The sequence below is a fragment of the Chiloscyllium punctatum genome, chromosome 27 (genome assembly GCF_047496795.1).
Source record: "Chiloscyllium punctatum isolate Juve2018m chromosome 27, sChiPun1.3, whole genome shotgun sequence".
NCBI lineage: Eukaryota > Metazoa > Chordata > Chondrichthyes > Orectolobiformes > Hemiscylliidae > Chiloscyllium > Chiloscyllium punctatum.
Genome location: NC_092765.1, coordinates 76,541,465 through 76,611,946, shown reverse-complemented (window position 1 = coordinate 76,611,946; position 70,482 = coordinate 76,541,465). Strand labels below are relative to the sequence as shown.

General features: G+C 51.5%; 1 long non-coding RNA gene across 1 annotated transcript; it reads left to right on the top strand.

The window, feature by feature from the left end:
- Positions 1 to 37,282: 37,282 nt before the first annotated feature.
- LOC140453322 (uncharacterized) lies at positions 37,283 to 67,082 on the top strand. The gene is made up of 4 exons (XR_011952358.1): positions 37,283 to 37,370; positions 39,219 to 39,368; positions 43,429 to 43,535; positions 66,901 to 67,082. It is a non-coding gene; the product is annotated as an uncharacterized lncRNA (long non-coding RNA).
- The last annotated feature ends 3,400 nt before the right edge of the window (positions 67,083 to 70,482 follow it).

Below are 70,482 nucleotides of genomic sequence, written 5' to 3'. Positions count from 1 at the left end.
CACCAGGGACTTGGGTTCGATTCCAGCCTTGGGTGACTGCCTGTGTGGAGTTTGCACATTCGCCCCTTGTCTGTGTGAGCTTCTAATGGGTGATCCAGTTTCCTACCACAAACTGTGTAGGTTAGGTGGATTGGTCATGCTAAATTGTCTGTCGTGTTCAGGGATTTCTCGGTTATGTGCATTAGTCAGGAGTAAATGTTGGGAAAGTTGGTATGGACTTGTTGGGCCGAAGGGCCTGTTTCAACACTGCAGGGATTGTATAAAAATAAGAAAGGTAATGATGACTGTTGAGTTTGTTTTAGCTCGCACACATTGCTGTGATGAGGGACAATGAAGGACGGAGAGTGCAATAGCCCGTTCCTTCTCAGAAAGATTACATTTTTTCCCTCTCTGAGCTGAATCACACAATAATATCGTCCTTTCCGAAACTGGACCATGTGAGGTCTCCTTGTACATTGTCCAAACTATTTCTCCATCACATTCCCTGCTCCATGTTGGTGCATCATTGCTACTATCATACACAGAGCCATATCCTTAGCAGAAAATGGTCTCGGCCGATTTGAAATATGTTTACATGGCCCTGCGTCATTAAAAAAATAAAATATTTAATGTATTCAGAATTCCTGTGTTAAAATGCATGCATTTTTTAACAAAGACAAAAATTGCTGGAAAAGCTCGGCAGGTCAGTCAGCATCCAGATGCCTTTTACATGATGTAGTTGTACCAGCCTCCATTACTTCCTCTGGCAGCTCATTCCATACGCACACCACACTCTGTGTGAAAAGGTGCCCTTTAGGCCTCATCAAAACTTTTCCCCTCTCACTTTCAAACAATGCCCTCTAGTTTTGGACGCCCCAAAACTGGGGAAAAGCCCCTGACTACTCACCCTTTTCATGACCGTTCTGATTTTATAAACCTTTACTGCTGCGAAATGTGACTTAAATCAAGAAGAATATCTGTACTTTCAGTCATCCTGGGCCTAAATTCTGAAATGCAATACTGACACCTCTTCCTTCTCCATCAAGTCACAATTCTAAATCCATTTTAATCAGTTTGTTCAGATGTATCCTGAGGCACCTCTGTGGGTTTTACGCCTGGACCTTTGTGCCCGGAGGTAGGGACACTAGCATCACTCAGCAATACCCATAAAGCTGTAACAGTATTCTCCTGTATGTTTGTTCATCAGCCTGTTATGACATGCTGTGACATACCTCTGCAACAGGCAGGACTTGAATCCAGTCCTACTACACCAGAGCTAGGAACACTACCACACAAGTTCAGGAATTGGAATCAAATCCAGAGCTCTGGCTCAGAGGCAGGGACATTACCCACTATACTACCATACCCAGATTTTGGGTCATATTTTAGTGCCCACTTTCAGCTCGGTGTGGATTTATTATAATCAGTTTCCCATTACTGAACTACGCAAAACACTTTGTATTGTTAAACAAATGCAAGATATTTGTCTCAACTGTAGGATATTGAGTGCACGTGCTGTGCCATCGAAATTAACTATAAACATCTTTAGTCGCTATTATCTGTAGTCTGCAATATTAGGGAAAGAAATCCTGCAGACACACTCTGCCCAATGAAGAGTCTCAAATGAATATTTATTACTGAACACCAGAGACGAAAGAAGAGCTTAATTTATGGTCACAAAACACCGATCACTCTTACCCAACTCTAAGGTGCGACTCCCCTCTTCCTGGCCAGTGATTACTGTCCAGCCTCTCCTCCCCACTGACTGTGTCTGCAATCTGTCCCTACTCTCACAAACCACACAAGGCAACCCAAGCTCAGGGTCTTTGTGAAAATCAAGGCTGGAGTGTGCAGGCCTTCTGGAGAGGGGGAGGGTATGTTAAAATTGAAGGTGGAGGGTGAGGAGGCAGTAATATCACACACTGGGCTGAGAGGTAGCAGATAATTCTTTGAAATTTGCATCTCATATAGATCGTGTGGTAAAGAATGTGTTTAGCACACTTGTCTTCATTGGTCAGACCGTTGAGTATTGGAATTGAGACATCATGCTGAGGTTGCACAGGACATTGGTGAGACCTCTTCTGGAGTACTGTGTCCAATCTGGTCATTCTGCCCGCTCATTCCATAGGCACATCACCCTCTGGGTGAAAAAGCTGCCCCTAGGGTCACTTTAATATTTCCCCTCTCACCTTAACCCTATGTCCTCTAGTTTTGGACCCCTCATACCCTTAGAAAACACCTTGACTATTCACTTTGATATTATTGATCTTGATATTGTTAAACTGGAGAGGGTTCAGAAGAGACTAACCTGAGTCTTGCTGGGAGAGGAGGGATTGAGCGATAAGAGAGGCTGGGTAGAATGGGACCTTTTTTCACTGGAGAGTATGAGGTTAAGGGGTAACTTTGCAGATGTTTATAAAATAATGAGGGGTACAGATAAGCTAAAGGGCTGATGTCTTTTCCCTAGAGTTGGCGATTCAAAACTGAGGGATATTTTAAAATGTGAGGAAAAAGATTTATAAAAGTCATGAGAGGTAAATATTTTAGACAGAAGCTGGCTTGTGTGTGGAATGAACTTCAAGATGAAGTGGTGAAAGCAGGGACAGTTACAACATTTAAAGGACATTTTTATTAGTCCATGGATCAGACATCAGTTTGGATGGTGCTGTGAGCAGCTGCCCTCTTCCTCCCGCCGTCTGAATGAATCCCTGTTGGTTTTCACCCTCTGTCAATGCCTGTGCAGTGGCGTGGGGAGGCCAGCAGAGGGTGGCATTGCATCACTTTAAGCACCACAGAGACTGGCAGACCAGCCCCACGCAGAGACACACAGATATCCACTCGGGAATGGTGAGGACACGGCGGGAAGCTCATTTGGTAACTTAAACTAAATATAAAGAAATGCTCAATTCGCCTCGTAAACTGTTAAAATATGAGGGACAGAGAACTCCCAAATTCCACTGTTTAAATAAAAACATCAGTTTATTTTTTCACTCTGAAAGTGAACATTTTATATTAACTATTCACAGCTCTGGGACCCCCTTTCTCTTAACTGCTTATTACCTGACTCCAGCTCTACAGCAATATACAGTTTCTGGGTTTTCTATCCTCTCATATCTCAGGTGTTTGTAAACTCTCAGTTCAGAACAGTATTCCCTCTCTTTTAAAGGTACAGTACACACTTTCAATTTCATCACATTATACCCTGATGAATATCGATAAGTGGGACCTATCCGGATTTCTCTTGCTCTGTGGTTTGTCAATATTTCATTCGCTCCATCTGGTGTGTGTCAGGAGTTTTGTTGCCCCATTGACAGCATGTCATTATTCGACTTTGTCCATAGGAATAAATCAGTATTTCACTTGCTCACACTCATGTATGTGGGGCAGGATTTCAGTTGTTTCATGGGGACTGTGACACTACAACAATCTCAACGTTTGTAGATGGCACCGAACCTGAAAGAACTCTGAAGTCTATGGAGGACATTGTGGAACTCTAACAGGACAGTGATACGTTGGAGTAGTATTCAGGTGTAAGGCAGTTGGGGATAATGCAGAGCAGTGTGAGGTGATGGACTGTGGTAGGAAGGACACTGAAAGGCAGTTTAATACAGGTCGTACCGTTATAATGGGGCTGCAGGAACACAGAGTCCTGTGTGTATATGAGCACAGATTGTTGAAGATGTCAGGACAAGTGGGGAAAGCAGTAACTATCTCAAATTAGTTTCAGTATCTGAACTGTTTATAGGGGGAGGTGTAGGAGGGGGTCTCGGTGCTCCCTTCCTGGGAGGTGGTGGTGACGATGTGTTGTGAGCCCACCCTCCTGTCCACCGAGACCATGGGGATTCCATTTGTACCAGCTCGACACAAAAGGGAGATGGCATCAGGGCCACGGCTTCTAAGTTGGGATGGGGGGAAACGGAGCTGCCAGTGGGTTTAAAGTGAGAATTGCCTTTCACTGAACATTGCTCCTTACTCCGTCGTTGGGACGTGGATGTTTCAGAATCTCCACACGAGGTGTCCTGGTCCTCTCCGGTTCCTAACAGGGTCCTCCCCACATGGCAGGGCGAGGGGGTGAGGGAACGGATACTGGGCACCCCACCACCCGGCTTGGCCATTTCTGTCCTATTCCAGGCGGTTTCTCCTGGAATGGGAGGAAGAGAGGGAGGGAGTGGATGTGGTCCTACTGTTAGTGTTCGTGTAGGCGGGGAGGGGGTCATGGTGAGGTGTCCGGAGGGAGTCAGTCCACAGTGTTGTATCCATGCAGTGTAATTGATGTGGGGGGTAAAGTGGACGGGGTGACAGAGAGAGACAGACAGAGACAGAGAGTGACAGAGAGACAGAGAAAGAGACAGAGAGAGAGAGAGAGAGGGAAAGTGCTTCATGCAGCAATGACAGTGTTGGACCATGAGTCTTGTTCGGGGTTGGTGCTATAACAGATGTAAAGTGAGTGTGAGGGAGCAGAGAGAATACGGTGACCCTGATCCTGACAGAGTGGGGAAGGTTATTGATGCTTGTCCTGTATAGCTGGACATTTCTTCAGATCACAGATATTGCACTGAGCTGGGTGGTGAGCTCAGACCATGCTCGGTGGGTCTGGTGGTGTGGCCTCCTCTGAAAAGAGAATGCTCTCATTCTGCACTAGCTCATCCACCAGCACCTCCGTCCCCCTGTCGACAAACAGCGGGGTAATTGCCCATGATCTGCCATGCTCGGGGTAAACTTTGCAGGGCAGCTCCGAACTGAGAAAGACCCTTGGCCTTTTAAAAATGGCACCAGTGCCAGGGATCACTCAATATCCAGGGGCATCCGGGCGATGGTGAGTACCACCCGCCATGATGGGTGGGAGAATTGGTCTGGCATTATATGAGAGGAACACCATGGGGTGGGCTGGGTAGTTAATGAGATGAGTCCAATACGACAGCACCAGGAAACTAGCTCAGCCTCGTGTGGACGATCTCTCCGTCACACTCAAGGAAAATCAAACAAAGATAAACTATTGTTAGAATCTGCCCAATGAGTCATCGATTCTGTTCAAAGCAATTCCAGTAACAAAGATGCAGAACAAATGCTCATTGGCCTCACACCAATATCCCTTTTTCCCATCTTTCTTAGGAAGATTGGCTCATGTTACAGGATGTTATCGAAATGTCGACATTTCAGCATTCTGCAACCTGGGAACACATCCTTCCATGACACTGTCTCTCAGTCTCCCCCTCTCGGTCTATTCCCCAAACCCCTCCCATGTGGTGATATTTAAACTGATTGCCCCACCATCTCTCTCTAGCAGTGATGTTCACACCCATAGCACCCCCTTGTCATGGCAACAATGGAGATATGGAGGTGGAAACGGGTAGGAGCTGCATGTCCTGTCACTTCCAGCCCGGGCTGCAAGTTTCCCCACACTGGGCAGGGATCTAACACAGTGTTACTGAGGAATGCACTGGGGTGGGGTACACAGTCCTACATACTGGGAGGGTAACTGCTCCTGGTTTACAGATCAATGTACTGTGGTGGTGTACACAGTCCTACATGCTGGGAGGGTAACTGCTCCTGGTTTACAGATAAATGCATTGGGGTGGGGTACACAGTCCTACAACCTGGGGTGTGTGTGTGTGTGTAACGGGTCCTGGTTTACAGATTAATTCACTGGCAGACTAACTGGTTGAGGTTCATAGATAATGCAATGGTCTAGTCCGTGCAGCTCCACATACTGGATGGATATTTCTTTCATGTTCAGACATTAATGCACTGCTGTGGTCTGCACAGCTCTCCGCCCTGGACAGATATCTAGTCCGGGTTTATAGATCAATGCGCTGCAGTGGTCTACACAACGCCCCGTATTCCTGTGTAGCAGCTTTGAAATGCTGAATATTTCCTTCCATTTCCTCTGTAACAGGTATGCGAGATTAAAAGATCTGCTCCTGTCGCTGAGTAACAGCCTCCAATGGATGAATGGCCTCATTCTGTTTCTGTTTAAAACTCTTGATGGGCTGAATAGCCTGCTTCAGTATCGGTGCAGTTGTGAATGGTGCTGAAAATTTTGAAACCATCAGTGAATAGGCCACTTCTGACTTTATGATGGAGGGAAGGCCATTGATACTGCGGTTGTTACTAGCCCACAGTGCCTCATGGATGGCCAGTTTCCATGTGCTCTGTCCTTTAGAAATATGTCCTACTTCACAGGAGGGAGTGTCACATCACACAGTGAGCAGTACGCCTAATATGATTTATCTCTCCATCCCGGAGGCTCGCAGTCTCATTCATGATGAAGGTCTGCTGCCCGAAACGGTGATTTTCCTGCTCCTCGGATGCTGCCTGACCTGCTGTGCTTTTCCAGCAAGACACTAATCTTGAGTATGTCAAGTACGAGGCTGAGACTGTGCCTCCACCAGGACTGTGTGCTGGCTGCTCCTACAGATACTGACAGGGACAGATCCATCTGGGACAAGGAGTTTGGTGAGAATGTTTCCCCGAGTCTGGCTGTTGTGTATGGAAGCCTGTCCCTGCTCAGGCAGCGGTGGGCCTGTGGGGACACTCTTAGTGATGGACATTGAAGTCCCACACCCAGAGGATGGTCTGTGTCCTTATCACCCTCAGTGCTTCCTCTGATTTGTTTCCAAGAGGAGGGGTGGTGGGCAGGAGATAACCATCCTCAGGCGACTTCCTTGACCATGATCTGTTGCCATGAGATTTCCTGGGTTCTGCAATCAATGTTGGGGATTTGCAGGGTAACTCCTTCCCTGACTGTATCCCAGGGTGTCCCCACCACTGGTGGGTTTGTCCTGCCGGTGGGACAGGATGTACCCAGGGATGGTGATGGGGTTTCATGAAACATTATGGGTGGCACGGTGGCACAGTGGTTCGCACTGTTGCTTCAGAGCACCAGAGACCCGGGTTCAATTCCAGCCTCGGGCGACTGACCGTGTGGAGTTTGCACATCCTCCCCGTGTCTGCATGGGTTTCGTCTGGGTGCTCCGGTTTCCTCCCACAGTCCAAAGATGTGCAGATTGCGTGAATTGGCCATGGGAAATTGTCCGTAGTGTTCGGTGAAGGGGTAAATGTAGGAGAATGGATCTGAGTGGGTTGGTCTTCGGAGGGTCGGTGTGGACTTGTTGGGCTGAAGGGCCTGTTTCCACACTGTAGGTAATCTAATCTAATCTAAATTACCCATCAGGCCTGATCCTGTGAGTATGACGGTGTCGGACTGTTTCCTGACTGGGAGTGTGGTGCTGGAAAAGCACAGCAGGTCAGGCAGCATCCGAGGAGCAGGGGAATGAACGTGTCAGGCATAATCCCTTCATCAGGAATGAGGCTTGTGGGCCGGGGATCTGAGAGATAAATGGGAGGGGGCTGGGCAGGAGCTGGGGCTGGGGCTGGGGCTGGGGCTGGGGCTGGGGCTGGGGCTGGGGCTGGGGCTGGGGTTGGGGGCTGGGGCTGGGACTGGCGCTGGGGCTGGTGCAGGAGCTGGGGCTGGGGTAAGGGAGCTGGGAATGTGATCAGGAGACCGAGATGGGGAGAGTTGATAGGTCAGAGAGGATGGGGAAGGTCATGGACAGGTTAAGGAGTTCCCTGGAACGTTCTGTCCCCAACATTCTATAACTGACATTCCTCTGAACGTTCTGTCCCTGACATTCTATAACTGACATTCCCCGAACGTACTGTCCCTGACATTCTATAACTGACATTCCTCTGAACGTTCTGTCCCTGACATTCTATAACTGACATTACCCGGAACGTTCTGTCCCGGACATTCTATAACTGACATTCCCCAGAACGTACTGTGCCTGACATTCTATAACTGACATTCCCCTGAACGTTTTGTCCCTGACATTCTATGACTGACATTCCCCGGAACGTTCTGTCCCTGACATTTTATAACTGACTTTCCCCGGAACGTTCTGTCCCTGACATTCTATAACTGACATTCGCCTGAACGTTCTGTCCCTGACATTGTTTGTGAACGGCCGGACGTCAGTGAATTGAACAAACGATAAGATCCCGAGGGAAGAGATCCCGTTCCAGGGAGAAGGAGACACTGTTCCGAAGGCCCTTCAGGCAGTTAAAGGGGTGAATACGTTTTCCCTGCGTTTACATTTCTCCACGACACAGGATCGACCACAATTTAGAACAAAATACAGGAATTCCCAAACTCCGTTTGTCTTCAGGAAACTGGGAGAGAATCCTTCAGGACAGCAACGTTCCCACCCTCTGTATTAGGAACTGGGAAGGAGTGACCTGTGTCTGCTCTCGAGTGATCGAGTGTGTGGGAATGTTCTAGAAACCATCTGTCTTTATGGATGTGTCTCTGTGTGTTTGGGGAGGGAGGGTTTCTTGTGGTTTATGTCATATGTTTGTCAGTAATTCTGACCTTCCCATTTGTTATTCCAGCTCCAATTATTTTAATAAATCCCTGAATACAGGGACACATTTGAAAATCTCACTGGATCCCCAATCAAACGGGTCCCTTTGCCTCCAGGCTGATGGATAATGGGTTTGTTTTCCTTCCTCACAGTTAACGTAGTGACCATCTACGTCCTGCTTTATAAAGATTGCGGATTGTCTCCATGTGTCAGACGTTATCTGGGGGCCATGGCAGCGGCGGATCTCCTGGTCATTACCCTCGACCTGATCCTGAGACACATTCCCATTGTTTATCGGGAACAGTTTTATTTCCTGAAGGACTCCGTCCACGTGTGTAATATCCATGCCGTCCTGCTTTATGCAGCCACTGACTGCTCTGTCTGGTTCACCGTCACTTTCACCTTTGATCGGTTTGTGGCTATTTGTTGCCAGAAGCTGAAAAGTAAATATTGCAGTGAGAAAACGGCGGCTGTGGTTCTGGGAGCAGTGACTGTGCTGAGCTGTTTAAAGAACATTTTTTGGTATTTTATGTTCACGGCTCAGTATTTGCTGTGGAACGACCCCTGGTTTTGTTATGTAACAGGCGCTTTTCGTTACTCCAGTGTCTGGGCAACAATCGAGTTCCTCCACCACATTCTAACCCCGTGTGTCCCATTTCTCCTGATTCTGCTGCTCAATGTTCTCACCGTCAGACACATTTTAGTGACCAGCAGAGCCCGCAGGAGACTCCGCGTTCACACCAATGGGGACGCTCAGTCTGACACTGAAATGAGAAACCGCAAAAAATCCATCATTTTACTGTTTGTGATCTCGGCCAATTTCATCCTATTATGGTCAATGTTAATGCTGTTTTCTATATGGTACCGGATGTTGTTTATTGGGTATGAGTCTGTGTATCTCGATGTCTTTGTGCTGGAATTGGGCTTCATGCTGCAGCTCCTCAGTTGCTGCACAAACACCGCGATTTATGCCGTGACCCAAACTAAGTTCAGGCAGCAGCTGAAGAATGTGCTGAAATATCCCTTCACCCAAATCTATCCATCCATCAAATTCCCTCATTAATCAATCCATCCAGGATTTTCTCATTTCAGTTCAGTGTTTCAGCGATGGAGCAGCCTGTCGCTATGATGACAGACTGAGGGTAGCGCTGGTTTGTCCATCCTTATCCCACAGGGGGGTTACATGGAAACATTTCAATGTTTCTCACAACTCAGGAGCCAGTGAGAAAAGGTACCATCCCACTGACTGTATCCATCACTTCCATTTGTAAACAATAAAAATGTTGATTAAAGCGTGCTGAGCAGCAGAGTGACCGATGTTGTTGTGTGTCTTTGTGTTGGAGAAGCTGAGCTGGAGAGAGACAGACTCAGCCCAAGTCCTGGTCCTCAGGGAAGGGGAGGGCACCACGCCCTGAGCTCAGGAGCTGGGTTTAACTGCCTCTGTCCCACCACTGCAGCCTGGCCCCCCCCATTACCTCTCCCCTACTCTTTCTCCTCAATTCTCTCTCTTTATCTCACTTTCAGCACACACTCTCTTTCTCAACCCTCTCCCTCATCCCCCTCTCTCTACACACACACCCCCCCAACCCGGTTTCTACATCTGCCTCCACTCTTCCCTCTCCCCCTCTCCCCATCTCTCTCTCTCATGCCGTCGCTGTCTCCCTCCCACAATTCCATCTCTACGACATTTTCCCCACCTCCCACATCTCACCCCCACCCCCCACACGCAGTTTGAACCCAAACACCCCCAGTCTCTGGGTCAGAGGGAGAGACAAGGATCAGGGAGGCAGAGTATGTCAGAGAGAGATGGAGGGAGGGAGGGACAGGAGGGAGAGAGATTCAGTCAGAGTGAAAGAGAGGGAGGTTGGAAGAGAGAGATACTGAGGGAGGGGGAGAGCGAGAAGGGGGAAAGAGAGAGAGAAATAGGGTGAGGGAGAGACACGCGAGGAGATAATGAGAGAGGGGCGAGAGAGAGTGAGACTGAGAGAGGGGTGAGGGAGGGGGCAAGAGGGAGAAAGACACAGAGAGAGAGAGGGGCGAAGAGAGAGAGAAAGGAACAAGAGAGATAGGGAAGGCGAGATAGAGAGAAAAAGACAGGGCAGAGTGAGAGAGAAGGGGGGGCGAAAGAGAGACGGGGTTGGGAGATGGGGGCAAGAGAAAGCGGGATGGATGGAGAGAGATAGAAGAGGGAAGAGAGAGAGATAGAGGTGAGAAGAGAGAGAGGGTCGAGAGAGGGAGGTAGAGAGAGAGAGAGAGAAAGAGTGAATGAAAGAGAGAATGGGCGAGAGAGAGAGAGAAGGTGATAGAGAGGAAGGGGGGCGGGCGAGAGAGAGAGGAGGGGGCGGGCGAGAGAGCGGGATGGGGGCGAGAGAGAGAGAGAGAGGGAGGGAGTGAGAGAGAGAGAGAGAGGGGGTGAGAGAGAAGGGAGGGGGACGAGAGAGAGAGGGAGGGGGATGAGAGAGACAGAGGGGGAGTGAGAGAGAGGGGGAGGGGACGAGAGAGAGAGGGGGGTCGAGAGAGAGAGGGAGGGAGGTGGGGCGAGAGAGAGAGAGAGGGAGGGGGTGAGAGAGAGAAAGAGGGAGGGGGCAAGAGAGAGAGGGGGGCGAGAGAGAGGGGGAGGATTGTGAGAGAGAGAGAGCGAGGTGGGTGAGAGGGAGAGGGAGGGGGGTGAGAGGGAGGGAGCGAGGCGGGCAAGAGCGACGGAGGGAGGGGGATGAGAGAGAGAATGGGAGGGCGGGCGAGAGAGTGAGAGAGGGAGGGTATGAGAGTGAGGGAGGGGGATGAGAGCGAGAGAGAAGGTGGGAGGTGAGAGAAAGAGGGGGGGCGAGAGAGAGAGGGAGGGGAGGAGAGAGATATGGAGGGAGACGAGAGAGAGAGGGAGGGGGACTGAGAGAGAGAACGGGAGGGACTGTGAGAGAGAGAGGGAGGGGGACGAGAGAGAGAGGGAGGGGGAGTGAGAGAGGGAGAGGTAGGAGAGGAGAGAGAAGGAGGGGGACGAGAGAGAGGGGGGGAAAATAGAGAGGGTGGGGGTGAGATAGAGAGTGAGGCGGCGAGAGAGAGGGAGGGGTGAGAGAGAGTGGGAGGGGAGTGAGAGAGAGGAACGGAGGGCAGGCGAGAGAGACAGAGGGAGAGGGGTGAGAGAGAGAGGGAGAGGAAAGAGATCGAGAGAGAGGGTGGGGTATGATAGAAAGAGAGGGAGGGGGAGGGGAGAGAGAGGGAGGGGGACCAAGAGAGAGCGGGAGGTGATGTGAGAGAGAGAGACGGAGGGGGCGAGAGAGCGGGGATGGGGGCAAGAGAGAGAGAGGGAGGGGGAGAGAGAGAGAGGGAGGGGGAGAGAGAGAGAGAGGCAGGGGCGAGGGAGAGAGAGGGAAGCGGACGAGAGAGAGAGGGACGGGGTGAGAGAGAGACGGAGGGGGACGAGAGAGAGAGGGAGGGAGGGTGAGAGGAGTGGCGAAAGAGAGAGGGATGGAGGGGGCGAGAGAGAGAGAGGGAAGGGGTGAGAGAGAGGGAGAGGTACGAGACAGAGGGGGCGAGAGAGAGAGGGAGGGGAATGAGAAAGAAAGAGGGAGGAAGCAAGAGAGAGAGTGAGGGACAACAGAGAGGGAGGGAGGGGTTGAGAGAGAGAGGGAGGGGGCGAGAGAGAGAGGCAGGGGGCAAGAGAGAGAGGGAAGTGGACGAGAGAGAGAGGGACGGGGTGAGAGAGAGTGGGAGGGGAGTGAGAGAGAGGAACGGAGGGCAGGCGAGAGAGACAGAGGGAGAGGGGTGAGTGAGAGAGGGAGAGGGACGAGAGCGAGAGATAGGGTGGGGGTTGAGAGAAAGAGAGGGAGGGGGAGGAGAGAGAGAGGGAGGAGGACGAGAGAGAGAGATAGGGTGGGGGTTGAGAGAAAGAGAGGGAGGGGGAGGAGAGAGAGAGGGAGGGGGACCGAGAGAGAGAGCGGGAGGGGGTGTGTGAGAGAGAGAGGGAGGGGGCGAGAGAGAGGGGGCGGGGGCAAGAGAGATAGGGAGGGAGGGAGAGAGAGAGAGAGAGAGGCAGGGGGCGGAAGAGAGAGCGGTAAAGGGACGAGAGAGAGAGGGACGGGGTGAGAGAGGGACGGAGGGGGACGAGAGAGAGAGAGGGAGGGTGAGAAAGAAAGAGGGAGGGTGCAAGAGAGAGAGAGTGAGGGGCAACAGAGAAGGGGGGAGGGAGGGTTTGAGAGAGAGAGGGAAGGGGAGAGAGAGAGAGGCAGGGGTGGGAGAGAGGGAGGTAAGGGGACGAGAGAGAGAGGGACGGCGTGAGAAAGAGAGATGGAGGGGGACAAGAGAGAGAGGGAGGGAGGGTGACGGGGGCGAGAGAGAGGGACGGAGTGGGCGAGAGCGAGAGAGAGAAGGGGCTGAGAGAGAGAGGGAGAGGTACGAGAGAGAGGGGGCGAGAGAGAGAGGGAGGGAGGATGAGAAAGAAAGAGGGAGAGCGCAAGAGAAAGAGAGTGAGAGGCAACAGAGAGAGAGGGAGGGAGGGGTTGGGAGAGGGAGGGAGGGGGCGAGAGAGAGAGGGAGGCGGGAGAGAGAGAGGGAGGGGGTGTGAGAGAGAGAGAGAGGGAGGGGGATGAGAGAGAGAGGGCGGGGGACGAGAAAGAGAGGGAGGGGGATGAGAGAGAGAGGGAGGGAGGGGATTTGAGAGAGAGGAAAGGGGGTAAGAGAGAGATGGAGGGGGACGAGAGAGAGAGGGAGGGGGACGAGAGTGTGAGAGAGGGAGGGGGTGGACAGAGAGGGAGGGGTGTGAGAGAGAGAGAGGGAGGTGGATGACAGAGAGAGGGAGGGGATGTGAGAGAGATAGTGAGGGGGACGAAAGAGAGAGGGAGGGGGACAAGAGAGAGGGAGGGGGTGAGAGAGAGACAGAGGGGGGAGTGAGAGAGAGAGGGAGGGTGCAAGAGAGAGACAGGGAGTGGGTCGAAAGAGAGAGAGAGAGGGGATGAGAGAGAGAGGGAGGGGGCAAGAGAGGGGGGCGAGAGAGAGAGAGGGAGGGGGCGAGAGAGAGAGAGGGAGGTGGGGTGAGAGAGAGAGGGAGGGGGTGAGAGAGAGGGAGGGGACTACAGAGAGAGAGGGAGGGGGCAAAAGAGAGAGAGAAGGAGGGGTTCGAGAGAGAGAGAGGGAGGAGGCAGGAGAGAGAGTGGTGCGAGACAGAGAGAGAGGGGCGAGATAGAGTGAGAGGGAGGGGGACGCGAGGGAGAGAGAGGGGGGCGAGAGAGAGGGAGGGACGGGGGTGAGAGAGAGAGAGAGGGAGGGCGGCCGAGAAAGAGGGAGGGAGGGGTACGAGAGAGAGAGGGAGGGGGAAGACAGAGGGAGAGAATTGGGTGAGAGAGAGGGAGGGGTATGAGAGAGAGAGGGAGGGGGTGAGAGAGAAGCAGGGGGTGAGAGAGAGAGGTAGGGGGGTGAGAGAGAGAGAGAAGGAGAGGGACGGGAGAGGGGGGGAGGAGAGAGAAACCGTGAGGGGGACGAGAGAGAGAGGGAAGTGGGTGAGAGAGAGAGGGAGGGGTACGAGAGAGAGGGAGAGGGGTGAGAGAGAGGGAGGGGGGTGAGGGAGAGAGAGGGAGGTGGGTGAGAGGGGGGGCAAGAGAGAGAGGGGGAGTGGGTGAGAGAGAGGGGGAGGGGAAAGAGAGAGTGGGAGGGGGTTGAGAAAGACAGAGGGAGGGAGGGCGCGAGAGAGAGAGGGAGGGGTCGAGAGAGAGAGAGGGAGAGCGGCGGGAGAGAGAGAGGGAGCTAGAGAGAGGGAGTAGACGTGATCGAATAGTAGGGCTGAGAAAGAGAGGGAGGGGGTGAGAGAGAGAAAGGGAAGGGGTGTGAGAGAGAGGGAGGGGTACGACAGAGAGAGGGAGCGGGGTGAGAAAGAGAGAGAAGGAGGGGGACGGGAAAGAGAGGGAGGGGGATGAGAGAGAAACAGGGAGTGGGAAAGAGAGAGAGGGAGGGGAGGCGAGAGAATGAGCGAGTCGGAGCGAGAGAGAGAGAGGGAGGTGGGATGAGAGAGAGAGAGGGAGGGTGGCGAGAGAGAGAGAGAGAGGGAGGGAGGGGGTTAGAGAGCGAGGGAGGGAGCGAGAGAGAGAGGGGGGGCGAAAGAGAGAGAGGGAGGGGTGAGAGAGAGGGAGAGGGTGAGAGAGAGGGAGAGGGTGAGAGAGAGAGGGAGAGGGTGGGGGAGAGAGGGAGGGCGTGAGAGAGGGAGAGAGAGAGGGAAGGTTTGAGAGAGGGAGAGGGAGGTGAGCGAGAGAGAGGGAGGGGCGGGCGAGAGAGAGAGGGAGGGGGCAAGAGAGAGAGAGGGGTGGCGAGAGAGAGAGAGGGGAGCGAAAGAGAGAGAGAGGGAGGGGGTGAGAGAGAGGGGGAACGAGAGAGAGAGAGGGAGGGGACGAGAGTGTGAGAGAGTGAACGGGTTGAGAGAGAGGGAGTGGGACGAGAGAGAGAGGGAGGGAGACGAGACAGAGAGGGAGGGGGATGAGAGAGAGACAGAGGTGGAGTGAGAGAGAGAGGGAGGGGGCGAGAGAGAGATGGGGGCGAGAGAGAGAGGGAGGGAGGTGGGGCGAGAGAGAGAGAGGGAGGAGGTGAGAGAGAGAAAGAGGGACGGGGCAAGAGAGAGAGAGGGAGGGGGCGAGAGAGAGGGGGAGGATTGTGAGAGGGAGAGAGAGCGAGGTGGGTGAGAGGGAGAGGGAGGGGGTGAGAGGGAGGGAGCGAGGGGGGCGAGAGCAAGGGAGGGAGGGGGATGAGAGAGAGAATGGGAGGGCGGTCGAGAGAGTGAGAGAGGGAGGGTATGAGAGAGAGGGGGGATGAGACCGAAAGAGAAGGTGGGAGGTGAGAGAAAGAGAGGGGGCGAGAGAGAGAGGGACGGGGAGGAGAGAGATAGGGAGGGAGACGAGAGAGAGAGGGAGGGGGACTGAGAGAGAGAACGGGAGGGGCTGTGAGAGAGAGAGGGAGGGGGATGAGAGAGAGAGGGAGGGGGAGGGAGAGAGGGAGAGGTAGGAGAGGAGAGAGAAGGAGGGGGACGCGAGAGAGGGGGACAATAGAGAGGGTGGGGGGGTGAGATAGAGAGGGAGGCGGCGAGAGAGAGGGAGGGGTGAGAGAGAGTGGGAGGGGAGTGAGAGAGAGGAATGGTGGACAGGCGAGAGAGACATAGGGAGAGGGGTGAGAGAGAGAGGGAGAGGGACGAGATCGAGAGAGAGGGTGGGGTGTGAGAGAAAGAGAGGGAGGGGGAGGGGAAAGAGAGGGAGGGGGACCGATAGAGAGCGGGAGAGGGTGTGAGAGAGAGAGACGGAGGGGCGAGAGAGAGGTGATGGCGGCATGAGAGAGAGAGGGAGGGGGAGAGAGAGAGAGGGACGGGGTTAGAGAGAGACGGAGGGGGACGAGAGAGAGAGGGAGGGCGGGTGAGAATGGGGTGGCGAGAGAGAGAGGGATGGAGGGGGCGATAGAGAGAGGGAAGGGGTGAGAAAGAGAGGGAGAGGTACGAGAGAGAGGGGGCAAGAGAGAGAGGGAGGGGGATGAGAAAGAAAGAGAGAGGGTGCAAGAGAGAGAGAGTGAGGGACAACAGAGAGAGAGGGAGGGAGGGGTTGAGAGAGAGAGGGAGGGGGCGAGAGAGTGAGAGAGGGAGGGAGAGAGAGAGAGGCAGGGGGCGGGAGAGAGAGGGAGGTAATGGGATGAGAGAGAGATTGACGGCATGAGATAGAGTGGGAGGGGAGTGAGAGAGAGGAACGGAGGGCAGGCGAGCGAGACAGAGGGAGAGGGGTGAGAGAGAGAGGGAGGGAGACGAGAGCGAGAGATAGGGTGGGGGTTGAGTGAAAGAGAGGGAGGGGGAGGAGAGAGAGAGGGAGGAGGACAAGAGAGAGACGGAGGGGGACGAGAGAGAGAGAGGGAGGGTGAGAAAGAAAGAGGGAGGGTGCAAGAGAGAGTGAGGGGCAACAGAGAGTGAGGGAGGGAGGGTTTGAGAGAGAGAGGGAGGGGGCGAGAGAGAGAGGGATGGGGAGAGAGAGAGGCAGGGGGCGGGAGAGAGAGAGGTAAGGGGACGAGAGAGAGAGGGTCGGCGTGAGAGAGAGAGACGGAGGGGGACGAGAGAGAGAGGAAGGGAGGGTGAGGGGGCGAGAGAGAGGGACGGAGGGTGGAGAGCGAGAGAGAGAAGGGGATGAGAGAGAGAGAGAGGGAGAGGTACGAGAGAGAGGGATGCGAGAGAGAGGAAGGGAGGATGAGAAAGAAAGAGGGAGAGCGCAAGAGAAAGAGAGTGAGGGGCAACAGAGAGAGAGAGGGAGGGAGGGTTTGAGAGAGGGAGGGAGGCGGGAGATTGAGAGAGAGGGGGTGTGAGAGAGAGAGAGGGAGGGGGATGAGAGAGAGAGGGAGGGGGACGAGAAAGAGAGGGAGGGGGATGAGAGAAAGAGGGAGGGAGGTGGGTTTGAGAGAGAGGAAAGGAGGTGAGAGAGAGATGGAGGGGGACGAGAGTGTGAGAGAGGGAGGGTGTTGACAGAGAGGGAGGGGCGTGAGAGAGAGAGAGGGAGGGCGATAAGAGAGAGAGAGTGAGGGGCACGAGAGAGAGAGGGAGGGGGACAGGAGAGAGGGAGGGGGTGAGAGAGAGACAGAGGGGGGAGTGAGAGAGAGAGGGAGGGGGCAAGAGAGAGACAGGGAGTGGGTTGAAAGAGAGAGAGGGGATGAGAGAGAGAGAGAGGGAGGGGGCAAGAGAGAGGGGCGAGAGAGAGAGAGGGAGGTGGGGTGAGAGAGAGAGGGAGGGGGTGAGAGAGAGGGAGGGGACTACAGAGAGAGAGGGAGAGGGCAAAAGAGAGAGAAGGAGGGGGGCGAGAGAGAGAGAGGGAGGAGGCGAGAGAGAGAGCGGTGCGAGACAGAGAGGGAGGGGCGAGATAGAGTGGGAGGGGGTGAGAGAGAGACAGGTAGGGGGACGAGAGGGAGAGAGAGGGGGGCGAGAGAGAGGGAGAATTGGGTGAGAGAGAGGGAGGGGTATGAGAGAGAGAGGGAGGGGGTGAGAGAGAGGGAGGGGGCGAGAGAGAGAGGGAGGGGGGTGAGAGAGAGAGAGAAGGAGGGGACGGGAGGGGGGAATGAGAGAGAAACAGGGAGGGGGAAATAGAGAGAGGGAGGGGGCGAGAGGGAGGGGGAGTCGGAGCGAGAGAGAGAGGGGGAGATGGGATGAGAGAGAGAGGGAGGGTGGCGAGAGAGAGAGGAAGGGGGTTTAGAGAGAGAGAGGGAGGGGCGAGAGAGTGGTGGGGAGAGAGAGAGGGATGTGGCGAGAGAGAGGGAGGAAAGTGGGGCGAGAGAGAGAGAGGGAGGGGGCGAAAGAGAGAGAGCGAGGGGGCGAGAGAGAGGGGGAGGGGTGAGAGACAGAGGGAGAGGGTGAGAGAGAGAGGGAGAGGGTGAGAGAGAGAGTGAGGGTGTGAGAGAAAGAGGGAGTAGGTGAGAGAGAGAAAGAGGGAAGGTTTGAGAGAGAGAGAGGGAGGGGGAGCGAGAGAGAGGGAGGAGGCTAGGGAGAGAGAGGGAGGGAGCGAAAGAGAGAGAGGGAGGGGCCGAGAGAGAGGGAGTGAGGGGGTGGGAGTGAGAGAGGGAGGGGGTGAGAAAGAAGGGGAGGTGGTGAGAGAGAGAGGGGCGAAGAGAGAGAGAGAAAGGGGCAAGAGAGATGGGGAGGTGAGAGAGAGACAGGGATTGCGAGATGGGGCAAGAGAAAGCGGGATGGCTGGAGAGAGATAGAGGAGGGAAGAGAGAGAGATAGAGGTGAGAAGAGAGAGAGGGTCGAGAGAGGGAGGTAGAGAGAGAGAGAAAGAGAGAGAGAGTGAGAGACTGGATGAGAGAGAGCAAGGGCGAGAGAGAGGGAGGAAGGGGGCGTGAGAGAGAGAGGGGGGCAAGAGAGAGAGGGAGGAGCGAGAGAGAGAAGAAGGGGGACGACAGAGGGAGGGAGGAGGGCGAGAGAGAGGGGCAAGAGAGAGGGGGAGTGGGTGAGAGAGAGAGGAAGGAGGGGTGAGAGAGAGGGTTGGGGGTGAGAGAGAGGGCGGGTTGAGAGAGAGAGGGAGGGTGGGTGAGAGGGAGAGGTCGGGTGAGAGAGAGAGGGCGGGCGAGAGACAGAGGGAGGGGGACGAGAGAGAGAGAGGGAGAGGGACAAGAGAGAGAGAGAGGGAGGGGTCGAGAGAGAGAGGGGATGTCGGGCGAGAGAGAGGAGGGGGGCGAGAGAGAGGGAGGGAGGGAGGGGGACGAGAGATAGAGGGAGGGGGACGAGAGAGTGAGAGAGGGAGGGGGTTGAGAGAGAGAGAAAGGGGGACGAGCGAGAGATGGAGGGCGCAAGAGACAGAGGGAGGAGGAGAGAAAGAGGGAGGGGTACGAGAGAGAGAGGGAGGGGCACGAGAGAGAGGGAGGGGACGGGACACAGAGGGAGGGGGACAAGAGAGAGAGAGTGGGCGAGAGAGAGAGGGACGAGAGAGAGGAAAGGGGCGAAAGAGGGTGAAGGAGGAGGCGAGCGAGAGAGACAGGGAGGGGGGGAGAGAGAGGGAGGGGCAAGAGATGGAGTGAGTGGGACGAGAGAGAGGGAGGTGGACGAGAGAAAGAGAGTGAGGAGAGTGAGAGAGCGAGGGGGGCAAGAGAGAGGGAAGGGTCAAGAGAGAGACTGAGGGGCGAGAGATAGAGTGAGAGAGATTAGAAGGGGGAGGGGGGTGAGAGAGAGAGAGAGTGAGGGGGGCGAGCGAGAGAGCGCGAGTGGGGTGAGAGAGAGGGAGGGGGCGAGAAAGAGAGGTAGTGGGCGTAGAGAGAGAGGAACGAGAGAGAGAGGAAGGGTGCAAGACAGGGAGAGGGAGGGGGCGAGAGAGAGCGAGAGAGAGGGAGGGAGGCGAAAGAGACAGAGGGGGCGAGAGAGAGAGAGGGTTGAGAGAGAGAGTGGGATGGGGTGAGAGAGAGAGGGAGAGTGTGAGAGCGAGAGAGGGAGGTGGCGAGAGAGAGGGAGCGGGTGAGAGAGAGAGAGAGGGTGTGATAGAGGGACGGGGCGAGAGAGTGGAAGAGAGGCGAGAGAGAGATGGAGGGGGCTGGAGAGTGAGGGTAGGGGGACGAGAGAGAGAGAGGGAGGGGGACGAGAGAGAGAGGGGGGATGCGAGAGAGGGCATGGGGGAGAGAGAGAGAGGGACGAGAGAGACGGGGAGGGGGCGAGAGAGAGAGTGAGAGGAACGAGAGCGAGAGGGAGGGGGCGAGAGAGAGAGATAGCGAGGGGGGCGAGAGAGAGGGAGGGGATGAGAGAGGGAGGGCGGGGGCGAGAGAGAGAGAGGGCGTGGGCGAGAGAGAGAGGGACGAGAGAGAGAGGGAGGGGGCGAGAGACGGAGAGGGAGGGGGCGAGAGACAGAGAGAGGGATGGTGCGAGAGAGAGAGGGAGGCGGCGAGAGAGAGAGGGGGAGGCGGCGAGAGAGAGAGAGTGACAGGGACAAGAGAGAGAGGAAGGGGGACGAGAGAGAGAGGGAGGCGGCGAGAGAGCGAGTGAAAGGGACAAGAAAGGGAGGAAGGCGGACGAGAGAGAGAGGGAGGGGGCGAGAGAGAGTGAGGGAAGTGAGAGAGAGGGCTACGGCGAGAGAGAGAGAGTGAGGGGGCGAGATAGAGAGGGAAGGGGCAAGAGAGAGAGGGAGCGAGGGGGGCGAGAGAGAGAGAGCGATGGGGGCTAGAGTGAGAGAGAGGTAGGGACGCGGTGAGAGATAGAGGGAGGGAGGGAGACGAGAAAGAGAGAGGGAGGGAGGCGGAGGAGAGAGAGAGGGAGGGGGCAAGAGAGAGAGAGGGAGCGGAGGAGAGGGAGAGGGAAGAGAGAGAGAGAGAGGGGTGAGAGAGACGGAGGGAGGGGGCGAGAGACGGAGTGAGAGGGACGAGAGAGAGTGGGAGGGGGCGAGACAGAGAGAGAGAGATGGGGTGAGAGAAAGAGAGGGATGGGGTGAGAGAGAGAGGGAGAGGGTGAGAGAGAGAGGGAGGGGGCGAGAGAGAGAGAGAGAGAGAGGGAGGGGGCAAGAGAGAGGGCGGGGCGAGAGAGAGAGGGACAAGAGAGAGAGGGAGGGGGCAAGAATGAGAGAAGGAGGGGGCACGAGAGTGAGAGAGAGGGAGGGGCTGAGAGAGAGAGAGGGATGGGTGAGAGAGAGAGGGAGAGGGTGAGAGCGAGAGAGGGAGAGAGTGAGAGAGAGAGGAAGGGGGGACGAGGGAGATAGCGAGGGGGTGAGAGATAGAGCGAGGGGGGAGACAGAGATGGAGTGGGCGAGAGAGAAAGTAGGAGGGAGACGAGAGAGAGGGGGAGGGAAGGGTGCTAGTTAGAGGACGGGGGCGAGAGAGAGAAAGGGACGAGAGAGAGAGGGAAGGGGCGAGAAAGGGAGAAGGACGGGGCGCGAGAGAGAGAGGGAGGTGGCGGGAGAGAGAGAGAGGGAGGGGGCAAGAGAGAGAGTGAGAGGGACGAGAGAGTGGCGGCGAGAGAGAGGGAGGGGGCAAGCGAAGGAGAGGAAGTGGGACGAGAGAGAGAAAAAGTGGGCGTAGAGACAGAGGGACGAGAGAGAGAGGGAGGGTGCGAGAGAGGGAGGGGGGGCAAGAGAGAGAGAGAGGGAGGGGGCGAGAGAAAGGGAGAGAGGGGGAGGGGGCGAGAGAGAGGGAGGGAGGAAGGGGGTGAGAGACAGAGTGAGAGAGACGAGAGAGAGGGAGGGGATGAAACAGAGGGAGGGTCCGAGCAAGAGAGAGGGAGGGGGCTAGAGAGAGGGAGGGGCGAGAGAGAGTGGAAGAGGGGCGAGAGAGAGATGGAGGGGGCCCGAGAGTGAGGGTAGGGGGACGAGAGAGAGAGAGAGAGGGAGGGGGATGAGAGAGAGAGAGAGGGAGGGGGATGAGACAGAGAGAGGGCATGGACGAGAGAGAGAGAGGGACGAGAGTGAGAGGAAGGGGGCGAGAGTGGGAGAGGGAGGGGGCGAGATTCAGAGAGAGGGAGGGTTCGAGAGAGAGAGAGGAGGGTGCGAGAGAGAGAGGGAGGCGGCGAGAGAGTGTGAGAGGGACGAGAGAGAGAGGGAGGGGCGAGAGAGAGAGATAGCGAAGGGGCGAGAGAGAGTGGAAGAGGGACGAGAGAGAGATGGAGGGTGCCGGAGAGTGAGGGTAGGGGGACGAGAGAGAGAGAGGGTGGGGGACGAGAGAGAGAGAGGGAGGGGGATGAGAGAGAGGACATGAGCGAGAGAGAGGGACGAAAGAGAGAGGGAGGGGGCGAGAGAGAGAGAGAGGGAGGGAGCGAGAGACAGAGAGAGGGAGGCGGAGAGAGAGAGAGAGTGAGAGAGGGAGGGGGCGAGAGAGAGGGAGGGATGGGGTGAGAAAGAGTGGGAGAGAGTGAGAGCGAGAGAGGGAGAGGCGAGGGAGAGAGGAATAGGGGCGAGTGAGAAATGGAGGGGGCCGGAGAGTGAGGGTAGGGGGACGATAGAGAGAGGGTGTGGGACGAGAGAGAGAGAGAGGGAGGGGGGCAAAAGAGGGAGGGGGCGAGAGAGAGAGAGGGAGAGGGTTAGCGCGACAGAGGGACGGGGCGAGAGAGAGAGGGAGGGATCGAGAGAGAGAGGGAGGGGGCGAGAGGGAGGAACGGGGTGAGAGAGAGTGGAAGAGGGGCGAGAGATAGGGAGGGGGCCAGAGAGTGAGGGTAGGGGGACGAGAGAGAGAGAGGGTGGGGGACGAGAGAGAGAGAGAGGGAGGGGAATGAGAGAGAGGGCATGGGCGAGAGAGAGAGAGAGGGACGATAGAGAGAGAGGGAGTGGGCGAGAGAGGGAGAGGGAGGGGGCGAGAGACAGAGAGAGGGAGGGTACGAGAGAGAGAGAGGAGGGTGCGAGAGAGAGAGAGGGAGGCGGCGAGAAAGAGAGAGAGAGGGACGAGAGAGAGAGGGAGGGTGCGAGAGAGGGAGGGGGGGCAAGAGAGAGAGAGAGGGAGGGGGCGAGAGAAAGAGAGAGAGGGGGAGGGGGCGAGAGAGAGGGAGGGAGGAAGGGGGTGAGAGACAGAGTGAGAGAGACGAGAGAGAGGGAGGGGATGAAACAGAGGGAGGGTCCGAGCAAGAGAGAGGGAGGGGGCTAGAGAGAGGGAGGGGCGAGAGAGAGTGGAAGAGGGGCGAGAGAGAGATGGAGGGGGCCCGAGAGTGAGGGTAGGGGGACGAGAGAGAGAGAGAGAGGGAGGGGGATGAGAGAGAGAGAGAGGGAGGGGGATGAGACAGAGAGAGGGCATGGACGAGAGAGAGAGAGGGACGAGAGTGAGAGGAAGGGGGCGAGAGTGGGAGAGGGAGGGGGCGAGATTCAGAGAGAGGGAGGGTGCGAGAGAGAGAGAGGAGGGTGCGAGAGAGAGAGGGAGGCGGCGAGAGAGTGTGAGAGGGACGAGAGAGAGAGGGAGGGGCGAGAGAGAGAGATAGCGAAGGGGCGAGAGAGAGTGGAAGAGGGACGAGAGAGAGATGGAGGGTGCCGGAGAGTGAGGGTAGGGGGACGAGAGAGAGAGAGGGTGGGGGACGAGAGAGAGAGAGGGAGGGGGATGAGAGAGAGGACATGAGCGAGAGAGAGGGACGAAAGAGAGAGGGAGGGGGCGAGAGAGAGAGAGAGGGAGGGAGCGAGAGACAGAGAGAGGGAGGCGGAGAGAGAGAGAGAGTGAGAGAGGGAGGGGGCGAGAGAGAGGGAGGGATGGGGTGAGAAAGAGTGGGAGAGAGTGAGAGCGAGAGAGGGAGAGGCGAGGGAGAGAGGAATAGGGGCGAGTGAGAAATGGAGGGGGCCGGAGAGTGAGGGTAGGGGGACGATAGAGAGAGGGTGTGGGACGAGAGAGAGAGAGAGGGAGGGGGGCAAAAGAGGGAGGGGGCGAGAGAGAGAGAGGGAGAGGGTTAGCGCGACAGAGGGACGGGGCGAGAGAGAGAGGGAGGGATCGAGAGAGAGAGGGAGGGGGCGAGAGGGAGGAACGGGGTGAGAGAGAGTGGAAGAGGGGCGAGAGATAGGGAGGGGGCCAGAGAGTGAGGGTAGGGGGACGAGAGAGAGAGAGGGTGGGGGACGAGAGAGAGAGAGAGGGAGGGGAATGAGAGAGAGGGCATGGGCGAGAGAGAGAGAGAGGGACGATAGAGAGAGAGGGAGTGGGCGAGAGAGGGAGAGGGAGGGGGCGAGAGACAGAGAGAGGGAGGGTACGAGAGAGAGAGAGGAGGGTGCGAGAGAGAGAGAGGGAGGCGGCGAGAAAGAGAGAGAGAGGGACGAGAGAGAGAGGGAGGGGATGAGAGAGAGGTAGAGGGAGGGGGACGAGAGAGAGGGCGTTGGCGAGAGAGAGGGGAGGGGGACGAGAGAGAGAGAGAGCGAGAGAGTGAGAGACGAGAGAGACGGAGGGGGGCGAGAGAGGAAGAGGCGGTGGTGAGAGAGAGAGGACGTTGGCGAGAGAGAGAGAGAGGGACGAGAGAGAGAGGGAGGGATGAGAGAGATGGAGGGGGCGAGAGAGGGAGAGGGAGGGGGCGAGAGAGAGAGAGGGAGGGGGCAAGAGAGAGAGTGAGAGGGACGAGAGAGTGGCGGCGAGAGAGAGGGAGGGGGCAAGCGAAGGAGAGGAAGTGGGACGAGAGAGAGAAAAAGTGGGCGTAGAGAGAGAGGGACGAGAGAGAGAGGGAGGGTGCGAGAGAGGGAGGGGGGCAAGAGAGAGAGAGAGGGAAGGGGCGAGAGAACGAGAGAGAGGGGGAGGGGGCGAGAGAGAGGGAGGGAGGAAGGGGGTGAGAGACAGAGTGAGAGAGACGAGAGAGAGGGAGGGGATGAAACAGAGGGAGGGTCCGAGCAAGAGAGAGGGAGGGGGCTAGAGAGAGGGAGGGGCGAGAGAGAGTGGAAGAGGGGCGAGAGAGAGATGGAGGGGGCCCGAGAGTGAGGGTAGGGGGACGAGAGAGAGAGAGAGAGGGAGGGGGATGAGAGAGAGAGAGAGGGAGGGGGATGAGACAGAGAGAGGGCATGGACGAGAGAGAGAGAGGGACGAGAGTGAGAGGAAGGGGGCGAGAGTGGGAGAGGGAGGGGGCGAGATTCAGAGAGAGGGAGGGTGCGAGAGAGAGAGAGGAGGGTGCGAGAGAGAGAGGGAGGCGGCGAGAGAGTGTGAGAGGGACGAGAGAGAGAGGGAGGGGCGAGAGAGAGAGATAGCGAAGGGGCGAGAGAGAGTGGAAGAGGGACGAGAGAGAGATGGAGGGTGCCGGAGAGTGAGGGTAGGGGGACGAGAGAGAGAGAGGGTGGGGGACGAGAGAGAGAGAGGGAGGGGGATGAGAGAGAGGACATGAGCGAGAGAGAGGGACGAAAGAGAGAGGGAGGGGGTGAGAGAGAGAGAGAGGGAGGGAGCGAGAGACAGAGAGAGGGAGGCGGAGAGAGAGAGAGAGTGAGAGAGGGAGGGGGCGAGAGAGAGGGAGGGATGGGGTGAGAAAGAGTGGGAGAGAGTGAGAGCGAGAGAGGGAGAGGCGAGGGAGAGAGGAATAGGGGCGAGTGAGAAATGGAGGGGGCCGGAGAGTGAGGGTAGGGGGACGATAGAGAGAGGGTGTGGGACGAGAGAGAGAGAGAGGGAGGGGGGCAAAAGAGGGAGGGGGCGAGAGAGAGAGAGGGAGAGGGTTAGCGCGACAGAGGGACGGGGCGAGAGAGAGAGGGAGGGATCGAGAGAGAGAGGGAGGGGGCGAGAGGGAGGAACGGGGTGAGAGAGAGTGGAAGAGGGGCGAGAGATAGGGAGGGGGCCAGAGAGTGAGGGTAGGGGGACGAGAGAGAGAGAGGGTGGGGGACGAGAGAGAGAGAGAGGGAGGGGAATGAGAGAGAGGGCATGGACGAGAGAGAGAGAGAGGGACGATAGACAGAGAGGGAGTGGGCGAGAGAGGGAGAGGGAGGGGGCGAGAGACAGAGAGAGGGAGGGTACGAGAGAGAGAGAGGAGGGTGCGAGAGAGAGAGAGGGAGGCGGCGAGAAAGAGAGAGAGAGGGACGAGAGAGAGAGGGAGGGGATGAGAGAGAGGTAGAGGGAGGGGGACGAGAGAGAGGGCGTTGGCGAGAGAGAGGGGAGGGGGACGAGAGAGAGAGAGAGCGAGAGAGTGAGAGACGAGAGAGACGGAGGGGGGCGAGAGAGGAAGAGGCGGTGGTGAGAGAGAGAGGACGTTGGCGAGAGAGAGAGAGAGGGACGAGAGAGAGAGGGAGGGATGAGAGAGATGGAGGGGGCGAGAGAGGGAGAGGGAGGGGGCGAGAGAGAGAGAGGGTGGGGCGAGAGAGACAGAGGAAGGGGTGAGAGAGAGAGTGAGAGGGACGAGAGCCAGAGGGAGGGGCCGAGAGAGAGAGAGGAAGGGAACGAGAGAGAGAGGAATGAGGCGAGAGAGAGAGAGAGAGAGAGAGAGATGGGGTGAGAGAGAGAGGGAGAGGGTAAGAGAGAGAGAGGGATGGTGTGAGAGAGAGAGGGAGAGGGTGAGAGCGAGAGAGTGAGGGGGCGAGAGAGAGAGTGAAGGGGGCGAGAGAGAGTGAGGGGGCGAGAGAGAGAGGGAAGGGGGCGAAAGGGAGAGGGACGCGGGGAGAGAGAGAGAGAGGGAGTGAGAGAGAGAGAGAGGGAGTGGGCGAGAGAGAGGCGGGTGAGAGAGAATGGAAGTGCGGTGCGAAAGAGAGAGAGGGGACGAGAGAGAGAGGGGAGGCGGACGAGGCAGAAAGTGGGAGGGGGACGAGAGCGAGAGGGAGGGGAGCGGGCTAGAGAGAGGGCAGGGCAGAGAGAGAGAGAGGGACAAGAGAGAGAGGGAGTTGCGAGAGAGGGAGAAGGATGGGGCACGAGAGAGAGAGAGGGAGGGGGCGAGAGAGAGAGTGAGATGGACGAGAGAGAGAGGGAGGGGGGATGAAAGAGACCGAGGGTCAAGGGGGGGCGAGTGAGGGGGGGTGAGAGTGGGAGGGGGCGAGCGAGAGAGTTAGGGTGGGGGCAGGAGACAGAGAGAGTGAGGGGACGAGGGAGGGTGGGGCGAGCGAGAGATTAATGGGGCGAGAGAGAGAGGGAGGGGGCAAGAGAGTGAGAGAGAGGGGGTCAAGAGAGAGAGCGAGGGGGATGGAAGAGAGAGGGAGAGGGACGAGAGTGAGCGAGGGGGTGTGAGAGAGGGCCGGGGGTCGAGAGAAAGAGAGGGAGGGTGCGAATGAGAGAGAGAGAGCTAGGGATGGGGTGAGAGAGAGAGGAACGGGATGAGAGCGAGAGAGGGAGGGGGCGAGAGAGAGAGGAAGGGGGTGAGAGAGAGAGAGGGATGGGGCGAGAGAGAGAAGGAGGGGGCGAGAGAGAGAGGAAGGGGGTGAGAGAGAGAGAGGGATGGGGCGAGAGAGAGAAGGAGGGGGCGAGAGAGAGACGGAGTGAGAGAGAGAGGGAGGGGCGAGAGAGAGTGGTAGAGGGCGAGAGAGAGAGGGAGGAGTCAAGAGATAGAGAGGAAGCGGGACGAGAGAGAGAGAGAGGGGGCGAGAGAGAGAGTGAGGGGGCGAGAGAGGAAGAGAAAGCAGGGCGAGAGAGAGAGGGAGGGGTGGCTAGAGAAAGGGAGGGTGGTGGTGAGAGAGAAAGAGAAAGGGGGTTGAGAGAGTGAGAGAGGGACGGGGTGAGAGAGAGAGAGTGAGGGAGCTGGGGCGAGAGAGAGGGATGGGGCGAGAGAGAGGGAGAGGGCAAAAGAGAGGGAGGGGTGAGAGAGAAAGAGAAAGCAGGGCGAGAGAGAGAGGGAGGGGTGGCTAGAGAAAGGGAGTGTGGTGGTGAGAGAGAAAGAGAAAGTGGGGCGAGAGAGAAAGAGAGGGAGGGGTGAGAGACAGAGTGAGAGGGACGAGAGAGAGAGGGAGGGGGCGAGAGAGACAGGGATGCGGTGAGAGAGAGAGAGAGAGGGATGGGGTGAGAGAGAGAGGGAGGGGCATGAGAGCGAGAGTGCGTGGGCGAGAGAGAGAGAGGGACGAGAGGGAGAGGGAGGGGGCGAGAGAGGGGGAGGGACGGACGAGAGAGAGATAGAGGGTCGGGGCGAGTGAGAGAGAGAGGGATGGGGTGAGAGAGAGAGACAGTGAAAGGGTGAGAGCGAGAGCGGGAAGGTGCGAGAGTTAGAGGCAGGGCGACGAGAGAGAAAGGGAGGGGACGAGAGAGAGAGGGAGGGGGCGCGAGAGAGAGAGAGGGAGTGAGGCGAGAGAGAGGGAGGGGGCGAGAGAGAGAGCAGGTGCGAGAGAGAGAGAGAGAGGGGCGAGAGAGCGAGGGAGGGGTGAGAGAGAGAGAGTGGGAGGAGGATAAGAAAGAGACGGAGGCAGACGAGAGAGAGGGATGGGAATGAGAGAGAGAGGGCGGGGAACAAGTGACAGAGAGCGCGGGGGCGAGAGAGAGAGAGAGAGAGAGGGACAAGAGAGAGAGGGAGGTGGGCGAGAGAGAAAGGGAGAGGGAGGGGGCGAGAGAGAGAGAGGGAGAGGGCGAGAGAGAGAGAGGGAGGGGGTGAGAGAGAGTCGGGGAGGGGACGAGAAGGAGGGAGGGAGGGGGCAAGAGGGAGCGGAAGGGAGCGAGAGAGAGCGGGAGGGGTGAGAGAGAGCGGAAGGGGCAAGAGAGAGAGGGAGGGGATCAGAGAGAGAGAAGGAGAGCTCGAGAGAGAGAGGGAGGGGTCAAGAGAGAGAGAGGGAAAGGGGCGAGAGAGAGTGGGAGGGGGGCGTGACAGAGAGAGAGAGGGACAAGAAAGAGAGGGCGCGGGCGAGAGAGAGAGACGAGAGAGAGAGGGAGGGGGCGAGAGAGGGGGAGAGAGGGGGCGAGAGACAGAGAGAGGGAGGGTGTGTGAGAGAGAGAGAGAGGGAGGGTGCGAGAGAGAGAGAGGGACGAGAGAGAGGGAGTGGGCGAGAGAGGGAGGGAGCGAGAGAGTGGAAGTGGGCGAGAAAGAGAGAGGGACGAGAGGGAGAGGGAGGGGGCGAGAGAGGGGGAGGGATGGGCCGGGAGACAGGGAGAGGGAGCGTGTGAGAGAGAGGGAGGGTGCGAGAGAGAAGGAGGTATGAGAGAGGGAGGGGGCGAGAGAGGGAGGGGGCGAAACAGGGAGAGGCAGGGAGCGAGAGAGAGGGAGTGGGCTAGAGAGAGAGGGACGAGAGAGAGAAGGAGGGGGCGAGAGAGGGAGGGGCGAGACAGAGGGAGAGGGGGTAGAGAGAGAGTGGGAGGGGCGAGAGATTGAGGGAGGGGCGAGAGATAGAGTGAGAAGGGCGGGCGAGCGACGGAGTGATGGGGGGCGAGAGAGAGATGGAGGGTGCGAGAGAGAGAGCGGGAGGGGGGAGTGAGAGAGGGAGGAGGATGAGAGTGAGGGCGTGGGCGAGAGAGAGAAGGACGAGAGAGAGGGAGAGGGCGAGAGAATGAGGGGGAGAGAGAGGGAGAGGCAGGGGGTGAGAGAGAGGGAGCGGGCTAGAGAGAGAGAGGGACGAGAGAGAGAAGGAGGGGGCGAGAGAGGGAGGGCTATAGAGAGAGAGAGGGGGAGGGGTGAGAGAGAGAGGGAGGAATGAGAGATAGAGTTAGAGGGACGAAAGAGCGAGGGAGGGGGGCGAGAGAGAGAGAGAGGGAGGGGGCGAGAGAGAGAGAGGGAGGGGGCAAGAGAGAGAGTGAGAGGGACGAGAGAGTGGCGGCGAGAGAGAGGGAGGGGGCAAGCGAAGGAGAGGAAGTGGGACGAGAGAGAGAAAAAGTGGGCGTAGAGAGAGAGGGACGAGAGAGAGGGGGAGGGTGCGAGAGAGGGAGGGGGGCAAGAGAGAGAGAGAGGGAGGGGGCGAGAGAAAGAGAGAGAGGGGGAGGGGGCGAGAGAGAGGGAGGGAGGAAGGGGGTGAGAGACAGAGTGAGAGAGACGAGAGAGAGGGAGGGGATGAAACAGAGGGAGGGTCCGAGCAAGAGAGAGGGAGGGGGCTAGAGAGAGGGAGGGGCGAGAGAGAGTGGAAGAGGGGCGAGAGAGAGATGGAGGGGGCCCGAGAGTGAGGGTAGGGGGACGAGAGAGAGAGAGAGAGGGAGGGGGATGAGAGAGAGAGAGAGGGAGGGGGATGAGACAGAGAGAGGGCATGGACGAGAGAGAGAGAGGGACGAGAGTGAGAGGAAGGGGGCGAGAGTGGGAGAGGGAGGGGGCGAGATTCAGAGAGAGGGAGGGTGCGAGAGAGAGAGAGGAGGGTGCGAGAGAGAGAGGGAGGCGGCGAGAGAGTGTGAGAGGGACGAGAGAGAGAGGGAGGGGCGAGAGAGAGAGATAGCGAAGGGGCGAGAGAGAGTGGAAGAGGGACGAGAGAGAGATGGAGGGTGCCGGAGAGTGAGGGTAGGGGGACGAGAGAGAGAGAGGGTGGGGGACGAGAGAGAGAGAGGGAGGGGGATGAGAGAGAGGACATGAGCGAGAGAGAGGGACGAAAGAGAGAGGGAGGGGGCGAGAGAGAGAGAGAGGGAGGGAGCGAGAGACAGAGAGAGGGAGGCGGAGAGAGAGAGAGAGTGAGAGAGGGAGGGGGCGAGAGAGAGGGAGGGATGGGGTGAGAAAGAGTGGGAGAGAGTGAGAGCGAGAGAGGGAGAGGCGAGGGAGAGAGGAATAGGGGCGAGTGAGAAATGGAGGGGGCCGGAGAGTGAGGGTAGGGGGACGATAGAGAGAGGGTGTGGGACGAGAGAGAGAGAGAGGGAGGGGGGCAAAAGAGGGAGGGGGCGAGAGAGAGAGAGGGAGAGGGTTAGCGCGACAGAGGGACGGGGCGAGAGAGAGAGGGAGGGATCGAGAGAGAGAGGGAGGGGGCGAGAGGGAGGAACGGGGTGAGAGAGAGTGGAAGAGGGGCGAGAGATAGGGAGGGGGCCAGAGAGTGAGGGTAGGGGGACGAGAGAGAGAGAGGGTGGGGGACGAGAGAGAGAGAGAGGGAGGGGAATGAGAGAGAGGGCATGGACGAGAGAGAGAGAGAGGGACGATAGACAGAGAGGGAGTGGGCGAGAGAGGGAGAGGGAGGGGGCGAGAGACAGAGAGAGGGAGGGTACGAGAGAGAGAGAGGAGGGTGCGAGAGAGAGAGAGGGAGGCGGCGAGAAAGAGAGAGAGAGGGACGAGAGAGAGAGGGAGGGGATGAGAGAGAGGTAGAAGGAGGGGGACGAGAGAGAGGGCGTTGGCGAGAGAGAGGGGAGGGGGACGAGAGAGAGAGAGAGCGAGAGAGTGAGAGACGAGAGAGACGGAGGGGGGCGAGAGAGGAAGAGGCGGTGGTGAGAGAGAGAGGACGTTGGCGAGAGAGAGAGAGAGGGACGAGAGAGAGAGGGAGGGATGAGAGAGATGGAGGGGGCGAGAGAGGGAGAGGGAGGGGGCGAGAGAGAGAGTGAGAGGGACGAGAGCCAGAGGGAGGGGCCGAGAGAGAGAGAGGAAGGGAACGAGAGAGAGAGGAATGAGGCGAGAGAGAGAGAGAGAGAGAGAGAGATGGGGTGAGAGAGAGAGGGAGAGGGTAAGAGAGAGAGAGGGATGGTGTGAGAGAGAGAGGGAGAGGGTGAGAGCGAGAGAGTGAGGGGGCGAGAGAGAGAGTGAAGGGGGCGAGAGAGAGTGAGGGGGCGAGAGAGAGAGGGAAGGGGGCGAAAGGGAGAGGGACGCGGGGAGAGAGAGAGAGAGGGAGTGAGAGAGAGAGAGGGAGTGGGCGAGAGAGAGGGGGGTGAGAGAGAATGGAAGTGCGGTGCGAAAGAGAGAGAGGGGACGAGAGAGAGAGGGGAGGCGGACGAGGCAGAAAGTGGGAGGGGGACGAGAGCGAGAGGGAGGGGAGCGGGCTAGAGAGAGGGCAGGGCAGAGAGAGAGAGAGGGACAAGAGAGAGAGGGAGTTGCGAGAGAGGGAGAAGGATGGGGCACGAGAGAGAGAGAGGGAGGGGGCGAGAGAGAGAGTGAGATGGACGAGAGAGAGAGGGAGGGGGGATGAAAGAGACCGAGGGTCAAGGGGGGGCGAGTGAGGGGGGGTGAGAGTGGGAGGGGGCGAGCGAGAGAGTTAGGGTGGGGGCAGGAGACAGAGAGAGTGAGGGGACGAGGGAGGGTGGGGCGAGCGAGAGATTAATGGGGCGAGAGAGAGAGGGAGGGGGCAAGAGAGTGAGAGAGAGGGGGTCAAGAGAGAGAGCGAGGGGGATGGAAGAGAGAGGGAGAGGGACGAGAGTGAGCGAGGGGGTGTGAGAGAGAGCCGGGGGTCGAGAGAAAGAGAGGGAGGGTGCGAATGAGAGAGAGAGAGAGAGCTAGGGATGGGGTGAGAGAGAGAGGAACGGGATGAGAGCGAGAGAGGGAGGGGGCGAGAGAGAGAGGAAGGGGGTGAGAGAGAGAGAGGGATGGGGCGAGAGAGAGAAGGAGGGGGCGAGAGAGAGAGGAAGGGGTTGAGAGAGAGAGAGGGATGGGGCGAGAGAGAGAAGGAGGGGGCGAGAGAGAGACGGAGTGAGAGAGAGAGGGAGGGGCGAGAGAGAGTGGTAGAGGGCGAGAGAGAGAGGGAGGAGTCAAGAGATAGAGAGGAAGCGGGACGAGAGAGAGAGAGAGGGGGCGAGAGAGAGAGTGAGGGGGCGAGAGAGGAAGAGAAAGCAGGGCGAGAGAGAGAGGGAGGGGTGGCTAGAGAAAGGGAGGGTGGTGGTGAGAGAGAAAGAGAAAGGGGGTTGAGAGAGTGAGAGAGGGACGGGGTGAGAGAGAGAGAGTGAGGGAGCTGGGGCGAGAGAGAGGGATGGGGCGAGAGAGAGGGAGAGGGCAAAAGAGAGGGAGGGGTGAGAGAGAAAGAGAAAGCAGGGCGAGAGAGAGAGGGAGGGGTGGCTAGAGAAAGGGAGTGTGGTGGTGAGAGAGAAAGAGAAAGTGGGGCGAGAGAGAAAGAGAGGGAGGGGTGAGAGACAGAGTGAGAGGGACGAGAGAGAGAGGGAGGGGGCGAGAGAGACAGGGATGCGGTGAGAGAGAGAGAGAGAGGGATGGGGTGAGAGAGAGAGGGAGGGGCATGAGAGCGAGAGTGCGTGGGCGAGAGAGAGAGAGGGACGAGAGGGAGAGGGAGGGGGCGAGAGAGGGGGAGGGACGGACGAGAGAGAGATAGAGGGTCGGGGCGAGTGAGAGAGAGAGGGATGGGGTGAGAGAGAGAGACAGTGAAAGGGTGAGAGCGAGAGCGGGAAGGTGCGAGAGTTAGAGGCAGGGCGACGAGAGAGAAAGGGAGGGGACGAGAGAGAGAGGGAGGGGGCGCGAGAGAGAGAGAGGGAGTGAGGCGAGAGAGAGGGAGGGGGCGAGAGAGAGAGCAGGTGCGAGAGAGAGAGAGAGAGGGGCGAGAGAGCGAGGGAGGGGTGAGAGAGAGAGAGTGGGAGGAGGATAAGAAAGAGACGGAGGCAGACGAGAGAGAGGGATGGGAATGAGAGAGAGAGGGCGGGGAACAAGTGACAGAGAGCGCGGGGGCGAGAGAGAGAGAGAGAGAGAGAGGGACAAGAGAGAGAGGGAGGTGGGCGAGAGAGAAAGGGAGAGGGAGGGGGCGAGAGAGAGAGAGGGAGAGGGCGAGAGAGAGAGAGGGAGGGGGTGAGAGAGAGTCGGGGAGGGGACGAGAAGGAGGGAGGGAGGGGGCAAGAGGGAGCGGAAGGGAGCGAGAGAGAGCGGGAGGGGTGAGAGAGAGCGGAAGGGGCAAGAGAGAGAGGGAGGGGATCAGAGAGAGAGAAGGAGAGCTCGAGAGAGAGAGGGAGGGGTCAAGAGAGAGAGAGGGAAAGGGGCGAGAGAGAGTGGGAGGGGGGCGTGACAGAGAGAGAGAGGGACAAGAAAGAGAGGGCGTGGGCGAGAGAGAGAGACGAGAGAGAGAGGGAGGGGGCGAGAGAGGGAGGGCTATAGAGAGAGAGAGGGGGAGGGGTGAGAGAGAGAGGGAGGAATGAGAGATAGAGTTAGAGGGACGAGAGAGCGAGGGAGGGGGCGAGAGAGAGAGACCGAGGAGGGTGAGAGAGAGAGAGCGAGGGGGGCGAGAGGGAGGGGGTGAGAGAGAGAGAGGAAGTGGACGAGAGAGAGAGGGATGGGGTGAGAAAGAGAGGGAGAGGGTGAGAGCGAGGGAGGGAGAGGTCAAGAGAGAGGAAGGGGGGCGAGAGAGAGCGAGGGGGCGAGAGAGAGAGAGGGAAGGGGGCGAGAGAGAGAGGGAAGGGGCGAGAGAGAGAGGGAGGGGGTGAGAGAGAGAGGGAGGGGGTGAGTGCGAGAGAGGGATGGGGGGAGAAAGAGAGGGAGAGGTTGAGAGCGAGGAAGGGAGGGTGTGAGAGAGATAGAGGGATAGGGTGAGAGCAAGGGAGGGAGAGACCGAGAGAGAGAGAGGAGGGGGGGGAAAGAGAGAGCATGGGGGTGAGAGAAAGAGAGAAGGGGGCGAGAGAGAGAGGGAGTGAGAGAGAATGAGGGGGCGAGAGAGAATGGAAGTGGGACGAGAAAGAGAGAGAGGGGACGAGAGAGGGAGGGGAGGCGGACGAGATTGAAAGTTGGAGGGGGAAGAGAGAGAGGGGAGGGGGCTAGAGAGAGAGTGGTGGCGAACGAGAGAGAGAGGGACGAGAGAGAGACGGACGAGAGACGGGGGGTGAGCGAAAGAGGGAGGGGGCGAGAGAGAGAAGGAGGGGGTGAGAGAGAGAGCCAGGGGGCGAGAGAGAGCGAGAGGGATGAGAGAGAGAGTGACAGGGACGAGAGAGGGGGGCGAGCGACAGAGGGAGGGGGCGAGAGAGAGAGTGAGGGGGCGAGAGAGAGAGTGAGGGGGCGAGAAAGAGAGGGAAGGGAACGAGAGAGAGAGGGATGGGAACGGGACAGAGAGGGAGAGGGACGAGAGAGAGAGGGCGTGGGCGAGAGAGAGACGGGGACGAGAAATAGGGAGGGGGCGAGAGAGGGAGAGGGAGGGGGGGAGAGAGAGAGGGGGGAGAGAGATAGGGAGGGGGCGAGAGAGAGTGGGGGGGCGTGAGATAGAGTGAGAGGGACGCGAGAGAAAGTCAGAGTGGGGCAAGAGAGAGAGGGAGCGGGCGAGAGTGATAGGGAGGAGGGCAAGAGAGAGAGAGGGCGAGTCTGAGGGGGAGGGGGAGTGAGAGAGAGAGAGAGAGAGAGGGGGGTGAGAGAGAGGAGGGCGAGTGAGAGGAGAGCGAGTGAGAAGAGGGCTAGTGAGAAGAGGGCGAGTGAGAAGAGGGCGAGTGCGAGAGAGAGCCAGAACGAGAGCAGGAGACACAGAGAGATGAACAATTTGGGCGAGCAAGTGAGCGAGCGAGCGCGTGAGACAGTCAGCGATAGAAAGAGGCGGCGAGAGAGAGAGGTGCTAGAGAGACGGAGAGAGGGGGCAAGAGAGAGAGAGTAAGAGACAGAGAGAGAGTGAACACGAGAGAGAGATGATCGAGAGAGAGAGCATTGGTAGAGAGAGAGGAGGGGGCAGGATAGAGAGAGAGGTCTACAAAGAAAGAATGGGGGAAAGTGAGAGTGTGAGAGAGAGGCCGCGAGAGAGAGTCGGAGCGAGAGAGAAGGGATAGTGAGATGGAGAGACGGGGCGAGCGAGGGGTAAAGCAATGAGAGATGGGTGAAAGAGAGAGAGGAGGCGAGAGACAGAGGGAAGGCCCAGAGAGGCAGAGACAGAGGGGTGAGAGAGGAAGAGAGGATGCAAGAGCGATGAGGCAAGAGCGAATGAGGGAGAGAGGTGGTGAGAGAGAGAGATGTGCCAAGGAAAGAGCGGGGCAAGAGAGAGAAATACGGGAGAGAGTGGGATAGAGTGGGGAGAGAGAGAGAGAGAGAGAGAGAGGAGCGAGATGGAGAGAGGGTGGCGTCATAGAGAGAGGGAGAGAGTGACCGAGAGTGAGTGAGAGAGAGAACGAGCGAGAGAAAACGAGAGAAAGAGGGAGAGTGTTGCAAGAAAGAGGGAAGGAGGGGGCAAATACGAGAGAGAGAGTGAGAGAGCGAGGGAAAGAGAGAGGGAGAGAGGGTGTGGGAGAGAAGGTGAGGGAGAAAGTGATTGAGAAAGAGCAAGGGAGGGGTTAGAGAGGGGCGACAGAGAGAGCGAGAGAGAGAGAGAGAGGAGAGGTGATAGAGAAGGATAGAGAGAGAGCGAGAGAGGTGAGTGATGGTGACAGGGGGACCAAAGAGAGAGAGATATGTAGAGAGAGGGGCGAAAGTGTGTGTAAAAGAGAGCGAGGGTCACGTGCAAAAGAGAGAGAGGCAAGAGAGGGCGACAGTGATGGGGAGAGAGCAGAGAAAGGGGGTGTGAGAGAGGGGAGAAAGGAGAGCGAGAGGGAGAAGGAGTGAGAGAGAGAGGAGTGAGAGAGAGAGATGGGGAGAGCGAGAGGGCGAGAGAAGCAGAGGTTGAGTGAGAGACAGAGGGATGAGAGACAGAGTGGTGTGAGAGAGGCAGGGAGGGCTGAGACAGAGAGCACGAGCAAGAGAGAGCGCCAGAGAGAGAGAGGGCAGATACGAGAGAGAGCGAGAGAGAGAGAAAGGAGAGAGCGAGATTGGCAGAGTGGGAGCATGGAAGCGTGGGAGCGTGGGAACGAGTGAGTGAGGGAGCTAGAAAGAGCGAGAGTGGCAGAGTGGCTGTGAGGGAGCGGCAAGAAAGAAAGTGAGAGAGATGGGGAGGGTGGATAGAGGGAGGGGATAGAAGGAGGGGGTCGAGGGAGAAGGTGTAGAGGAAGAGGAGGGTAGAGGGGGGTGGGGGGCGGAGTGGAAGGGGGAGAGCGTGGGGGAAGAGGGAGGGCACGTAGTGGGGGTAGAGGGAGGGGGGTAGAGGGAGGAAGTAGGGAGATAGAGGGAGGGGGTAGAGAGGGGGTAGAGGGAGGTGGGAGAATTGGTGCGAGGGGGTGCGGGGGGGACATGAGGGTGGCAGCAAGAGTGGGGTGACAATAGGGGGGCGACAAAGGGGGGCGATGGGGTGGGAGGGAGTGGGGAACGGGGGAGAAGGCGTGAGAAGGGGGTGGGGGGGCGAATGGATGGCCCGGGGGTCCGGAGGGGGTGCGAGAGGGGGGCAAGGGGGGCGAGAGGGGACGAGAGGGGAGGCGAGGGAGGGTAAGAGGGTGAGAGGGTGGCAAGAGGGAGGCGAGAGGAGGAGGCGAGAGGGGGGGTGAGTGGGGGCGAGTGGGGGGTGAGGTGGGCGAGGGGGACAAGGTGGCGAGAGAGGGCGAAGAGGGGGCGAGGAGGGAAGAGAGGGGTGCGGAGAGGGGCGGGGTGTTAAGAAGGGTGTGCCAGGAGCGTGCAAGAGGGTGGTGGAGGGGGTGGGAGGGGTGGAAATGGGGGGCAGAGAGTGGGGGAGAGATGAAAGGAGAGTGCCGGCTGTGTCATTTCATCATCTGTGAAACACATTAAGACCGGCGAAGTCCCTCATCCTGATAATTTTCTGGTCAGGACTCCAGCCACTAATTTGCTTTTTTCTCTCAGTGAATGGCTAGAATTTTCTAGCCCAAACAATTGTGAAAGTTAAATGTGGTAGGGGAATGGATCTGGTTGGGTTACTCTTAAGAGGGTCAGTGTGGCTTGTTGGGCCAAAGGGCATGTTTCCATACAGTAGGGAATTTATGATTCTATCTCAAATTATCCTAAAAGAGGGCAGATAGATTTTTGAAATATTGAGCAGTTGAGGGCTATGCGGATCAAGCATAAAAGAGGTGTTGAGGTCTGGGTTGGCCCAGCCATGATCTGACAGAATGGGGGAACAAGCTGAAGGGAATGATGCCCTACTCCTGTTCCGATTCCTTGATGCTCCATTTCATGTTTTTTTTAATCTCCAAAGAAGAGTGTGATACAATGAGCTGAAGATCTCAGATGTTGTGAAAATGGTGTGTTTATGTACTGGTTCAGATGGCATTGATTCATCAATCACAGCTACACAGTCATGAGTAGGAAGGCAATTCCCTCCATGAATAAAGGAAATCTACTGCAGAGCTCACACAAAGGGATCCTTCCCCTCAGTAAATTCTCTCATCACATTACTCAACATATCAGCAAAAGGAGGACGCACGAAGCATGCTCGAGCCAACAAAGGGACCCCAGGTGATTGATGTCAGCTCCGGACCAATGAAAGGACGGTGGGCGGAGCTGGAGGACCTGGCGGAAGGTTGGTCCTCCAAGCAATCAAAGTGAACGAGGGGCAGAACTAGACTAAACCACGAGATCACCCGCGCGCGCAGCGGCGAGTCGCTGTAATGAATACTCGGGAAGTTATGGAGCGAAAGGATACGGTAAGGAAAGAAATAAATAAACAGGGGGAAACGGGAGAAAAACTGTGTTGCTATGAGCGGAGAGGTTTTACAAACAAATTGTGCACGTCGGAAAACACAAATTTTAACATCCCAGTCCCGTGTTTGTAGTAAATGGGGAATTGCGTCAGCGCGGCTGCACGCCTGAGTGAGCGCCGCCATCTTTATTCGGGGCAACGATTCACTGGACACGTGCGCGGCCGCCATCTTTGTAGGGGGCAATGTGCAGCCAGGCGCACGTGCAGCCTTTCTCTGGTACAGCGTCATTGGGCAGGATTGACACAGAGCACATTCAAACTCAGAAATGGATGTTTACTTCTGGATTTGTTTCGTCATTCATTTAAATGACTTGCTGTCATAACTGAGTTTGCAGGTCATTCAAAATTGGAGGTATTGTGCATAGTGAAGAAGGTTACTTCAGGTTACAGTGAGATATCGATCAAAAACGGATTAATTTAGATAAATGTGAGGTGCTGCATTTTGGAAAAGCAAGTCAGGGCAGGACTTATACACTAGGTGAAAGTGAAGACTGCAGATGCTGGAGATCAGAACTGAAAAATGTGTTGCTGGAAAATCACAGCAGGTCAAGCAGCATCCAAAGATCAAGAGAATCGACCTTTCGGGCATGAGCCCTTCTTCAGGATTCCTGAAGAAGGGCTCATGTCTGAAACGTCGATTCTCCTGATCTTTGGATGCTGCCTGACCTGCTGTGCTTTTCCAGCAACACGTTTGTCAGCCCAGGACTTATACACTGAATGGCAAGGCTCTGGAGACGCTTGCGGAACAAAGAGACCTTGGACTGTAGGTTCATAGTCCTTGCAAGTCAAGTTGCAGGTAGATAGGATGATGAAGAAGGTGTTCAGTGTATTTTCCTTTATTGGCTAGAGCATTGAATATAGGATGTGGGAGTTCATGTTGCTGTACAGGACATTCGTTAGGCCACTTTTGGAATAGTGTGTGCAGTTCTGGCCTGCCTCCTATCAGAAGGGTGCTGTGAAACTTGAAAGGTTTCAAAAAAGACTTACAAGGATGTTGTTAGGGTTGAAGGATTTGAGCTACAGGATGAGGCATAAAAGGCTGGGGCTGTTTTCCCTGGAGTGCCATAGGCTGAGTGGTGACGTTATGGAGGTTTATACAATCATGAGGAGCATGAACAGGGTAAATGAACCAGGTGTTTTCCCTGGATGTCCAAAAGTAGAGGACATTGCTTTAGGGTGAACGGGGCAAAAATTCAAAGGGGCCTAAAGGGCAACTCTTTCATGCAGTGGTAGAATGAGCTGTCAGAGGAAGTGGTGGACGCTAGTACAATTAAAACTTGTTGAAGGCATCTAACTAGACACATGATATGATTGGGAAGTGTTTACAGGAATATGGGCCAAGTGCTGGCAAATGGGAATAGATGAGGTTCGGATACCTGGTTGACATTGATGACTTAAACCGAAGGGTCTGTGTCGGTGCTATACATGTCGATGATTGTGGGATCATAACAGCTTATACAGCTCTGCTTCATCTCTGGGCTCCCTTATGAGCACTTTGTCAATATCCAGCTTGCTCAGTATAGAACAATGGGTCTATTTTTGGTCTGTTTAGTATTTTACGATTACTTTTACAGCTATTTTTGTAAGTTAATTTTTCTCTGCCGCCCAGCCCCTGAGCATGTGCTGCTTATTAATTTTTTTTTCTGGAAAATCTTTGACAGTCAAGAATTCTTTTTTCCAATAAGCAAGTGTATTTTCCTTCCATTTCTGACGATCACATTCTGCACCATTTTCATTCCCTGTAATCTGTTTTGCACTCCCTGAAACATCAACTGTGTTTCTCCTTCCACAGATACCAGTGATTAATGCCAAAGCCCTGCTGCCTGTGGAGAGGGTGATGTTTGACTTTCTTGTACAGCTGCAGTGGTGAAGGTGCTCCCACAATGTGGTTGGGTAAGATACATTACAGAGTATTCATTACAGCAACAGTGATGATTTGAAGGTAATGTCCAAATCAAGAACAGTTTATAGTTTTATTATCCTACTTATAATTTCACAAAAATATTATTGGGAACTTTAGACATAAGGTCAGAGACTGTTGATATTAGGTCAGGTGACCAAAAGCATTGCCAAATAAGCAGGCTTTGAGGAATGTCTTAAAGGGTGAAAGCAGACCTGTGAGGTTTTGGTTGCAAATTTCAGAAAATGTTGCTTTGACAACTGTAAAAGCAGCCACGCAAGTGAAGTAATGAATTAACAGATCATTGGGAGTCTCGAACAGAATGGGTTGTCGAGGTCTTCAAGGATGTGTGATGCAGCGAGCTAGGGATGATCACAATCAGGAATTAAATCAAGGGTGAGAATTTTAAATTGAGGGATGTGGGCCGGATGCTGGCAGGTGAGACTAGATTGGGTTGGGATATCTGGTTGGCATGGACGGGTTGGATTGAAGGGTCTGTTTCCATGCTGTACATCTCTGTGGCTTTATGTTGTTGATAATGAATATGAGCCTTTTGATGGATCAACAAGTTTTGGTACAAGGGAGTACTTGGTCAGCACAGATTTAGTATTTCTTAAGGTTACAGGGAGATTGAATGTGGGAAGCTGGCCAGGAGTGTGTTTGGATACTGAAGTCTGGAGATGAGAGTATATGAGCTGAGACAAGGGTAGAATCGGCTAGAAATAGTGGTCTTGTAGTGGGACTGGGCTGTCACCCTCACCTCACCTCTGGGATTCAGCTGGTTGTCAGGTTGTGAATAAGGGTGGTACCACAATCTGGAGCTGAGTGGCCCTGGTGGAGCCTAAAATGAATGTCCCTCAGCTGGCTGTTGCTGAGCAGCTGCTGCTTGGTAGCCCTATTGATGACATCTTCCATCACTTTACTGCTGATCGAGTGTGGACTGATAGATGCAAATTGCCTGGGTTGGATTGCCCTGTGTTTTTGTGTTGAATATCCCTGGGCAATGTTCCACATTGTCGGTAGATGCCAGTGCTGGAGCGGTACTTGGCTTGGTGGGTGGCAAGTTCTGGAGCTCAAAGCATCAGTCTTCTTGCCAGAATATTGATCGGGCCCGTAGCCTTAGCACTACTAAAACATTTCTTGATGTTATTCAAACTGAATCAAACTGGCTGAAGGCTCGCATCTGTGATGTTTCAAACCACTGGTTAAGATGGATCATCCCACTTTGCACTTCTGGCTGAAGATTGCTGCAAATGCTGTCATCTTAACTGGTGCGTGGGCGTGTGAGACCCCTTCACCGGTAATGGTGGGGATATCTGTGATGTTTCCTCCAGTGAGTTGTTTAATTGTCCATCACCGTTCGCACCTGGGTGTGGCAGAACTGCAGAGCTCCGATCTGTTCCATTGGATGTGGGATCGTTTAGCTCCGTTGCTGCTGATGCTGTTTGACATGAAATAGCTTCAGGAAATGGTTTAAGTAGAATCCAAGGAGATTAAACAAATATATCACAGACAAAAGATGAACTGGACCAGAGAATAGGACCCCTTAAAGATTAACGAGGCTGTTTATGGAACCACTGGGGGTGGGAAATATATGCAAATATTTCACGTCCTATTTACTCGAGAAAGATATGTAAGCTCGAGAGTTTGGAGAAATAAACAGAGAACTTGAAAAATATCCATGTTGCAGTGGAGGTGTTACTGGACGTCTTGAATCGCATCAAGGTGGATAAAGCCCTGGGATGTGATCAGATGTATCCCGGAACTTTCTGGAAATCTAGTGAAGTGATTGTTGGGCCTCTTCTGAGGTATTTGTATCATTGATAGCGACAGGTGAGGTGCCATAATTTTAAAAAGGTGGTAAGGAGAGACCATGGAACAAGAGAACAGGGAGCCTGAAGTCAGTGGCAGGCAAGTTGTTGGAAGGGATTCTGTGGGACAGGATATCCATCTATTTGGAAAAGTAAGGGATAATCATTGACTGTTGTCACTGTGGCTTTGTACGTGCACAATCGTGTCTCACTAACTTGACTGAATGTTTTGAAGTGACAAAGAAAATTGATTAAACCAGGCTGTGAACGTTGTTTATATGGACATTCAGCAAGGTTCCACAAAGCAGACTGGTTAGCAAGGTTACATAACATGGAATGCAGGGAGAACAAGCCATTTGGGTACAAAACTGGCTTGATGGTAGGAGACAGAGGGTGATGATGGAGATTTGCTTTGTGGACTGGAGGACTGTGAGCAGCAGTGTGCGACAAGGATCAATTATTGGGTCCTTATATAAATGACTTGGATGTGAATATATGAGATATGGTTAGTAGCTTTACACAAGACACCAAAATTGGAGGTGTAGTGGACAGCGAAGAAGGTTAGTTCAGAATACAACAGGATCTTGATCAGATGGGCCAGTGGAGCAAGGAATGGCAGATAGAGTTCAATTTAGATAAATGTTAACTGTTGGATTTTGGAAAGGCAAATCATGGCAGGACTTATACACTTACTGGTAAGGTTCTGGGCAGTGTTGCTGAACAAAGAGACCTTGGAGTGCAGGTTCATATTTCCTTGAAAGTAGAGTCACAGGTAAGCAAGGGAGTGAATGCAGCGTTTGTTATGCTCTCCGTAATGTTGTGGCTGTACTAGACATTGATTAAGGCTCTTCTGGAATTCTGTTTTCAGTTCCAATCTCCCTGTTCCAGGAATGATGTTGTGAAACTTGAAATATTTCAGAAAATGTTTGCAAGGACTTTGCCAGAGTTGGACAGTTTGAGGGCAATGCCTGTTTGGAGTGAGCTGCCAGAGGAAGGGGTGGGGGGTAGTACAATTACAACATTTAAAAGACATTGATTAAGCCACTTCTCGAATTCTGTTTTCAGTTTGATTTTCCCTGTTCTGGGAAGGATGTTGTGAAACGTGAAAAGGTTCGGGCAAGATTTACAAAAATGTTGCCAGGATTGGAGGATTTGGGCTACAGGGAGAGGCTGAATAGGCTGGGGTTAATTTCCCTGGAGAGTCCAAGACTGAGAAGTGACTTCATGGAGATTTATAGAATCTCGAGGGGCATGGATAAGGTGAGCAGACGGGGTTCCTTTCCCTGAGGTTAAGTGGGTCCAAAACTCGAGCACATGGTTGAGAGGGCAACGATTTAAAAGGAATCTAAGTGCAACGTTTTCAAGCTGAGTGTGGTGTGTGTATGGAATGAGCTGCCAGATGAAGTAGTGGAGGCTGATAAAATCACAACATTTAAAAGGCATCCGATTGGGTACGTGAACAGTAAGGGTTTTGATGGATACAGGCCAATAGCTGGAAAATGGGACTCCAGTAGTTTCGGATTCCTAGTTGGCACGGACGAATTGGACCGAAGATCTTTTTCTGTGCTGTACATGTCTATGACGTTAATAAACTAAGATGTGTTCCTGTTTTGTGGGCAGCAAGCTGAAGCACAGATAATTGTCCTTGGAGCTGAGAAGGTGAAGCAGTGACTTTGACCTGGTGCAGATTTGGTTCCAATATATTTAATTTGCGGAGAGAGAGGAATTGTTAACACTGTCACAACTTTTAGTAACTACTTTCAAGTAATTGGCAAATAATGCAAAGTGAAAATGAGAACATTATTGTACTCAATAAGTTCTGAGCATGTGGAACAGTCTGAACAACACAGATTCAGCAGGTATTCTGAAACAGACTTGGAATTTTAATTTTTAAGGAAGGATTTGGGGGGCTGTGGGCAAATAGGAGGGGAATTGGGACAGATTTGCAGCATCTCCAGAGGGAGAGAGTACAGCGCCAGTGGGCTGAATAGCCCCCAGGCCCTGAATAGCCCCCAGTCTTTGGACACAGGGTGTTTGGCTTCTTTAGTGTTTTACTGTTCATTCACAGACCTTTTGTAAGTTAATTTTCCTCTGCTGCCCAACCCCTGTCAATGTGCTGCTCTCTAAATGGACTAAATTTTCCCCAGTATCTTTGCCAGTGAATAATTCTTTTTTTTCAACAAAAGAGTGCATTTTCCTTCCATTTCTGGCTATCAAATTCTGCAACATTTTCATTTCCTGTAATGCATTTTGCACTCCCTGAAATATCAACTGTGTTTTTCTCTCCACAGACACCAGTGATTAATGCCAAAGCCCCATTGCTTGTGGAGAGGGTGATGTTTGACTTCCTTGTACAGCTGCAGTTCGTGTGGTGAAGGTACTCCCACAATGTTCTTGGGTAAGAGATGTTACAGATTATTCACTCAGCGAAAGTGAAGAGTTCACAATGTGTGTGCAAATCAACAACAGTTTGGATTTTTATAATTTTTATAATTTCACAGAAATTGAGAATTTCTGACATAAGGCCACAGATGGGGATATTAGGTCAGGTGATCAAAAGTATTGCAAAATAAGCAAGTTTTCAGGAATACCTTAAAGGAGGAAAGCAAGTCTGAGAGGGTCAGGGTGCGAATTCCAGACTATGGTGCCTTGACCGTGTCGAAACAGCCAGACTGGTGAAGCAATGAATAAATGCATCTTTGGGAGTCTGAAAGAAAATGAGTTGTCGAGGTCTCACAGGTTGTGTGAGGCAGGGAGACAAGGATGTTCACAGCCAGGAATTACATCAAGGGTGAGAATTTTAAATTGTTGCTTGTTAATAGGAGCCTTTTGATGGATCAACAAGTTTTGGTACAAGTGAGCACTTGGGCAGTAGATGTTTAGATATTCTTGAGTTTATATGTAAGTTGAATGTGGGAGGCTGGCCAGGACTGTGTTTGGATAACGAAGTCTGGAGATAACATAAGGATGGACGAGTATTTCAGTAAATGAGCTGAGACTAGGATGGAGTTGGGTGATGTCACTGATGTAGAAATAGCAGTTTTGGAGTTGGGCTCCTACTCATCACTCGCCCTCACCGATTCACAAATATTGTTCCTTGTTTTGTCTGTCTTTTCTAGTTATGTCCTTCTCTCCAATTCTGCTAAGAACTAATATTTGACCTCAAGGTTGTTAGAAAATCCTGCTCCATTTCCACTGTCCCTTTCCTTTCTTAATTCCTCATATGCTGTGTCCATCCAGGATCTGTCTCTGTTCCTTCCTGTATCTCACCTACACACTGCCAGGAGGTGACATCGTATTGGTTTCCCATGTACACTGACAATGCCCAGCTCTCTCTCCCTATCATCCCTCTCCATTGCTCCACTGTCACTCATTCATCAAACTGCTTACCACACGCCTAAAACTCGATTGGCTGCAATTTCCTCCAATGGTTAAACCCATTGCCTTCAGTTGCTATTACAAATTCCTTTCCATTACTGCTGAGCCCCTCCCTCTCACTGGGAAATGCCTGAGGCAGAACTACACTCTTCACACTATTGCTCTCATATTCTGACCCCAAGGTGATCTTCTGATCAGACATCTACACAATTGCAAACACCAGGAATTCCAATCTCTAAACTGTTGCTTTCTCCACCTCACCCCAGCTCCATTGCTACTGAAACCATTTACCCATGTCTGTGTTGCATTAAAGTTGACAAATCTAAAACAGAACCCTTGATTTTGCAACTGGCCCAGAGTCTGGTTCTAGGTTAACACATGATGGGATATGTGTCTGAAGCGACACTGTGTCTGAAGCGAAAGACTGAAGCGACTCGGCTTGTATACCCTTGAGTTGAGAAGACTGAGAGGGGATCTGATTGAAACGTATAGGATTATAAAAGGATTGGACACTCTGGCAGGAGGAAACATATTTCCGCTGATGGGGGAGTGCCGAACCAGAGGACACAAGTTAAAAATACGGCGTAGACCATTTAGGACAGAGATGAGGAGAAGCTACTTCACCCAGAGAGTGGTGGCTGTGTGGAATGCTCTGCCCCAGAGGGCAGTGGAGGCCCAGTCTCTGGATTCATTTAAGAAAGAATTGGATAGAGCTCTTAAAGATAGTGGAGTCAAGGGTTATGGAGATAAGGCTGGAACAGGATACTGATTGGGAATGATCAGCCATGATCATATTGAATGGCGGTGCAGGCTCGAAGGGCTGAATGGCCTACTCCTGCATCTATTGTCTATTGTCTATTGACACATCCTCTCAGTATTTACCCTGTCATACCACTTAATAAGCCTATATGTTTCAATAAGATCGCCTTTCATTCTCCCCCAAATCCAGTGCGTCGAGTCCCAACTTCTTCAGCCTTTTCTTAAAAGATAGTCCCTGCAAACCAGGGATCATCCCAGTCAATCTTCTCTAAATGCTTCCGATGAAGTGATGTATTTCCTTAAATAAAGGGACCAAACCTTCTCTCATTACTCCAGATGTGGTCTCACTCGCACGATATAAAGTGGCTCTCAGGTATATACTTCAAACTCTTATACTGCAAATCCCCTGAAATCAGGAATAATATTCCATTCCCCTTCCTGATGACCTGTTGTAATTGTGTGCTAGCTTTCTGTGTTTTCTGCACAGTTGCCCCCAGTCCCTTTTGTGTTGCAGCTTTCTACAGTTTCTACCATTTAAATCGTCCTCTTCTTTTATTACCTCCAAAATGAACAACTTCACATTATCCCAAGTTATGCTCCATTTACCAACTTGTCCACTTCTCAAACGAATCCCTCTCTGTAAACAGCTTATAATCCTTTTGGAAGTTTACTGTTCTGCATTTTCTAGGAGACTCCCCCCTCATTCTTCTAAAACTTTGCAGGGAGCACGAGGCAATGGGAAGCATGTTGAGTTGCTCTCTTTTCAGAGAGACTCTTTGGAGTGACTGGGAGGATCTTGCTGCCCATTGGTCAGAATGGAGACAACTTGCCCATCAAGCTGCATGAGCCTTTCACCCCCCCCCCCCTCCAGCCCGCATGTCTTATTGATGAGGCACAGTGGCAGTACGAAAGGAAAGAAGAGGAAGCAAATCCTACTCTCCATATCTCACTGACTCTTGGAACATTCTGTCCCATGTGTCAAAGATCTGCCCTGTTCAGTCACATGAAGTGCCACGGTGGCAACTCAAAGAAACCCACACAGATTTCCCCCTGAACTGACTGCTGGTCTCCACAAGGGGTAATGTGTACAGTCACCCTGGACCAGGAGGAGGGAAAGGTGTGAGTTTCTAACCTGACTTGACAGTGACAGATTTTATAAACTTGTATGACAGGATACTACAGGTGGATATTCAGATAGGAATCTCAGTCATTGTAAAGCCAAACTCTAATTGAATTAGTCCATTCATCAGGACCTGGATATCTGCACTGTGTGTGAGTATTTTGTTGCAGCTCAATTCCATTTTCTTCATAAAAATTCTCCTTTGAAATAAACCACCGTGTCAATAGATCTCCCCGAAATCTTCAATATGTGTCCAGTAATCCTTTTATGATGAGTGAAAGGTTTAACATCCTGATGTATATGTTTTGTAAGCACTTGTCTCTCAGCTCCCCTCAATTTCCTTTGCTACAAGGAGAACAATCTCAGTTTCCCCAAACCCCTGATTCCCCAATGTCTGCTGTCTATAAGGTACACATCAGGATTGTGTTGGAACATTCTCCACTTGCCTTCATCAGTGCAACCCTCAACAGTATTAAAGAAAGTGAACATCCTCCAGGACAAAGCACTGTGCCTCAGTGGTGTCCCATCCACCACCTTCAGCATTCCCTCTCTCCACCCCCGAGGCACAGTGGCATTACTGTGTAAAAGGTCAAGTCAGCATTGACCTACCAGACCTTAGGGATGCTCTCTCATTAGGGAGAGATGGCTGATGGTGGTTTAACCTGAACTTTACCACAGCCCAGGCAAGGGGAGAGGTTGAGAACGAGAGTCCATCTATTATAGATGGATATTCTTGATATGTATTAACAACACCCATGTTCCTGCAACTAAAATCCACCATTCCTTGAGCCATCCTGGTAAATCTCCTGTGCCCCCTCTCAGGGACCCTGCCATCCTTCCCAATGTGTGGGCGACCTCTGGTTTGCACAGACCCAGCTGCTCTGTGTTCCTGTTGGTGATGTCATCATCGAACAACAGTTGCACTAAACCTCACTGTCTGTGAGGGTGGGAGACACACAAATCCCCAAAACATTTGAGATGTGTTTAGTGCGCACTTGCGATGCCATGATATATGACACTTTTCCACAAGTACTGGAAAATAGATGAGGGTAGTTCGGTGGTAGTTTTTGTTTTCTCACAGACCCGAAGGGCCGCCAGAGCCTTTTTCTGATCTGTTTACCGCTGAGATGTTTATTATAGGAATATGACAGGCTCCATTGGACATCAGATCAGAAAAGGTGATACTAGAATAGATGACACGTGATTGGTCAATGTTTTTGGGAGAAAAGTGAGACGCAGAGTTTTAAGAGGAAATTCAGAAGCTCAGCGCAGGAATTGGAAAGGGCCATCATCAAGTGAGAAATAAACATTGGGCATCATGAAAGCTGGAAATAAAGAAAGACACATATAGCAGAGCTTTGAGAGACTGGAGGGGATTAGACATGGGGAAGATAATGAAGCTGGAGGAGATGCAAGTTGGAAAGGATTGTGAGGATGGATGATGTTACAGAGATATTTGTGATAGAGGTTTTTTTGATTTTGAGGCTGGAAAGGAGTTATAGAGATGAGGAGGATTTGTAAGGCTGGATGAGGTGGCACTTATAGGGAAAGTTCCAAGCATAGAGGAATTTACAGAGATAACGAGTCATAAAGTTACACAGCATCGACACAGACCCTGTGGTCCAACCAGTCCGTGTCGACCATAAATTCGAACTGAACTAATCGCACCTGCCTCCACTTGGTCCAAGTCCATCCTAGCATTCCCTATTGATATACGGGTCCAAGTGTTTTTTTTTCCTATTAGAATCCCATTCCCCTACCCTCTTGCTCTACATTTACCCCTGACTAATTCACTCAACCCAATCATTCCTGAACACTATGGGCAATTGAACATGGCCAGGTCACCTACCCTGTACATCTGTGGATTGTGGGAGTAAACGGCAGCACCTGGAGGAACCCACGCTGTCATGGGGAAGAATATGCAAACTCCACATGGACAGTCACCCAATACAGGAATTGAGCCTGTGTCCCTGGCGCTGAGAGGTCGCAGTGCTAACCGTTGAGCCACTGTGCCACCCTGAAATTGTAATTGTATTCACATCTATCATGTCCTCTGCAAGTTTGTTCCACATGTGAACCACTCTCTGTGCAAAAACAAAATATAAAATCCGGAACTTCTTTTTACAGCCTTCCTTTTCTCACGTTAAAAAGTATGTCCCCCTCCTGGAAATGGCCCCTGCTGTTCACATTACCGAAACTCTTCAGGATTTTATAAACCTCTAATAAGGTCACCCCTCAGCCTCCTGTGTGCTCCAGTGAAAAAGGACCCAGCCTATCCAGACTCTGCTTTTAATTCAATCTCTCCATTCCCATCACCATCCTGGTAAGTCTCTTCTGAACCTGCTCCAATTTAATAATATCCTTCCTATAACAACACAACCAGAACTAGACACAGTATTCCAGAAGAGGCCTCACCAACATCCTGTACAACCTCAACATAACGTCCTTAGATTAGATTACTTACAGTGTGGAAACAGGCCCTTCGGCCCAACAAGTCCACACCGCCCCGCCGAAGCGTAACCCACCCATACCCCTACATCTACATTTACCCCTTACCTAACACTATGGGCAATTTAGCATGGCCAATTCACCTGACCTGCACATCTTTGGACTGTGGGAGGAAACCGGAGCACCCGGAGGAAACCCACGCAGACACGGGGAGAATGTGCAAACTCCACACAGTCAGTCGCCTGAGGCGGGAGTTGAACCCGGGTCTCAGGCGCTGTGAGGCAGCAGTGCTAACCACTGTGCCACCGTGCCGCCCACAGTCCTAACTCCTATATTCAAAGATCTGAGCAATGAAGGCAAATGTGCTAAAGCCCTTCTGAACCACCCTGTCTGCATGTGACACATACTTCAAAGACCTGAACCCCTCGGTCTCTATGTTCCATATCACTATCCGAGGCCCAACTTTTAATCAGTGTAAGTCCAGCCTTCGTTTGTTTTACCAAGATGTATTATTTTGCATTTATTCCAATCCAATAAATCACAAACATCCTTCGAGTATAAAGGCAAGAGGAGTATACTTAAGAGTAAAATCAGTAAGGCAAAAAGGGGACAGGATACCGCTTTGGCGAATCGGGAAAGGGTTTTTAGAAATAGATTAAGAGCAAATGGGTCACGAGAGAGAGAATAGGCCACCTCAAAGATCAGCAAGGCAGCCTATGTGTGAAGACGCAGGAGATGGGTTGTTGGGGGGATACTAAACGAGTGGCATCAGTGTTTACTGTGGAGAAGGACAGATTTGTGGGGGTTGTCAAGATTAGAGATCGTGAGCGTGATGAGACGGGAGGAGATTGGAGGATGTTATAGAGATTGAGATGTTTGTGATACCAGAGATACTGATGGTTCTGAGGCTAAAGAGAATTTCGAGAGATAAGGAAGAGTTTAGTCTGGATGAGGTGACAGAGATCTGGGGAGTTGTGAGGATGGAGGAATTCACAGAGATAGCAAGAGTTAGTCATAAAGTGATACAGCACAGTGGCAGACCCTGTGGTTAAACCAGTCCGTGTCGACCATAATTCCCAACTAATCTAATCTCATCTGCCTCCGCTTGGTCCACATTCATCCAAACATTTCTTATTTATGTACTAGTCTAAATGTCTTTTAAACATTGTAATTGTATTCACAGCTGCCTCTTTTTCTGGGAGTGCACTTCACACATGTAAAAGTAAAAACAAATCCCCAATTTGTTTTTTAAACCTTTCTCATCTATTTTCAAATTTTATGCACCCAGGTCTTGAATTCCCACCCCTGGAGATTCACCTTGTCTACACGCTTCATGGTTTTATAAACCTCTAAGGTCATCCCTCCACCTCTTACGCTCGAGTGAAACAGCATCCCAGCCTATCCAGCTTCTCCTTGTGACACAATCCCTCCATTCACAGCAACATCCTGGTTAGTCTCTTCCGAATCCGCTCCGATTTAATAATATCCTTCCTATAACAGCACAACCAGAACTGGACGCAGTATTCCAGAAGAGGTCCCCAACATCCTGAACAGCCTCAATCTAAATTCCCAACTCCGGTACTCAGAGCTCTGAGCAATGAATGTAAGTGTGCTAACCACCTTCTTAACCACCCTCTCTACATGTGACACAGACTAAGAAGACCTGAACCCCTCGGTCTCTTTGTTCCATATCACTACTCAATACTTACTTTTAATTAGTGTAAGTCCTGTCCTCGTTTGTTTTATCAAGATGCAATATTTTGCATCAGTATTTACTGTGGAGAAGGACACGGGAGATGTAAAATGTGGGGAAATAAATGGTGACTTCTTGAAAAATGTTCATACTGCAGAGTTCTGGATGTCTGGAAACGCATAAAGGTGTATCTATCCCCAGGCTTTGATCAGGTGTACCCTAAAATTCTGTAGGAAGCGAGGGAATTGATTTCTTGGCCTCTTGCTGAGAGTTTTGTATTATTGATAGTCACAGCTGAGGTGTCAGAAGACTGCGGGTTGGTTAATATGGTGCTACTATTTAACGAAGGTGGTTTGGACAAGCCCGGGAACTACAGACGCTGTGCTAGATTAGGTGTTGAAGGGAGCCCTGAGCGACGGGATTTGTGTGTATTTGGAAAAGCACAGACTGATTAGGGATAGTCAGCATAACTTGGTGCATGGGAAATCATGTGTCACGTACTTGATCTGGTTTTTAAGAAGTAACAAAGAAGATAGATGAGAGCAGAGCAGTCGATGTGATCTATATGGACTTCAGTAAGGCGTTCGACAAGGTTCCCCATGGGAGACTGGTTAGCAAGGTTAGATCTCACGGAAGTAGCCATCTGGATATAGAACTGGCTCAAAGGCAGAAAACAGAGGGTGGTGGTGATGGATGATTATTTTTCAGACTGGAGGCCTGTGACGAGTGGAGTGCCATAAGGATCGTTGCTGGGTCCACTACTTCTCATCATTTATATAAATGATTTGAATGTGAACACAGTAGGTATAGTTACTAAGTTTGTAGATGGCACTAAAATTGGAGGTGTAGTGGACAGTGAAGAAGGTTACCACAGATTTCAATGGGATTTTGATCAGATGGGCAAATGGGCTGAGAAGTGGCAGATGGAGTTCAATTCAGATAAGTGTGAGGTGCTGTATTTTGGAAAAGCAAAGCTTAGCAGGACTGATACACATCATGGTCAGGTCCTGGGGAGTATTGCTGAACAAAGAGACCTTGCTGTGCAGATTCATAGCTCTTTGAAAGTAGAGGCGCAGGTAAATAGGATAGTGAAGGTGTTTGGTATGATTTCCTTTATTGGTCAGAGTATTGAGTAAGAGAGTTGGGAGGTCATGTTGCGGCTGTTCAGGACATTAGTTTGGCCACACTTGCAATATTGTGCGCAATTCTGTTCTCCACCTATCAGGATGTTGTGTAACTTGAAAGGTTCAGAGAAGATTTATAAGGATATTGCTAGGGTCGGAGGGTTTGAGATATAAGGCGAGGCTGTATAGGCTGGAGCTGTTTTCCCTGGAGTGTCAGAGGCTGAGGCGTGATCTCAGAGATTTCTAAAATCATGAGCATGGATCAGATAGATAGAAAAGGTATTTTCACTGGAGTGAGGGAGTCTAGAACTAGGGGGCATAGATTTAGCGCTAGAGGGGAAAGATACTAAAGGGTCCTAAGGGGCAACTTTTTCATGCAACGGTGTTGCGTTTATGGAATGAGCTGCCAGAGGGAGTTGTGAAGGCTGGTACAATTTCATCATTTATCAGGCATCTGGATGGGTATATGAATAGGAAGGGTTTAGAGTGATATCGACCAAGTGCTGGCAAATGGGACGAGATTAGGTTCGGATATCTGGTTGGCATGGACGAGTGTGACTGAAGGGTCTGTTTCCGTGCTGTATATCTGTGACTCACAGCCGGGGATCAGCTCAGTGGGTTTCAGTCTCTTAAAGGTAAATCTTACTCTGTTTTACTTTTTAAAATCCGCAACATTCAGTAGGGTGAGTGTTTACTAGTTTAGGTGCCTCTATTATGATATTTTGGTTGAATGTTTTAAATATAAAATACAGGTACCAATGTATTCGAGAGTAGTCGTTTGTAAAACTGTAAGACTGCCTATTTCTGGGTCTACAGATTAAGGTGCAGAGATGGCCATTCGTACAGTGATGTGCACTTCCTGGAGGAGAGTAGGGGGAGTTTGAATGATCCTGAGGATAGCCTGCAGGAAGTGATGCAAATCCTCTTGGATCACATGGATCAGATGGAGCGGTGCTGAATGGTAATGAAGAATTTACAAGAGTCAGGATGTGTGATAGGTGGCAGTTTCAGTCCGAAAAACTGCAGATACAGTCAGGTAGATGGGTTACCTCTCGGAAAGGTAGGAGAGGTAGGTAGGTAGAGCATGAGTCTCCTGTGGAGAAAGTGAGGACTGCAGATGCTGGAGATCAGAGCTGAAAAATGTTTTGCTAGGAAAGCGCAGCAGGTCAGGCAGCATCACAGGAGCAGGAGAATCGACGTTTCGGGCAGAAGAAGGGCTTATGCCCGAAACGTCGATTCTCCTGCTCCTTTAGTGCTGCCTGACCTGCTGCGCTTTTCCAGCAACACATTTTTTCAGCCATGAGTCTCCTGTGGCTCTCCCCATCTCAAACAAGTATACTGTTTTGGATAATGTAGGTTGTCATAGACTTTCAGGGAATGTTGCACTGACAGCCAAGTTACTGGTACTGAGATTGGCTCCACTATAGTGAGAGGTGTATCACATTCCAAACGCTCAAGGATGATAAGGGACTTTCTAGTCGGGCACAGACTGCTGTTTCTGCAGCTGACAGTGAGACATCAGAATGGGGTGGTACCTCCCTGGTGCCAGGGTCAAGGATGTTTCGGACAGGTAGCAGAATATTCTCAAAAGAAAGAATGACCAGTGAGAGCTCATTGTACATTGGTACCAATGACATAAGATGGGGAAAAGATAAAGTCCTGATGAGAGAATACAGCAAATTAGCCTGGAATATAATAAACCAGGTCCTCGGTCATAATATGTGGATTACTCCAGGTGCTACATGCTCGTGAGACTAGGAATAGCAGGATGGAGGAGATGAATGATTGGCTAAGGAGCTGGTGTAGGGCAGAAGGATTCACATCTTTTGATCATTGTAATCTCCTCTTGAGTAGAGTTGATGTGCATACGAAGGATGGATTGTACCTGAATTGGAAGGTATCTGATATCCAGGCAGGGAGATTTGCTCGTACTACTCAGGAGTCATTAAACCAGTGAGGGAGTGTGGGTAAACTCAAAGAGATAGTGAGAAAAGAGGTAAGTCAGATTCTGGTACAGTTCGGAAGTCAGACAGTCAAGGCAGGCAAGGGCAAGGCACAGAACAAGGTAGAACTGACAAGTTACACTGCACTTACTTCAATGCAAGAGGCCTGACAGGGAAGGCAGATGGGCTCAGGGTATGGTTTTGAATGTGGCACTGGGATATCATGAGTATTACAGAAACGTTGCTCAGAGATGGGTAGGACTGGCAGCGTAATGTTCCAGGGTATCGATGCAAGAGGAAGGATAGAAAGGGGGACATGAGAGGAGGCGGAGTGGCCTTTTTGATTAGAGGTAGCATTACAATTGTGCTGAGGGAGGATATTCTGAGATTACATCCAGCGAAGTTATTTAGGTTGACCGGGGAAATAAGAAAGGGATGATCACCTTATTGTTATTACCTGCGTGGGTTTCGTCTGTTTGCTGAGGTTTCCTCCCACTATCTAAAGATATGCAGGTTAGGTGGATATTCCAGGCTGAATTGCCCATATTGTTCAGGGATGTGCAGGCTCGGCGGATTAGCCGTGGGAAATGCAGCGTTACAGGTTTAAGGTAGGAGGCTTTGAGGGTCAGTGTCAGTGTGGATGTGATGGGCTGAATGGCCTGCTTCCACACTCTCAGGATTCTCTGATAATTCTACTAGTTTTAAAATAGTTACAGAAAATAATAAACCAGATATAAACGGTGTTCTAAATTGGACAAAGGCTACTTTTGATGGTACAAGGCGAGAACTTTCAATATTTCTCTGCTATTCCCAGGTAAAGGGACAGCTGGAAAGTGGGAACATAAGAACAGAAGGAAGAGGAGCAGGAGTAGGCTATCTGGCCCCTCAAGCCTGCTCTGCCTTTCAATAAGATCAGGGCTGATCTTTTCATGGCCTCAGCTCCACTTTCCTGATCTCTCACCATAACCATTAATTCCTTTACTGTACACAAATCTACCTTTTGACCTAACGATAGTCAAGTTGATAACGTCAACTGCTGCACTCAGCAGCAAATTCCACAGATTCACAGATTTATCTGAAGTCCATCCTGAACTCAGTCCTAAATCTGATATCCCCTTATTTTGACTCTCTGCTCCCGAGTTTGCTCCATCCCCAGTGGAAATCAACTCCCTGCTTCTGGTTTATCTACTCCCTTAATAATTTCAATTTTTTTCCTATCCAACCCCCCATACTTCGAAATTCCAATCAGTATAGAACTAGTTTTCTCAATCTCTCCGCATACGCCAACCCTCTGAAATCCTGACTCGAACTAGTGATCCTCCACTGCACGCTCTCCAGTGCCAGTACATCCTTCCTGAAGTAAGGAGACCAAATCGGTACACAGTACTCCAGGTGTGGCCTCTCCAGCACCCTGTACCGCTGCAGCATAAACCATCTGTCTAGCAATGAAGGACAATATTCCCTTCACTGTCTTATTTACCTGCTGCACCTGCAAACTAACTTCCTGTGATTCATGCTCAAGGAAACCCAGCTCCCTCTGTACAGCAGCGTGTTGCAAGTTTTCACCATTTCATCAGTTAGCTGTTAGTCCGACCAAAATGGATGACCTCACATTTCCCAACATTGTCCTCCATCTGTTTGACCCTTACCCACTCACTTAACCTATCCGTATTCCTCTGCAGACTTAGAGCGGCCTCTGCACACATTGCTCTACCACTCAGCTTAGTGTTGTCTACCTTTCATGAATCGATGCTGTGTCTGCTCTGAGACAATTTCTATCCAGATAGTTCACTATTTCTTCCTTGAGAGATCGAGAATTTCCCCCACTACAGAAGTTATGCTAACAGGTCCATTTTAAAATATTGGCATCACATTTGCAGCTATCTAATCTGTCAGAACCGTCCCAGAGTCCAGCACATTTTCGTGAATTATCACGAGTGTGTTTGCGATTTAGCCTCTTCCATCTGTTATAGTCCCCTGGGATGCACTCCATCACGGCCAGACGACCCATCTACCTTTAGGCTGTTATCTTTCCCAACACCACCTCTTTACTGAGAATGATTGCTTCTCTGTCCTCATCTGCCATTGAATCCATAGGCCTGATACAACGAGAGTACACAGGCAGTATGTTCCTGTTAAGTCCAAGGCAGGTAGGTGTAAGGAATGCTGCCTGTCGAGAGAAATTGAGGTCCTGGTCAAGAAAATGAAGGAGGGATATGGCAGGTACAGACAGCTGGGTTTGCGTGAATCCCTCCAGGAGTAAAAGGGCAGTTGGAGTATAGTCGGGGGAAACCATGAGGGCGAAAAGGGGACATGAGATAGCTTTGGGAAATAGGTTTAAGGGAGAACCCAAAGAGATTCGACAAATACACCTAGTACAAAAGAGTAACCAGGCAGAGATTAGGGACCCTCAAAGATCAGCAAGGCTGTCTGTGGAACCATCGGAGGTGGGTGGATTTCATGTCAGCTTTTACTTAAAGAGGATGTGGAAGTGAGACAGTTTGGAAAAATAAATAGTGATAACTTGACAAGTTTCCATATTACAGAGAATGAGGTACTGGATATCTTATAATACATAAAGCTGAATAAATCCCTGGCATCTGATCAGGTGTATCCCAGAACTTAGTGGGAAGTTAGGGAAGTGATTGCCGGCCCCCTTGCTGAGATATTTGTATCACCAATAGCCACAGGTGAGGTGCTACAAGACAGGTGCCATTATTTGAGAAATGTGATAAGGAAAGTCCAGGGAACAATACACCGGTGAGCCTGAAGTCAGGCAAGTTGTTGGAAGGGCTTCTCAGGGACAGGATTTGGATGTAATTGGAAAGTCAAGAAATAATTAGGGATAGTCAGCATGGCTTTCTGCATGGAAATCACTAACCTGGACTTCAGAAAGACGTTCAACAAGGTTGAACATAACAGACTGGTTAACAAATTATACAAAATTGGCTGGAAAATTGGAGACAGAGGATGGTGGTGAAGGGTTGCTTTACGGACTGGAGGCCTGTGATGAGCAAAATGGTGTAAGGATTGGTGTTGGGTCCACTACTTTTCATCATTTATATAAATGATTTCTATGTGAATATAGGAGCTATGATTAGTGCCTTTACATAGACACCAAAATTAGAGATGCAGTGGACAGGTAAGAAAGTTACATCCGAGTACAATGAGACTTCAATCAACTGGGCTGAGGAGTGGCAGATGGAGTGGAATTCAGATAAATGTGAGGTGCTGCATTTTGAAAAAACAAATCAGGGCAGGACTTATACATTTAATGGGAAGGGCCTGGGGAGTATTGCTGAACAAAGAGATGTTGAGTTGCAGGTTCATAGTTCTTTGAGAGTGGAATAGGCAGGGTGGTGAAGAAGGCGTTTGGTATACTTGCCTTTATTGGTCTGTGCATTGAGTGTAGGAGTTGCGACATTATTTTGCAGCTGTACAGGACATTGATTCAGCCATTTCTGGAATTCTGCTTTCAGTCCTGGTCTCCCTGCTATCGGAATGATATTATAAAACTTGAAAGGATTCAGAAAAGATGTGCAAAGATGTTTCCAGGGTTGAGGGTTTGACCCATACAGAGAGGCTGAATAGGCTCGGGCTGTTTTCACTGGAGCATCGGATGCTGAGAGGTGACCTTCGAGGTTGATAAATCGTGAAGGACATGTTTAGGGTGAACAGCCAGGGTCTTATTCCCAGGTTAGGGGAGTCCAAAACCAGAGAGCACGGATGTGAGGTGTGAGGGAAAAGATTTAAATGCGATCTAAAGAGCAATGTTTTCAAACTGAATATGGTACGTGTATGGAATGAGCTGCCTGAGGAGGTGTGGAGGCTGGTACAATTATATTTAAAAGGCATCTGATTGGGTACGTGTTTAGAAAACTTAGAAGGATATGGGCAAAGTGTTGGCAAATGGGTCGAGATTAATTTAGGATATCTGGGCGGCATTGACGAGTTGGACCGAAGTGTCTGTTTCTGTGCTGTGCATCTCTATGACACTAATAAATTCAAATTAAGTTAGATTTCTCTTTTATGGAGAGTTAGCAAAAGACCTGACAATTCTCCTTGGAGCTGAGAAGGTTAAGCAGTGATTTCAACCAGAAACAGATTTCTTTCCAGGATATTTAATTTATCGAGACACTGAGAGAAATTATTGTCACAATTTTTACTAACTACTTTCAGGTAATTGGCAAATAATGCAGGTTTAAAATGTGAAGGTTATTTTACTCAGTAGGTTCTGAGCATCTGGAACAGTTTGAATCACAGCTGGATGCAGCTTTTGTTATTGTCAAAACAGATTTGCAATTTAACTATTTGAGGATAAATGTGGAGGGCTACTGGTAAATGGGAGTGGAGAAAGGGCAGATTGGCAGCATCTCCAGAGGAAGAAAGTACAGCCCCAATGGGCTGAATAGCCCCCAGCCCCTGTGCTCTGTGATACTGCCCCATTCACTGAATGATGAAGCTCATCACAGGGCAGAGCCACAGTCATGTACAGCAAGGAAACAGACCCTTTAGTCAAACTCGTCCACACCGACCAGATATCCCAATCTAATCTAGTCCTATATGACAGCAGTTAGCCCATATCACTCTACGCCCTTCCTATTCATATACCCATCCAGCTGCCTTTCAAATGGTGACAGCTTGTTTCGTTACACCACTTCCCTGACAGTAGATTCCATACACGCACATGGAAATAGTTGCCAATTGGGTCTCTTTTATATCATTCTCCCCTCACCTTAAACCTATGCCCCCTCATTCTGGACTTCGTAACCCCAGGGAAAAGACCTTGTCTCTGTATCCCATCCACGCCCCTCATGATTTTATAAACCTCTGAGGTCACCCCTCAGCCTCCTACCACTCAAGTCACAATGGGACCTGGCTGATTGATGGCAGCTTCAGACCAATAGGGGAGTTGGTGTAATCCTCCCGCCAATGGAAGTGAATGAGGGGTGTGGCCAGCAGGCCAACACGTGACCATGAGCTGTGCAGGTGTAATGTCACTGTGAGGGGGGACCCAGTGAGTGTGAAGAGAGTGGGAGAGACAGCAGAGACTGGGAGAGAAATTGAGTTTGTGTACTGAGTGGGTTGATAAACACACGCTGTTGGCTGCTGGACCTGAGTTACAAACTCCCAGTAAATGAAAACCAAAGGAATTGCGGATGCTGTAAATCAGAAACAACAACCAGAAGATCATGAAAATGCTCAGCAGGTCTGGCAGCATCTGTGAAGAGAAGTCAAAGTTAACATTTCTGATCCAATGACCCTTCGTCAGAACTGATATTCCTGAGAAACAATGTTGGTTTATATGCAGAAGGTAGGGGTTAAGGAGTAAATGAGAGGTGGTGATAGATTCCAAAGAACGCGATGGGACCAGTTGGACAAAGGAGTGGATAACGATCTGGCTGGGGGAGGGTGAATAGCTGTTTATGGAGGCTGTTAGTGACTAACCATAGGTAGTTGTAATTGCAGGCGATGTAATAACAGGGCCTGGTCTACGGAATGGGGGCTAGGACACTAGTACATAGGAGACATAGGACCTAAAATTATGGAATCCAATATTGAGGCCAGAGGGCTGAAGGGTCCCCAGGTACAAGATGAGGTGATGTTCTTCCAATTTGTGTTAAAGTGTGGCGCTGGATGTGCACAGCAGGTCAGGCAGTATGCAAGGAGCAGGTGAATTGACATATTGGGCCTAAGCACTTCTTTAGGAATGTGAGGGTGGGGAAGAGGAAAGATAATAGGATGGGTGTGTAGGGCTGGTGGGAAGGTAGTTGGGAAGGTGATAGGAAAATGCAGGTGGGGGTAATGGTGAGAGGGTGGAATGGATAATTGGGAAGGAAGATGGACAGGTGGGGCAGTTTGAGGGCGGTGCTGAGTTGGAGGGTTGGATCTGAGATAAGGTCGGGGAGAGGAGATGAGTAAATGTTGCCATGTTGTTGAAGGGTCGCTCCATCCTATCTATTATTTACTCTTTTACCCCGTCTCCTGAAGTCCAAAGATGTGTAGGTTAGGTGAATTGGCCAAGCTAAATTTCCCATCGTGTTCAGGGATGTGTAGGTGAGGTGCGTTGTTCAGCAGGAATTTAGAGTAACAGAGTAGCGGAATGGGTCTGGGTGGGATACTCTTCGGAGGGTCAGTGTGGATTTGATGGACCGAATGGCCTGTTTCCACACTGTAGGGAGTCTAATTTTCCCAGCTGCCATCGGTTCTGAGGAAGGGTCACTGGACCCGGAATGGCCCTTGGTGTGTGCAGGAGCTGGAAACTGGGAAGGGGGAGTGGCAGCGGAAACCGGGAGAAAATGATTCAGTTTAGACTGGGAGGTTTTATGTACACGTCTGTACAGAATGTTAGTCCTGAATTAGAAACTCTTGGTCCCATGTTTACAGCAAATGGGAAAACGGCTGTGGGCCTCAGTCAGTGATAGGTCCTGGGTTATGGCCGCCATTTTTATTGGGGACACGGGACACCAAGGTGTATGGACATGTCCTCTTCCATGGTGGGGGAGGGGTGATTTGAAGTGGAGCGTTTACACATCAGACACATACCAGAGAAATATTTGTCTTTCCAATTCATCCTGCACTGGCTGAGATTTGTTTTGTGAATTCTTTTTATTGGATATTAAATGAGAATAATTGAGGACAGGATCTCAAAAAAGCAGATTTCTGCACTCAGCAGAGTCATCAGGTCTGGATATCATTAGCATTTTACTGTGGAAGGAGAAAGGGCTGTCTGTTCTGTCTCTGGGAAAATATCTCCAATAATTTTGTGAAGCAACATGCAGAAAGATGTTCAAATTTGTGATTGAATCGCCCATGGGCGATTTGGCCTGAGTGGGAGCACAGATTTATCCAGATTATACCTAGTCTCTTTGCAGAAAGTGTCAGATTTAGTTCCAATTACTCACTTCATGATGTTAACCTGTAAACTCCTAATTTTCAACTCCCTGCAAAATTCTCATTAAAATTCTTTGTGAACTCAAATTCCAGCACATTTTCAGGTGGAATGTTCCAGGTTATGACAACTCTTTGTTCAAAAAGAAACTGCTGAGGTCCATGTTGACTCTGGGGTTACAAAGGGCTGAGCTGAAAGATGAGATGCAGTTCCTGAGCTCCCATTTCGATGCATTGGAACAGGACAGGAGGCTGAGGGCAGTGTAGGTGTGACCAGACAATGAAAATGACAAAGCTGCACTGAGTGCTCACATGGTTCCAATGGGAACAGCCAATTTGTAAGTGATACCTGCAGAGTATTTGTTAAGTTTTTAAAATATAACGTATCAGCTTAAGTAAAGATTGGGGCTTTTGATATATAATGGAAATGTTTGAAGTGAAGGAAGGTTGAAAGCTCTTTTAAATTCACTTAATGGGAGTAATTAGCTGAATCGAGAGAGAGGTTGTGACAGGAGCCCTCAGACCCGTGGTGTGCTCATCTTGTACAATGTGGGACATAAGGGATACTTCCAGTGTCCCTGATGGAAATGTGTGCAGAAAGTGGGCCCACCTGCAGCTGCTGGGAAACTGCTTTTCAGACCTGGAGTTATGAGTGGACTCACTGTGGAGCATCTGAGAATGTTATGGAGAGCACATTTAGTGAGTTCGTCACACTGCAGGTGAGGGTTACACAGGCACAAAGGGAATGGGTGACCATCAAACCAAATAAAAGGCTCAGGAAGGCAGTGCAGGAATCCCCAGTGATCATCCACTTCTCAAAAAGATACTGAATCCTGCTTGGGATTCTGTTGGGGGTGAATGCGTGGAGTGGCTTCTCGGGAAATCAGCAACAGCCAGGTTCATGCCACCACAGATAGCTCTGCTGCAAAGAACGGGAGGAAAGACAGTTGCAGGGCGAGAGTGACAGGGGATTCAATGGTCAGGGGTACAGGCAGGCACTTATGTGGCCACAGACATGAATCCAGGATGGTATGTTACCTCCCTGGTGCCAGGATCCGCGATTATCAAGGAGCAGCTGCAGGACATTCTGGAACTGGAGGGTAAAGCCAGTGGTTGTGGAACACACCGATACCAATGACATCACTAAACAAAGGGATGAGGTCCTGAAAGCTGCATATAGGGAGATCTGGGATACAGTAAAATGTAGCTCCTGAAATAAAATAATGTCAGACTTACTCACAGTGCAATGTCCTAGTGAGAGCAGGAATAAGAGGATAGATCAGCTGGACGTGTGTCTGGCGAAATGGTGTACCAGAGAAGGGTTTAGATTCTTCAGGCACTGGGACCGTTTCTGGGTGGGTCCTGTACCAGCCTGACCGGTTACCCCTGGGCAGAGCTCGGAGAAATCTCCTGGTGGAGGCTTTTGCCAGTCCCATTGGTGCGGTTTTAACTAGTCTAACAGGGGGATGGGAACTAAAGTGTAGGCTTAGATGGGTCAGATTCAGGACAGGGAATGGGATCAAGAATATTAGTGATGTAGTCAGCGGCTCAGAAAGCCAAAGGAAAGGAGGATGAAATGAGGATTGAGTCCCTCTTCATCCATCGGTCCTACCATCCCAGGAATTATAGTCAGCAAAATATGTAGCTGTACAGCTCTCTGACTCTAAGTGTTTGAGCAAAATGGGGGAAATCCACAATAAAATCAAAGTGCCTCAGCAGGTCGGGCAGCATCTGAAATGCTGACAGATGCAGGGAATATTGCAGCCTTGAAGAAGTGTTGAGATGATCACACCAGGTATTACAATATCGGTTACACGCTGAGTGCCAGAACGGGGGACTAGAATAATAGGTGCTTGATGACCAGCATGAATACGATGGGGCTGGAAAGTTGATGTTTCGGGTCAGGACTATTCATCAGGGCTGATAAAGGGTTCCGACCCAAAACATCAACCTTCCTGCTCCTCTGATGCAGCCTGACCTGCTGCACTTCCCCAGATTCACATTGTATAAACTCTGATTTCCGGTAGCTGCAGCCCTTAACTATCTCCACATCCCAGGAATCAGGCTGGTGACCCTCCTTTACTCTCTCAATAACCAGGAGAGCCTTCCTTGGGAAAGGGGAACAAAGGTATACACAGTACTCCAGGTGTGGTCTCACCAAGGCCCTTCCAGAAAGGGATCCCTGCTACTGTACACGAATCCTCTCACAAGGAAGGTCACCCATCATTTACATTCTCCACTGCTTCCCACTCCTGCCTACTTCCGAAAAAGAGGGAAGCGCAGAGAAACATGGAATCAAATGAGGTCAGATTCTCTGGTACAAAACTGTTGAACACAATGCCCCCATCTTCTACATACTGGCCATCAAGCGCACGTACCTGGTGTGATAATCCAAACACTTCTTCAAGGCTGCAATGTTTCCTCCATCAATCAGCATTTCAGACGCTGCCAGACCTGCTGAGGACTTCCAGCACTTTTCAGTTTGCTCTGCTGTAAAGTACTGACAGGGGGGATTTGCAGTTGAGAATTTCAAATTGAACTTCATGTTCAGTTTGGATAGTTACTTGATCAGTGCTGATCTGAATATCATTGGCCTTTTCATTTGGATGGAAAGGTGTGCATTCTGTCCGTGGACGAATATTTCAAATGTCAGTGTGACTGGGAAAAAAGTACTGAGACAGTGAAGTCCATGTCAGCGTGGGGATTGTGGAGAGAGATTTCATTCGTTTTTGAAAGTCTAAAAAATCATGGCACATTTCCCAGGAACAGTTCAGCCACTGCTTTTGTATGAGCACAATTAACCATGAAACCAGAAAGACAAAAGGATTCCTGAATCATGGAAAAAGCTATGAAAATGGGATTGTTGTAATGGAGTGAATTATCGATCATGGATTGTAATCCATTGGCGTTGTCCTGTCAGTTCCAGTGCCGTGGGGAAACACTGGAAATGTGAGGAATGCAATGTAGGTTTTGTTATTAAACTGGAAAAGGTGCTGAAGAAATTTACAAGGATGATGCCAGGGCTCAGGGGTCTGAGTTACAGGGAGAGGTTGGACAAATGAGGACATTTTTGTTTTGAACAGAGGAAACCGAGGGGGAATATTTTATAGAAGTGTATAAGATCATGAGAGGCGTGGGTAAGGTGAATGCACTCAGTCTTTTTCCCAGTGAACCAAGGACTGGAGGGCATCAGTTTAAGGTTAGAGGAGAAAGAATAAAAGGGAAGTTGAGGGGCAACTGTTTTACACAGAGGGTGGTATGTATATGGAATGAGCTGCCAGTGGAAGTGGTTGAGGCGGGTACACTAACAACATGTAAAAGGCATTTGGACAAATACATGGATAGCAAAGTTTCAGAGGAAGATGAGCCAAGTGCAGAGAAATGGGGTCAGCGTGGATGGACATTCTGATCGGCATGGGCCATTTTGGGCCAAAGGGCCTGTCTCTGCTATAGGATGCTATAACTAAGTGCATTTGCTATTTCTCCCACGAACTCTGTTGGTATCCTGGGATGTATTTCATCAGGGCAATGAGACTTGTGTACCTTTAACTCTATTAACTTGCCCAGCTCTAACTCTTTCACGATAATGGTTATTATCTAGATACTCACCTTCCTCAGTCTCCTTATCAATTACTGGCATGTTCTTCGTATCCTCAATTGTGAAGACTGACTGCTGTGTACTCATCTTCCTGAACCCTGCTGGATAGGAATTACAAGGCACAGAACTCTGAGAGGTCTTCTTTGAGTATTTATTGCTGAGACATGTTAATTACCTGGGTATTTTACGTGCAAAACGCCTTTAGGCAGCATCACGTCCGATGTACGGCTGCCATTCTTCTCACTTTGTGATTTGTGACTTTGCATAGAGACTGTCTCTCAGGATTATCTCCATGGCAACAACAGTTTAAAAAGTCTAGTTCAGTTCAACTCTCTAGTTAAACCACACACCCCTCCCCCCACACCCCCGTGGCTCCCTCAAGTACCTGACAGGCACTTCAGTTTCAGTGGAGCTCTCTATCAGGATTCTGATGTGGAGGAGCCGGAGTTGGGGTGGGGTGGACAAAGTCAAAAACCACACATCACCAGGTTATAGACCGACAGGTTTATTTGGAAGTACAAGCTTTTGGAGTGTGCTGTGATTTTTAACTTGATCAGGATTATCTCTCTGGTAACTGTTAAATGTTTCAACAATTACAGAGGCCATATGTTCACCAAACAATAGGTTTCCCTCTAGCAGTGTAAACTGCTATTCTGTCCCTGGGCATTGCTACTCATCACTTTTTATACCCAATCCCATCAAGCTTTCAGTTGACCTTTGAAGCTGTTCTAATCTCCTAATTTCTCATTGGTCTTTGCCAATTTGTATGCCTTCTATTTCAATTTGATAGACTCCCTTATTTCCTTAGACACCCATGGCAGATTACTCCTTTTCCTACAGTCCTTCATTTTCACTGATATATACTTTTGCTGAGCACTTCGAAAAATTGCTTTGATATTCCTCCACTATCTGTAAACTATCCCACCGTAAAGTCTTTGCTCCCAGTCTACATTACCAACTCCTGCCTCATCCTATTGTAGTCTTCTTTGTTTTAGCACAGGATCGTCGGACTGGATTTAATCTACTCGCTTTCCATCTGTGTTCTAAATTCAACCAGATTTATCACAAGTCTTTTATCAGATTACGAGGTGAGGCGATGTTTCCTGGGTGTTTTGGTTTTCATTATCAGTGACCTTGGCTTTGTAATAATTTACAGAATAGATATTCACAACAGAGTATTCTGGACAGTGCGAATGTACCACACAGTCTATAACCATAAATCACTGTTACCCCTTAGTTTAAAATTTCAAAATCATTATCTTCTACACACTTCCTCACTATCTCAGTTTTGAATACTATTCCACTTGACTAACCTACATTTTCCGAAAATCTCCTTTGGTGAAGGTGGTGCGTTTTGGATTCCACTTTCCAGTTATTACCGTAAGGAGATAAGCATTGAGCACAGGAGAGGCAATACAGCCCTTCGAATCAACTCCACCATTTAATACCATGATGATTGAGCTCACCTCGGTCTCAGCTGGATTTTCCCGCCTGCTCTCTCTCTCTCACCCTTCAGCTCATTGCAAATTAAAAATCTGTATCTGTCCATTAAATTTGCTCATTGTCTTGGCATCCAATGTGTTTTGAATAGGGAATTCCACAGGTTCACAACACATCGAGATAGGTACATTCTTCTTCATGAGAATAAAATAGAATCCCTACAGTGCAGAAGCAAGGTATTCATCCATAGAGTCCACACCAATCCTATAATTCAGACTCACCCATTCCCAGTATTTCCCATGGTTAATGGCTTAACCTGCACATGCATGGACACTGTGGTTTAGCATGGCGAATCCACCTAACCTGCAAATCTTTGGACTTTGGGAAGAAACTGGAGCACCGAACAGAACCATGCAGCCACTGGGAGAACGTGTAAACTCCACACAGTCACCTAAGGCTTGAATCAAACCAGGGTCTCTGAAGCTGTGAGGCAGAGGTGCTAGCCACTGAGCTACCTCTGCCTAAAACTGCTTCCCCTTATTGACCCCTCCACCCCGCAATTGACTGAATCTATATTCCTTACGTCAAAAATTGGGTTGTCTAACCAGATGTCTCAGTAAAACCCAGTGACAAGCCATATGTCCTGTCTGTCTGAATGGAGATCCGATACACAACACCCTTCCACCCCACACGTTTCATTCACTTTTCAGAGACAGGGCTCCAGTTACTTCATGGGGACTGTAACTTCCATAAATCCTGAGGCAGGGACCACAGGTGTATTGGGAAACCCGACACTGTACATGTACAGAATGTGGGCGGGTTTTGAAGCACATGTTTTGGGCTAATTAGGGGAAAGTATTTCACACTGTGATTGGCTAGAGAAGGAACGTATCTGCTTGTGGTATTGATCAGTTGGGGGGTCAAAGTGTCACTACACCCTCGTGGGACCACTCTCCATCCCCAGTTCATTGTAATGCTGGGAATAAATTAATGGGAAACAAGGAAGAATCTGATCCATTCTCCCAGACTGAAAGTTCCTCTTCTGTCCAGGATCTGCCACCTCCCTTTCTGTTTCCTTTTAATTCATTCTGCTGTTACATTATTGACTTGCAGCAACTGAAGGGAAAGAAAGTAAACCCAGAAAGGGTGCAGAGTCTAACCAAGATGGGAAGTGGTGGCATGGATCCGTTTATCAATAACTTCATGAGAATGAGGAGGGTGTACATTAGGGGCAGCAGAGTCAGAATGGTAGGAGAGAGTAAGTGGGCTGGAGGGTTACAGCTTTGGGGAAGAAAGGGGAAAAAGATATTCCAGAGAAACTAGAATAGTCTGTTCTGAATTTCTAATCTGTGCATATTCCTTTACACAGGGTGCTAGATGGTGAAGATTTGCAGACTGAAATCTCAAAATCATGTGCAGATTGTGATTAAGTTAACCAGTATTTGAAGAACCAAAGATGGAGAATCACTCAGACAAAAATCTACAACACTCCCCCTCACAGCATTGTCCGTCTATCTGCGCCAAATAGGCTGCGAATTGTTCAAGATGGCAGCTCACGACCATCTTCTCAAAGGTACCTAGTGATGGGGAATAAATGCTGGCTGAGCCAGTGATGCCCATATCCTGGAAATGGTTTCTATCTTTATTTGCTGAAACCCGTTTGATTTTACTCCAGGATGATGAGGGACACTGAGTGTGTCCTCCAGGAGGCAGCACCATCACATTACCCCTGCCGACACCCACGCAATAACACAGCAACATCACTGGTATAAAAGGCAGTGAAGCCCAAGGAGGACTGAAATATAGTTCTTCAAGGTAAAGTCACGAAAGCGGATTGGAACAGAGCAGGAACAGGAGACTGAGCTGGATGGTCAGCTGTTTCCTATTGAATGGTGGAGCCAGATTCAAAGGTCGAATAGCCTTCTCCTGCTGCTATCTCCCAGGTATGCGTATAATCATGGAGCCCGGGTAGGAAGAAGTAGTCAGGGCAGGGATTCTGCAGGAGATTGCACTTCCACCTCTGTTTTCAGTGAGGGATGGTTTGATGGATTTTATTTAATATTTGTCTTTAACGCAAGGTTTGTGAATTTATTTTTTTTTAAAAGTACAAGTTTATTCCACAATAAATAAAACTTAAAGAATCGAAACTATCTGCAGATAACAGTTTTTAAAATTTCAAATGCCCTTTAAACTAAATCCTGTCTACTCCCGGACGCCATCACTTTTCAGTTACTATTCCTTCCCTCTCTGAACCTTTGCTTTGATTTAACTACTTTCAGTTCTTGTTCTGTGAGCTGTGAAGCATTTTTCTCCCATTTCTCCTACCCAGAAGTGTTATCTCACACAGCTGAGCAACCTTCCCACCATCAACATCATTATTCCATTATTTTGCTTTTTGTTAACGTATAATAACCAGCAGTAGCACACCAGTGTCATCAGTTGAATATTTACAAACAAAGCCCATTATGGGCAAAGCAAACCATTACAAGTGACAGAGTAGGAAGGGACTAAATCAAAGGAGAGTTGGGGGTGAGGGGGTGGCGGAGGCGGTGGAGATAATGCACTGTATCCCCTGCGGTGCCCACCTCTATCTAATGGCATAGAGAGCATTGATACCACATGCTCCTCTTCCAAGGATACCCTGAAAATATTCTTTATCCTCAATCATAGAAGATAATCGCAACAGTGTGGAAGGAGAGCATTGGTCCATCAAATCCCACCATCCATCTGAAGAACATCCCGCCCACAGCACTCTATCCCTGTAACACTACATTTCCCATGGCTGATTCACTTAGTCTGCAAATTCTGAACACTGTGGACAATTTATGACGACCGATCCACCTAACCTGCATATCTTTGAATCGTGGGAGAAAACCAGCGCACATGGAGGGGACCCACACTATTATGGGGAGCATGTGGATACCCCACATAGGCCGTTGACCAAGGCTGGACTCCAATCTTTAACCTGGTGCTGTGAGACAGCAGTGCTATGATCACAATTTAAATCAATACAGAGGAACCCTGCTCCTTGTCACATTGCTTGCTGTGGTGACCTACTGCCCAGAGAGGCATCCTGAGGTTCAGAAAGTGGCAATATAAATTCAGTCAACTCCAGCCCAGTTAATGTGGTTAACAACAACATCAATACTCCAACAGTGTCATCATGTACAAGTTCCACTCCTGACTCTGATGGGCAGTAACTGCAGAATCAGAGTCCTGCAGTGATGTGTGAACTCTACACCACACGCAGCAGGGGGATGACCACTTCCCTGTGTGCACTCACTGGTTTCTCAGTCGTGTTGAGTCTCAGCAAATCCCTTGTCACACAGAGAGGGAAACAGCTCCTACCCAGTGTGAACCCGCTGGTGTCTCAGGGAGTCAGGATGAATCACTGAATCCCCTCTCACACACTGACCATCTGAATGGCCTCTCCCCTGTGTGGGCTCACTGGGGTCTCAGCAGGTGGTGCATTTGAGTGAATCTCTCCCCACATTGGGAGCAAGTGAATGGTCATTCTCCAGAGTGAGCTCGCTGGTGTTTCAGCAGATCAGAGGACTGAGTGAATCCTTTCCCACACATGGAGCAGGTGTAGGATCTAAATCCATTGTGCCCCCTCTGGTGCCTCAGCAGATTGTAAGATCGAGTAAATCCCTTCCCATACGTGAGGCAGGTGAACAGCCTCTCCCCAGTGTGACTGTGTCAGTGAGTGTCCCACTGGGAGGGGAAAGTAAATTTCTTCCCACAGTCCCCACATTTACACAGCTTCGCCCTGGTCCCGTTACATTGGTGTGTTCCCAGATCACATGACCGGTTAAATATTCGACCAGCTGCCTAACATGGGAATGATTTCTCTGAGCTAGGAATGCTGCTCTCCCCTTTTATATTACTGATAAGGATCAGGACCTGCAGAATTGGACGACTCTGCAGTTGATGTGATGTTAAAGCTGAGTTTTCCATCGTGAACTCTCTCTCTCTCTGTGAAACAAGTTTTTCCCTATCATTACTACAACTCCCAACACCAGCTCTCCCTTCAGCTTTCCTGAATTTCTAAATTTGGACTAATGCAAAGACCTCAGTAATGTGCTTTTCTCTCACCTGTTTTCTGAAAGTAAATTGGAGCCATTTTGAATAAATTAATACACTTTACCAGCAGAACTCATGCCTACTCTGTCATTTACGATTTGTAACTTCTGGGAAATTTGTTACCATCTTCGATGACCGTTATAATGCTCTGCCCACTTCTCTGGAGCCAGGATAAGTCAATTCTAACAATGACCAATAGATTGGATCTGAACAGAATGTCCCCATAACAGTCGGCACTCTGACACTCAGTGCCGATCATTTAAGTTCTTTTTCTTAAAGCCCCTCATGTGTCTGGCAATCTGGCAATACAATTGAAGATATTTTATACAGTAGCCTTTCAGTCTCAATTGCCAGTTCCAGTCCTTGAAGCAGCCAGTAACACGCCATAGTGACTTGAATTCTAACAGCAGCATTGCCTTGGCAGAAGAGTTTGAGGAGAATGAAGCTGTCTTCTCTGGACTATCTAAACATGAAACACTTCAAATGAACAAAAATCTTAAAGAGATCAATATGGTAGACACAGCAAGCATGTGTGCCCTGGCTGGTGTGTCTGGAATGAAATCAGCACTAACTGTGGTTTCTTTACCCAGCATCCCCTTTAGCTGCACAAATGTTTAAGATTTATTTGCTGCTCTAATTCCATTCTCTTGATCACTTCCATTTGTAACTGCTGTAATGTTGACACCCGTGCAAATTTATAACATTTGATTCAATCCATCCCAAAACCTCTCTCTATCTGTGTCTCACTTTTGTTCACTGAGACACTCATTCAATCTTACCTCTTTACAAACCCTGCCCTGATATTTCCTTAGAGGGCTCAGAATAAAATGTTCACAGAATTGTTAATGCTGAAAGGAGGTTGCTTAAC